The following is a 72,089-nucleotide window of genomic DNA, read 5'->3' on the forward strand; positions in this document are numbered from 1 at the left end:
TGGTTTAACAATTAGTTCCTCTTTGCAGAGAGCTCTGAGAACTGAGGTTCCGTAATAGGGTCTCCTAACAATTCTCAGCACCTTTAACAAACTGTAGTTCTCAGGGTTCTTTGGGAGAAGCCATGACTGTTTAAAGTGGCACAATACTGCTTGTAATGTATTGTGCAGATGGGGCCTATGATTGCACATCCTGTTCTGTACATATTGGCCACCTTTTAGAAATAATGATCTGAATGCTCTGAATGTTGGTCCATGTGTAGCCAAAACATCACATATGAGAGGGAGGCGTCAGCAAGTGGGGGGGGGGGAGACCCCAAATTTTTCAGAAGTACAGTGGTACTTCAGGTTACAGACATTTCAAGTTACAGACGCTTCAGGTTACAGACTCCACTAACCCAGAAATAGTACCTCGGGTTAAGAACTTTGCTTCAGGATGAGAACAGAAATTGCGCGGCGGTGGCGCGGTGGCAGTAGGAGGCCCCATTAGCTAAAGTGGTACCTCAGGATAAGAACAGTTTCATGTTAAGAGCAGACCTCCAGAACGAATTAAGTTCTTAACCTGAGGTACCACTGTACAACAAATAATCAGGGGGAGAAACCCCTAAGAGGGCTAGAAACCCCAAACAGCTCCATGAATACTTAGCATGCTCAGGAAACAAACAATGCTGAAAATGAAGAGGAGGATGAGAGAGAAATTGGGTGGAAGAGGAGCAGAGCGGAAGAGAGAATCTTGAACAGAGAACTCCACATGGCAACATTTTGTTGCAGGTCCCACTCACCTCTTTATACTTAGGGCTCTTGTCATGATTCTTTCTAACGTCTCTCCAGCTTTGAATCTGTATGTGGTGAACCTCTTTGGACTAAGACAGTTTACTATGATGCACGCTAAGCTGTGCCTCTTGTTGTCCATGCCAGAATGGCTGGAACAATAAAACTGAGCCAGTTTCCCAGACATGTATTTACATCTTACTTTAATATTCTGTGACGGTGCTAATTAAAATCACCAAGTGAAGAAACCACAGCCCTGTTGGCTAAACAAACATCTGATCTTCTGGAAAACTCAGTAGACGTAAACCAGAAACATGTATCAACCTCCTTGAGATGTCTAGGTGTTCCCTCTCTTTATCCTCAAAACTTTAGAAAAGTTTGTCCTTTGTAAGCTGCTGAATATATTGAATATATATATATCACAATGCATACCAATAATGGCCATCATAGGTTTTCCTTGTATGCAGTTTATTAACTCTGATCTGAAGTTTCCTCAAACAATTCTTCTAACTTCACTCAGCTCAAATTAACATTTGCACACAGTGCTACTTGGGTATTGATAAGAGTTCACATAAAGTTATTTGTAATTAGTTCCCAAGGAAGAAAGGGGAATGTTCATGGTCACTAGGAATCGTAGCTGCAGCTACAATTGGATGGCAGATGTTCCACATGCTGTTGGAGAAATCTGGGATGAATTTATGCATTATTCTTAGCTGGCATCATGTCTACGGTTTGGCAAAATGTGATGTGTGACAGGGCTGAGCTCATGAGAGGAGAGCGCTTAACCACAAGCCTCAGTTCAGATGACACATCAGTGTGGCATGAGAATAAAAAAGGCCAAGGAGGGGCAAATTGGCTGTGAACTCCTCTCCAGGAGTCTGCACATTTGCATGGTCTCGCTAAGCCATAGTTTGGCTTACCATGATGTGCAAACCAGACCATTGCTTTATTTCAGATCTGAAACACAAAGACAGGCTCCAGTCAATGGACCATACCAGCAGAAAAAAGTAGTTGCTCAAATAATTTACTAGAATAGTATTTCTGTGGAATAAAAGCCCTTTCAAACAGCATGTCTTTTTGACCAGAAAGGGAAATAACTTCCCTATGGTTTTCAGATTTATACTTTTCCTACACTATTGCACTTCTGTGTCATTAAAATGCTATTAAAACAAACAAACAAACAGCTCTCTGACTTCTATTTTCATTCAAGTTTTTGTTTCATCATTTTCCAATATCCCAGCCTCAGAAGTGAGAAAGGAAAGGTTTTTAGCTGCCATTTTAAGTTAGCCATCTTGAAATCAAAACACATGGTTAATTGTAAATTCTTTTGGCTGTTTTTAAGGTTACATTTTTATATTGTTGCAACCTGCCCTGGAGCCAAGCCTGGCTCAAGACATTTCACTGCCTGAGAAAAAATGACAAAATGGCACACAGGCACATCCATTCCATATACAATAGGCAACCGGTCTGGCTGCTGGATCCTTCTTCAATGCTAGTAATGTGGCCCTGCACTGCCCTAGAGGGAGATCAATCAGGTATGTATGAAGGTGGAGGGCAAAATGCCTGACACACACCTCTCTTCTCCAACAGAAGGGCATGGTCAGAGAGGAAGGACTAAGGGGCACCACTTACTCCCAGCATATGCTGCCGGAGGGAGTTGCATCACACTGCCTAATGGTAGGACTGGCCCTGCCTGGAACCTGATTATGAAGGGCTGGTAAGAATTCCAAATAATAATGATGCCAATATAAATAATGGTAATGACAACAACACTTTCACATCTCCATGAGACCCAGAACACATGAATGAGAAGCTAACATCTTCAGAATAACTTCTGTGAATGGCTTCTATTGCCAGCTCCTAAACTATTTTGTCTTCCCATAAATCTTTCCTACACCTGAGAAGTCCACTTACCTCCATTTAGGGGTGCAGCAGCTTTGTGGGACGGCCAGCACCTCCCCTCCCGCCAATGATGCAGGGCTGGGTGTCGGGATCTGATCCTTGAAATCCTGCTCTGCGTCAGCCTGAGCAGGCTGGTGCAGTGGGTTGGGCTCTCTGGGGCCGGGCTTGAGGGAACAATCGGGCTTCCCTCAGGTCTGCTCCCAGGGGATTTAAAACAGCTCATGGCAGCCCTCAACACCCAGCTCTTCTTCATCAGATCAACCCACTCCAGTAATTTTTGCATTTTCTCATTGAATTGACTTTGCTATGGCTGCGATGGTCACCGTATTTGTGGAGGGTGGGTAGGAATTTGCCTACCAGGCGAAATGGCTATAACTCGCCTGTTGCCATTATTTAATTGTTAGATGTGTAGAAAGTCCATAATTCTTTTCTTTTTCTCCTGCCTTAACCTACCTCGCTTACATATTCACTTGAGAAGATTTCCTCAGCAGAGATAATACTTGTTTTCCGCTGCCTCGTTTTATTTGCTCCAAAGGCTAATATAAATGTAGGCACTTCTGAAGAAGAAAGAGGAGCAATTTGACATGGTAAAATCTGGAATCCCTTTTACCGTATCAAATGAATCCCTGTGTTTTTCAAAGCGCTGTATGGGAATACCATCACGTGGCTGCTATTAAAATCAGTGCTTCCTTTCTTGGTTTATAAGGTCACCAGAACTCCTTGATGGAATTACACTCTGACAGGGTGGTTTCTCCCTCCCTAACTCTCTTCTTTTAAACAGAGAAAGATAACTCTTCTGCAAACCCCACCAGGTTTGGCTCAAGTATTTCTCATTGTTTTTTGCTGTTTTTTGTTTTTTTATTCATTCAGAGAGGGATCAGATCTTGGGATTAAATCTATAGATATTTGAAAACGGCAGGAGGGGAGACAGAGAGAAAAATCGTTTGCTAAGTGACTGTTAATTCGAACAGCCTGACATGGTATCTGGTGTGCTCCATGTCCCTTGCCCTGCGATCTCAAGGAAATAATTTCTTCCTGCGATTCTGCTCGTCTCTTCTGATGAATGGGAAGACCGCTGGGGAAGATTCTGTAGAAAAACAACAGGTCTTCCTGTGAGAATGTGGTTTTCCTTTCAAAGCCTTTTGTGTGCGGAGGGAGGAGGCGGGTGCTTGAATCATTGTAGCTTGTATGGCATACAGGCTGTTCTGTGCATAAAAAAGGGATTTGTTCTCTAGCCACCCCACCCCGCACAGCTCATTCTGTCATATTTCTTTGCACATACATTTCATCGTGATAAACATCCTTCACTTTTTAAAGAATCTGGCTTGAACATTAAGCTAACAGTAGGAGAGTCCTGCTAAACTCAGTGAGACTTAATTCTCTTTAAACATGCACCAATCCGGGCAATTACGCCTCTAAAGTACAAAATAACCACCTCAGGAAGGAACTGTATTAAACATCGTGCACACACAAAATGAAATGTCAGTGGCTTAGGGGCAATTTGAATTTTGCAGAACATTTTTGCTACGCCAATAAGTGTGTTGGATCTGGACTAAAAAAATCACACTACAGCCCCATCAAAGGCAATAGGGCGTAAATTAGTGAGGATAACTTGTCCCCTTGATTTCAATGGGACAATAGCATGACTAACTTAACCTTGATCCCACTCATCCAACTATGTTAGAACAGACCTATTAAAATTTAATACCTAACATTTAATGTATATTAAAACCTAAGCTTAATATACATTAATTTCAATGGTTTCCTCTGATGCCCAGTCTGCACTATTCATTTAAAGCAGTATCATGCCACTTTAAACTGTCATCAAAGAATCCTGGGAACTGTAGTTTGTTGAGGATGCTGAGAGTTACTAGGAGACCTCTGTTCCCCTTATTGGCGCTTCAATTCCCAGAGTTCCCTGGGAAGAGGGTCTGACCATTAAACCACTCTCGGAATGATACTGCTTCTCAGATGGGGCCTGAGAAATATTAACACTGGATACAATTCTGCAGACTTAACCGGGACCTAGGAAGCTGCCTTATACTGAATCAGACCAATGGTCCATCTAACAGGGGCGTAGCTAGCTTCTCCGGCACCCGGAGCGGCAGGGGCGGGGCGATCCACCCACAGGGGCAGGGCGAGCCACCCACGGAGGCAGGGCAGTGATCCGCCCATGGGGGCATCGTGGCGAGCTGCCTATGCAGTCTGCCTAGTAGACGCGAGCCCCACGCTGCCATTTCGGGCAGCGCAGGGCCTGAGCCACCGCATCACTCCCAGGAGAGACACACACACTGCAGGCCAGGCCCCACGGTAAGTGCTGCCCCCTGGGGTCTGCCATTTTGTCACTCCCTCAGGGATGACACCCAGAGTGGACCGCACCCCCCACACTCCCCTTCCTACGCCCCTGCCATCTAACTCAGGACTGCCAGCAGTGGCTGGCAGGGATTCTATAGGGTTTCAGTCAGGAGTCACTCCTACCTGGAGATGTCAGGAATTGAATTCTGCATGGGAAGAGGATCAGCTTTGCATGCAGAAGGTGCATTTGAACAAGTGTCCCTTCATATAGTTATTGTCATTGGACGATGGAGGTAAGCAATTGTATTACACTTCTACAATTGCTTTTCAGCCATTTGTTGCATTTTGCCTATCTGCCCCTTATAATGTTGCTTTTCAGGCCACTCGATGACTGCTCTCCTCCCTTCTTTCAGGCACCCTGCTTCTGGGCTCATCACCTCTTCATTTCCCTATCTCTTAAGAGGTCTTAACTTTTCCATTTCTAACTAGTATATTTTCTGTTAAGAGTTTAACAAGGACTGACCTTTTACATCCTCCACAGAACTTAGTCTGTGTGCAAACATTTTATTCCTGGCAGTTTCATTTCATCAGTAGAATGTTTGTGAACTTTCTGTGACATCACATCAGCTCGGCCAATAAGCCTAAGAGTTTTCACCACCACAGTTGCCAACAGAAAATCCCTTAGTACCTTGTTTCAACAGCACAATGTGCATATTTTCACTGACAATTTTTTACAGCCCTTTTATTCAGACTATTTTCCCTCCCTGCATTGAGCAGTACTGAGATCAAATAGCCTTTTTTTTATTTTTTTTACATTAATGGGTAACAATTAATCATTCCCCCAAAGGCTGAACTTAAAGGAAGTATCAAATATTTTGAATACTGTGCAGCTGGCCTCATATACACAATACGTAAATTTTAAGATAGTTCTTCTGAGGTTGTGGCAAAGTTGTTTTTGTTTTAGTCTATTTGAAAGAACAGCTGGGGTGCACACGACAGGAAGAAAAACACAGAAGCTGGTTTGGTCTGTGATTTCCTCTCATCAGCTGCTCACCTACTGAAATTACATGCTCAGTCACAGTATCCATGAATGGGAATTAGACTCTTGAAGAAAAAAAGAAAGCCAGAAAAGTGAACCACAAAGTAAAGAGTTTCAGGTTCTAAATAATGTTAGACCCACCTAAACAAAGTGAAAGTAATTGTGTTTTCTACATTTCAAGTATTCGCAGTGAAGAGAATCTGGGAAAATGGAAATAACCAAACTTTGTGCATTATGGAAGTTTGGATCATTGTGACCATAGTGAAATCTACACACATACTGTATAAAAACCATTCTGAAAATGCTTTGTTTAAAGCTACATTGAATTTTCCATAAGGCTCACCATCGCCATCTAGTGTCACGTTGCATATTGCACTTAAAACATACTTAAAACGTTTTATTTGCAGCTCTACAGCTGACTCTCATGACTGTCCCCACCAAAGATGTCCCACCAAATGTCTGCTAAGGGTGCTGAGAGTTGTCAGGAGACCCCTATTCCCCTCCCACAGCTACAGTTATTATTTTTATTTATTGAACTGATATACTAACCAATACCCACAGGTCTCAGGGCGGTTCATAGGATAAGTTCCCAGACTTCCCTGTGAATCAATTTCTAAACTGCTGTACGAATTGTACCTCTGTGGGATCTCCTCACAGCTCTCAGCAACCTTACAAAAACTACTGCTCCTGGAATTCTTTCGGGGGGGGGGGGGTTGTTTAAAGTAGACTCATAATGCTTTAAAAATACGTTGTGAGTGTGGCCTTAGAGAAAAACAACGCTTTGGGTTCGAAGGTCGCTGCAGCTAGTTGTGGGGATTGATTCACCTTTGGTCTTACCGTGGACTAGAGATGGGAGAAGTTTCTAAAGCTCTCCTTGGTTTAACTCAGAATGTTGCCAGCTGCCCCCCTTTCCCCACAAACAACCATGTCAGTCTGGAAAGACAGGGACAGTATTCTTGAGTTGATCAGACGGGTTGAGAAAATACCCAATTCCTGTCAACCCTCAACACGCCCCAAGTCCTGACCAACCAGTTCCCCGCTCCACAACACCCCTTTCATTACAAGTTTCTGTAGTCCTTGAATTGAATGGGGGAGAAAAAGGATTTTTTTATAAAAAAAATCACACACACACCCCTCTCTCCTTCATCTGCCATGCTGACTAGCAGTGTGCTGGGATTTGGATTTGTGGTTCAAGGACCCGATCCCCGCTTTGTGGAATGAAGACACACAGACACAGAATATAAGGTTAATGGGCAAAAAAGGCCACAACTTTATTAATTACAGCAAGTGAGAAGGTATTGGCTTAGGAATTGGACCACGACAGATTGACTCCACCCACTCGGAGAGGGGTGAGCCCAAAGGGGGTTTATTCACCAGAAGGTGGAGCCTGTTGATGCTAATACAACTATAAGCTCCCCCCTGATGTCACCAAGGGTCGTGCCATGGCCCCCCGCCACACAGGCATCAGACAGGATCCACGACCGCCGGATTCCTTTAACGGAATACCCAAATTTGAAGGGGTAGGCGATGGCCACACCTGGCCCTTCCACACACATCAACACATTCCAATGCCTAACCTAACCGCCAATACCAATAAAGTTGTGACGATTGCTACAAGGTAGGCAAAAAAACCAAAAGGCCTAATGCCAATTGGGAAAATTCCTACCAGGCTCCCTGGGCAACCTGGGCGACCAACCTAAAATCCATAGCAAGGTCAAGAGAAAAACTAAGCCCTAAGCTCTAAGGGAGTGGAGGGTGGGTGACTCGCGACGAGAAGGCGGAAAATGAGGCGGAATGGCTGGCACAGCAGTAAGTTAAACTGCAAACCACGCCCCCTCCAAGCCACCTGGTTGAGCGCTTACCTGTGGGCATGGTGCGCCAGCCAGGTGAGTGGGGCAGGGGGCGTAATGCCCCCTGCGTGATGCAGAAATCGCGTCCCACCCACAACACCTCCCCTCTTGCATGAGGAGAGGCTTTTTAAAAAGCATGACCTGCAGTTGCAGCACTCCTTTGAGGAACACTTCTTTGTAAGCTGGCATTATCCAGCATTTACAGAGCCATGGATAGAGAGAAAAAGATTGAGACTAGCTCTTTTGGTTACGGTGGTAGGGACAGCTTGGGGAACAAAACCTAGGATTTTTCTATAGCTCGGATTTTCATTTAAGTCACAGAAGAATTCAGGGGCTTCTAAAAGTCACCTCCCATTCGAGGAAGACTTTTAAAGCCCACAAAGTTCATCCCAAGCCTTTCTCAGGAGAGTTTCACCACCATCTTGACTCCTGCCCATTTTTTTTTTTTAAATATTTATTAAGAATTTTTCATTTACAGTAAAAGAAAAAAAAATGAACATAACATTGCATATCACATATTTTCTTATCACTTCTGGACTTCCTCGCATCTCCCGCTCCTACGTTCTAGTTTAATACACTTAAAACAACAATTTATTCCCTTATCTCCATCCTTACTGTCAAATTTCGAATATATTTCAAATTTTAGATACGTTTATTCCAATCCTTACAAAAGAAAATTTAATTTAGCCTAATAATTTTCTAAAAAAAAAATAGGTTTTTCATCTTATATTTAAATTATCTTCATGATTTACTTCATCTATTTTGATGGTGCCAATTTATCTAAAATCAAGCATCCTGCTTAACATTCATACAGTTTACAATATTTTTGCAGATAAAGCTTAAATTTTTTCCAATCCTCTTCAACGATTTCTTCTCCCAGGTCTCGGATTCTGCCAGTCATCTCAGACAGTTCCATGTAGTTCATCAGTTGCATCTGCCATTCTTCCAGTGTGGGTAGATCTTGGGTTTTCCAGTGTTTAGCAATAAGTATCCTTGCTGCTGTTGCATACATGAAAAAAGTTCGGTCTTTCTTTAACACCCCTTGGCCGACAATACCCAAAAGGAAGGCCTCTGGTTTCTTAAGGAAGGTATACTTAAATACCTTTTTCAGCTCATTATATATCATTTCCCAGAAGACCTTCACCTTAGGACAGGTCCACCAAAGGTGAAAGAACGTTCCTTCATTTTCCTTACATTTCCAACACTTATTATCAGACAAGTGGTATATTTTTGCAAGTTTGAGTGGGGTCATGTACCATCTATATATCATTTTCATTACATTTTCTTTCAAAGCATTACATGCAGTAAAATTCAACCCAGTAGTCCACAACTTTTCCCAGTCCTCAAACATAATATTATACCCTATGTCCTGTGCCCACTTTATCATAGCCAATTTAACAGTTTCATCTTGTGTGTTCCATTTTAACAGCAAGTTGTACATTCTTGAAAGTACCTTGGTCTTAGGCTCTAGCAATTCCGTTTCTAATTTCGATTTTTCCACCTGGAATCCTAATTTTTTATCAAGTTTAAAAACTTCTTTAATCTGGGCGTAGTGTAACCAATCTCGCACTTTGTCTTTCATTTTCTCCTGACTCTGCAATTTCCAATTGTCTCCTTCTTTTTCTAATATTTCCCAATACTTTGGCCATTTGGCCTCCATATTGAGTCTTTTTCGAGCCTTAGCTTCCAATGGTGAAAGCCACCTTGGAGTTTTATTTTCCAATAAGTCTTTATATTTTGTCCAGACATTAAACACTGCCTTTCTGACAATATGGTTCTTAAAAGCCTTATGAATCTTAGCCTTATCGTACCATAGATATGCATGCCAACCAAACGCATTGTTGAAACCTTCCAAATCCAATACATCAGTGTCCTCCAGAAGTAGCCAGTCTTTTAGCCAGCAGAAAGCTGCTGCTTCATAATACAGCCTTAAGTCTGGCAGGGCAAAGCCCCCTCTTTCTTTCACATCAGTTAGTATCTTAAACTTGATTCTGGGCTTTTTGCCCTGCCAGACAAATTTGGAAATATCTCTCTGCCACTTCTGGAAGCATTCTGTTTTATCCACAATCTGTAATGTTTGAAACAAAAACAACATTTTTGGCAATACATTCATCTTTACAGCGGCGATTCGGCCTAACAAAGAAAGTTTCAATCTTGTCCAACTTTCTAGATCTCTCTTAATTTCTGACCAGCATTTCTCATAATTATCCTTAAACAGATTTAGATTTTTTGATGTTATGTTTACCCCTAGGTATTTCACTTTTTTAACCACATTTAACTCTGTCTCTTTCTGAAACCATTCTGACTCCGTATCTGTCAAGTTCTTTCCCAATACTTTAGTTTTCTGTTTGTTTAATTTAAATCCTGCCACCCGGCCAAATTCTTGGATCAATTGTAATGCTTTTTTCGTACTAGGCTCTGGCTCCTGTAGGGTCAAAACTAGGTCATCTGCGAACGCTTTCAATTTGTATTGTTTCTCTCCAACCTGAATTCCTTCAACCATCCGGTCCCCCCTAATCATGTTCAAGAGCACCTCCAAGACCGAAATGAATAACAATGGGGAGATAGGGCAGCCCTGTCATGTTCCCTTTTCAATTTTAAACTCTTCCGTAATCACATTGTTAACTATCAGTTTAGCCTTTTGTTCTGAATAGATTGCCTCTATCCCATTTTCAAAGCCCCGTCCCACTCCCATTCCTTCCAGATTTTTCTTCATAAATTTCCAAGAGATATTATCAAAGGCCTTCTCCGCATCTATAAAAATTAAAACTGCTTTTGTATTAATATTTGTTTGTAAAAGTTCCAAAATGTCAATAATATTCCTTGTATTAGCAAACAAATGTCTGCCAGGGAGAAAGCCTGCTTGGTCCTTATGAATTACTTCATTTAACACTTTCTTAAATCTAGTTGCTAATATGTCTGCAAATATTTTGTAATCCACATTTAAAAGGGAGATGGGGCGGTAGTTTTTAAGTTGTGTCTTTTCAGTTTCTGATTTTAGTATCAATGTGATAAAAGCTTCTTTCCACGTTTCCGGCGCCTTCTTCCCCTCCATAATTTCATTGCTGACCTCCATCAGTGGTTGTATCAAGTAATCTTTCAATGTCTTATAGTACTTGGAGGTCAGCCCATCTGGCCCTGGAGATTTGCCCAGTTGCATGTTCTGAATGGCTTGTTCCATCTCTTGTCGTGTTATTCTGCTATTCAGGATTGATCTATTTTCTTGTGACACTTTTGGCAGCCCATTCTTTATCAGAAATTGTTCTATCTGTGCCTCATCTTGCGGACCTTGAGTATATAGTTGTTTAAAATACCTCTGAAAGCACTTTCTGATCTCCATGGGGTTCTGAACATTTTTCCCTTCAATCTCTAAATTGGTAACTGTATTCATTTTCTGTCTCCTTTTCAACTGCCATGCTAGCAGTTTCCCACATTTATTTGCCGATTCAAATGTTTTTTGTTTCATTAATTTAATTCTCCATTCTATTTCCTGGTTCATCAATTTAGAATATTGTGCTTGGTATAATTTAATTTCTCTCAGAATTGGCTGTGACTTCGGGTTTGATCTTAATTTCTTCTCCAGTTCTTTAATTTTCTCCAAAATCTTGTCTTTTTTCTCATTTTGTGCCCTTTTCTTTACAGCATTCTGTTGTATCAAGAACCCCCTCATCACCGCTTTACTTGCGTCCCAGATAGTTGTTTTTTCCACTGAAGTGTTCAAATTTATCTCAAAATAGTCCTTCAAAACTTTTTGGGCTTTTTTAACAATCTCCTGATCTCTGAACAAATTGTCATTCATCTTCCACCTAAAGGAGCCGGATGATAGTAGTGTCATATCCATCTTTACAGCATTGTGGTCGGAGCAGGTTTTTGGGCAGATTTCCACCTTTCTGGTCTTCGGTGCCAGGCCTCTAGATCAGTGTTTCCCAACCTTGTGCCTCCAGCTGTTTTTGGACTACAATTCCCATCATCCCTTGCCACTGGTCTTGCTAGTCAGGGATGATGGGAGTTGTAGTTCAAAAACAGCTGGAGGCACAAGGTTGGGAAACACTGCTCTAGATATCCATATTTGGTCTATTCTTGTCCATGTCAGCTGGGCTTCAGAAAAGAATGTTCCTTCTCTTCCCAAGGGGTTTTTTGTCCTCCAAATGTCAATCAAGTCCATATTGTCAGTCAGTTCAAAAAAAGTCTTAGGTAGTCTGCCATCTTTTGATATATTTTGATTTTGTGACTTATCCATGTTGGTTGATACCACTCCATTCATATCTCCCATCATGATGATGTTATCATAGTCCAGATAGTCCAGGACGCTCTCATGCAACTTCTTGTAAAATTCTGATTTCCCCTCATTCGGTGCATAAATTCCTAATATCAAAAATTTCTCTCCTTGATGTTCTATCTCAATTGCCACAATTCTTCCTTGTTCATCTTTGAATAAGAGTTTAGGTGCCAGGCTCTCCTTTGCATAAATCACCACTCCTCTCTTCTTTACTTTGTCCGAAGAAATAAATTCTTGGCCTAGTCTTTTGTTAATTAACACTTTCCTATGGAGCCTGGTCACATGTGTTTCTTGCAAACAGATAATGTCCAATTGTTCCTTTTTTAATATATGAAATATCTTCCTCCTTTTTTCCGGGGAGTTACAACCATGAATGTTCCAGCTCAAAAGTTGCAGAGACATCCTGGGCTTCACAGTCAATAAATTGTAATCCAAAAGAAGAGGATAAACACAGTCCATATAAAGAGTAAATCATGTAGTTAACTTGTGCCTTTTCTTTACGTAAAAGCAATTTCAATGGGTGCTCAAAACAGTCTATTTAAAAGCCTCTTTAACGACTCCACCTCCAGCTCTTTTGCTTTGAAGTTTAAATAGCAGCGGAGGACGGACTTCCTGTTCTCCTCGCTCCGCTTTTAGCCAAATTTCCTCAATTTTAGGTTCAAATTGTAAAGGTCCTTTCTTACTCACGGGTTGTTGTCTTCTAATTCGAAAATTTTTCAGGAAGAAAGGTCAGCGCTCACCAACAGCAGCTGCGCGGCTTCGTTCCGCAGAATAGCGATTGACTCACAGCGCCGCAACCCCCTCTACGATCGGAGGCTCCTTACGGGGTCTCCTCTCCGTTTTAGGGGCCGCTTCTGGCACCCGCCGAGTCCCACGTCCTCAGGCTCTTGCTGCCTGAGGTTTTTCGGTGCGGGTCTCCGCTTTGCCGTGGCGGACGACCCGTTTCTGCGGAGCTTCCTCCTCAGCAAGCAAGGAGGACCGCCATTGTCGTTCGCGCCGCCTCCGGAAGTCCTGCCCATTTTTGTGTCTGTTGGCTTCTTGCCTGCTCAACCTCGACATTTGCAAGCCAAGAGATGTTACAAAACACTCAAATCCAGGAGTTGATTCCCTAAAGAAAGCTGTCCCTCTCATTCTTCCCTGGAACTTTCTGCTGCTTTGGGAAGGAGGGAAACAATACTGAAACACACCCTGAAAATAAACCTCAGTTATAATTTAAACAGTATCCTGAGGAGGACGGACAGAAAAAAGCTCTTAGGATTACACACTAGCCAAGACCTTCAGGTGTTGGGACAGATATCAGAGTATTATTACAACTCTATTTCCATACATACTGTGCCAAATAAGAGGGGGGGAAACATACATTATATGATTGCATGTCTCCAGGGTAAAAGAACGCATGAAAAAACAGTACCAAGAACCGCCCCCCCAACACATAAAAATACAATTCACTGAGAAGCTTCCCAGTATTCTGCAGTACTGGACCATAAATCAATGAAATCTGCATTTCTGTGGTAGCAGGAAACTTTTCAAATGATGGTAATAAATGAAGCACATGTTTTACGTGTAGGTTACTATTTTTGGCAGTTCATCAACCCTCTTTGATCTGCATACACCAGGGGTTTCATCCAGAAAGCATACTAAAAAATAAAGGGTCCAGATTCCATTTTGTGCCAAGTTCTCTTGATGGCAGTAGCAGGGAGCCTGTAAAGATCTCTTGATTGTCCTGCTGCCCCTCTGCAGAACCAAGTCCTGGCCCATATCTCAGCGTTTGAGGCCACAGATGGCTGTGCCATAAAACCTGCCAAATGCCAATCTCCCCTCATACAGTCGTACCTCAGAAGTCGAACAGAATCCATTCTGGACTTCTGTTAGACTTCCAAAACGTTTGGAAACCAAACTGCGGCTTCCGATTGGAAGCTCCTGCAGCCAGTTTTGGCTTCCGAAAGAACGTTCAAAAACTGGAGCACTCAGTTCTGGTTTTTGATCATTCAGGAGCCAGAACATTTGACTCCCAAGACATTCAGGAGCCGAGGTATGACTGCACTCTGCCAATAATTAAGAAACTAATCTAAATAAAAACACAAACCAAAAGGAGGAAAGGGGGAAAGGGAAGGAGAAAGAGAAAACGAGAAAACCCCCTGAGAACTTTTGATTCTTTGTCTGTTAGCTACATATAGAAAATTATTCAAAACATCCATTCCAAGATAGCACCCAACAATTCCACTTTCTATAAACCAATATTTTCTTCAATTCTCAAACTCAGATATCACACATTCAATTTTCTTTTTCGTGCAAAAAAATCTATAAGGAGTTTCTGATCGTTACGAAATATTGGCAATGATTTTTCAGCATTGCACTTCTTTTTTATATAAGGAAAATTGCATGGAAGTGTATATACAGTGGTACCTCAGATTACAGATGCTTCAGGTTACAGACTCCGCTAACCCAGAAATAGTACCTCAGGTTAAGAACTTTGCTTCAGGATGAGAACAGAAATCACACAGCGGTGCAGCAGCAGGAGGAGGCCCCATTAGCTAAAGTGGTACCTCAGGTTAAGAACAGTTTCAGGTTAAGAACAGACCTGCAGAATGAATTAAGTTCTTAATCCGAGGTACCACTGTATTGGGATTGGCACTAAATAGCATTAAAATGCTGGCAAATTTTCATGAGCATTTCATTTTATTTTTTAGATTACAAACTGGTGTGGAAATCTGAAGAACTGAACTGGAAAAACGAGTAACTGAGGGAAACCGAAATTGATAGATTTGCCTATTGCTAGCGACAAGTGAGAGCAGGCTTTATCTCAGCACCCCTTAAAACTAAAGTCACAGCAACTGGGGCATGAATAATGCCAGGAAAATTTTGGGAATGGGGAAATATGGTGGCTTCAGATTAACTGAACCAAAAGAAGAGAATGCCTCATATCAACAATCACCCTTCACCCTCAGAAAAGAAGTTTTTACAAGTGATCCCCCCCCCAAAAAAAAAAAACACTGCAGGGTGAAATTCTGCTCATCTGAAGAAGGGGTGAACTCTAGAATTGGGCAAAATAGCCCTGTACTATGAAAGAGATACTATTTTTGGCTTTATCGTTTTTATTAAGTCCTATCTGTCTCAGTCTGCTAATTGGTGGCTATCCCTGGATGAATAGCAGCTGGCTTATCATATAACTTTGCCAACTTTAGAATACCATTAAACTAAGCACAACCAAAATTGTACTGCCAGTGCCTTTAAGTCCAACAAAAGACTGACTTCAAAGAAAGGACTCCTGCTTTGCTTGACGCATTCATAAAGAGCCCTTGTTCCATCAGATGAAAAACTTCAAAGTGCCTAACACCTTTTGCGGGTTAGATATAAAGACCTGTATGTAGGACTGTAGTCACTGACTTGTGTATGTGTTTGAAAGAAGGAAAAATAGATCAGATCCTGGTGATGTACTCAGAGTGTTATAAGGTTGGATCCAGACCAAGTTAGTCATGCTTTAGTTATTACTAATGTCCGAATAGCGTTATATTCAAGAGAACTTCCAAGCAAAGTACAAAACAAAAATAAAACACAACACATTGATATCAGACATAAATTAGGGTTGGGCCAATTCAAGTCAACCCAGGATTTATTCAGATTCGATTGAGGTAGTGCCACATCTCACCGGGTCAGATCAGGTCCATCTGGAATGATCTGGAGCTGACACAAGGTGGGTGTCATTAAGATATAATGCTAATTAAACATATGGTTGGGACAGAAAGGTGACATATTGCAGATATTAATACTGTGCAGCTTGAAGCAATAGGATGAATAAAAACTGACTCCTTTGGGGATAAAAATTGCTCAGACCCAAAATCTCATTTTAAAGCTTTACTAACAGAACTTTTTTCAAAAACAGGTTTAAAAATCAATGTTACATCCAGATACAGTGGTACCTCTAGTTAACGAACTTAATTTGTTCCGGAGGTCCATTCTTAATCCAAAACTGTTCTTAACTAGAGGCAGGCTTTCGCTAATGGGGTCTCTTGCTGCCGCTGTGCTGCCGGCACACAATTTCCATTCTCACCCAGGGGCAAAGTTCTCAACTCGAGATGACGCTTCCAGGTTAGCAGAGTTTGTAACCTGAAGCGTTTGTAACCTGAGGCGTTTTTAACTCGAGGTACCGCTTTGGTTGCGTAATATCACGCGCTTGCTCAGCACAGGCTCAGCTTCTTACAAATATGAAATAACTCCAAGTGGACCTGAAATCAAAGGTCTGTCTCTTTTCACAGCCTCCATTACCGCCTGGAGCTGTTTTGCCTTCAGGAGAGACCTCATGAGCCCATGTTTGCCTTCAGCACCTTGAGAACAAAAGACAACTCACTCACCCCAAATGGAGATTTGCAACTGAACACCACGTCATCTAAGTTAGGCACATGACAGAACCAGAAGAGATACATCAATAGTTAATTATCAACCTGTCAAGTACCCAGGGAGTTCTTCTTAGCTTCAGTGGGATTTTTCAAACCCCTTTTGCAATACACATGCAGAGTTGTTTTCCATTTCAATGTACAGTGGTACCTTGGGTTACATACGCTTCAGGTTACATACACTTCAGGTTACAGACTCCGCTAACCCAGAAATAGTACCTCAGGTTAAGAACTTTGCTTCAGGATGAGAACAGAAATTGTGCTCCAGCAGCACGGCAGCAGCAGGAGGCCCCATTAGCTAAAGTGGTGCTTCAGGTTAAGTACAGTTTCAGGTTAAGAACGGACCTCCGGAATGAACCAAGTACTTAACCTGAGGTACCACTGTACAAGGCATGTTTCCTCCCTGCCCTGAAACCAACTGTATGATCCAGATTGGCTCTGATTCAAGGCACTGGATTGGGCTTTGAACTGGATCAGGGGCATGCCCAGCCCTAATATCATTATACTGTTATGAAATTAACAGAGACCAGGCCAGAATTATCCTTTTGGGAAGGTCTGTTTGTGAAAAAATGGTCTTCAACAGGTATTGAAACTGCCTGTGTGATATCCACAAGGAGGGACTTCCATAAAACTGGAGCTGTTAAAACTAAAATCCCTGCTCTGTGTCACCACAAAGTGGACCTTGGCTGCAGGGCTGTAGCTGGGGGGTGGTGAGGTGGGCCCCCGCCAGGGGCGCAGATGAGGGGGTGTGCAAAATTGGCTTATAAGTATGTTCATAAAAATATTTATTATTGCTTCATAAGAAAAGGTTTTAAATAGAGGGTAAATGGAATGGGTGGAGGTTGGAGGAGAGGCGGAAAGAAGAGCTAATTTGTCTATGACTAGGGGGTGCGATCTGGACGGTTCTACCGCAAGATCACCTGGCTTTGCTTGGCTGTGGCACATAGCACTATGAGAAACACCTCCCTTGATGACCAGAGTAACCACAGCAGTATGCAGGGCATGAAGCAGTGTCTCAGATCCTGCAAAAGAGAAGTGTAAGGCATAGGTTCCCAAATTGTGGTCCTGGGACCACCAGTGGTCTGAAAGGTTCATTCAGGTGGTCCATGGTGTGTCTGAGAAGAACAGTGGGAGCAGCAGATGGAAATGGGGGGCACAATTAGTGTAGCTTTCCCTGATACTGAATGACCCCCCTATCCTTATGTTTAGTTAAGGCAGCAAGCTAGTATACGCACTGACCGAGGAGTAAGCCCATTGAACTCAGTGAGTCTTCCTTTTGAGCAGGCATACACAGGGAGGGCTGCAGTGTAAGTCACTTGCCTAATTTTCAAAACATCTCTCTCTTTTTTTCGTGGTTAAAAAATATTTCTCCATCTTTTCAAAGTGCCCTTATTAGCTTTGGGCCATAAATGCTACAAAACAGATTTGAAAACTGGAACAAGCCCAACAGAAATGCTTGCTGCTGGTGAATATAAGGGCATACAAAACAGGGCAGTAAAGTCCCTATACAATATCAGGAAGACCATTAAAAAAGCTGGAAAAGCATCAAGATAGATGGCCTCTTTGTAGTTTCAGCCCAAAAGCTGAGCCCTGTTTCTAAATATTTTCCCTAGTGGGAAATAACAGCTTGAAAATAATCCCAGATGTATTCATTTGTATAGAATTGTGCTGCTTGCAATATATAAGCATGGAAATATTGTTGAAGGTTTCAATTCTGGTCTTGCGTTTTTTTAAATGTCAGGCTTTTGAAAAACAGCATCATTTTCCCTTAAAAGTTACTCATTTACCTGGAATGTTGGCCTGCAGGCCTAGATTATGGCCTGGGTTTGGACTTCCTTGAGACTGAAAAATTGCCTATAGGCAGAGAGTGGGGGAAAGCAGGCAATTGTTGTGGATCATGTTCAATTGTAACACAAAAGTCAGCTGAAGGCTGGGGTCCCATGCCATTAGGACATTCACTGAAATGAACGAGCTTTACCTCTAAAGAGTGACGAGGACAAAATTCAATTCCTTTTGCCTTTAATGGCGACCTTACCTAATGCACACTTTCGGAAACAGTAAGAGAACCAAAGAACTGTCCTTCAAAGCTCGCACTTATTCTGCAGCCCAGTTGTCCAGCAGCACAGGATTTAGGGCAGTGTGTGTGGTTCCACGGCACGGAGAGCAAAATTGAGAAGATCCATAATTGAGAAGATCCATTTGGGAGCACCAAAATTTGGCCTTGCTCAGGGCACCATATTACATAAAATTACCAAAGTCCACTCCTTTTTCCAGCCACATAATATATACAATATATATATATATATATATAGAGAGAGAGAGAGAGAGAGAGAGAGAGTGAAGTGTGCATGTGTTAATGAAAATAACATCAAAATGCATGATATTGCGGAAAATGGCTTTGCAAAAATGTATATATTACACAAAAATGTGTACAGAAGGAGAAATTTGCACTAAAATGCAGGTGAATTTTCATGTGGACTTTAAAAATAAATCAATCACAAACTGGAAAACCTACTTGTCCTGATTTGTGAGGTCAGAAGGACTGTGTGCAGAGGAAGGCAACCAAGATGATCAAGGATTTGGAAACTAGGCCTATGGTTGAAGAAGTTGGGTATGTTTAGCCTGGAGAAGAGAAGACTGAGAGGAGATATATAATTTTTGAATGCTCCCCATATTTTTTAAAAAGCACACAACTTCCAAGTAATAAACCAGCACATCAGGGAGAAGGGTCAAGGCTAACTTATTCTCTTTTGTGATTTTCAATTTGCAGTGGTTTTTCATTTTATTTTTTTACATTTGAAAACAGATCCCCAAACTGTGGTTTAAAATGGTGGAACCTATCTGACAACTTCATAACACTACCCCCATTTCATCTCATTATTTTGCTGCAAGTGTCAATTACATCTGAACCAGCCCTTAAATACTGACAATTGTCCACTGCATGGCAGCTGCAATTACCTTTACAAGAGTTATTACAAAGATCAGGTTTGACTCAACATGGTTCAGACAAGATCAATGACGTAAACAAGTTTGCAATCGTGCCTCATCAGATTAAGTTTGTAATCTGGAGGAGGAAATCAGACTGGAAGAGCTTCTTCTTTATATTGACCACCTAAGACTGCAGTCCTAAGGGCAGACAGGAGAGAGCTCAAAGATGGATGAACTATTACATCTAATGCAGGCCTCTTACTGGCAGAGCACTAGTGAATATGAAGGAGTGCTCTTGTGCATCTCTGTTGACTTCCTTGAAAAAAACCACCCATTTCCCTCCTTTTGATCTACCTCTGGTCTTCCCGTGATACCTCCACAATCTGTTCCCAAAACACTCCCCTTTCCCGACCTCCCTATGTCAAAGCTCCTGTGTTGATAGGGTAAGGGTTGTGATTTCCGCTGAGCCAGGGAGGAGCCATTCAACATCACCTCTTCCTCGCTATAGTTTGACATTTCTCCATCTGCCATCAGAGAGAGAAATCTGATGTTTCCTATATCGGATACCCCCTCCCTGGGGACCATATTCTATCCACTAAAAAAATTGCTGGAAGTGTAAGAGCAGGGATCATTCACTGTGCAACTTAAGGGTTAATTTTGTTAACATCAACATGCACAGAGGGCAATGGGGTGAAGGAGCTGCTTTGCATGCCATGATCTCTAGAGCTCTGGATGTGTAGTTATGAGAGAGTTCTTTCTCTGTATGCTTTGTTGAATGTCTCTCTGCTACATACAAGGCCTGACCTACGAAAGACAAAACCTCTCTCTTCCTTTCCCTTCAAATTATATGCTGTCTTTCTTCAGTTTGTTCAGTAAAGTGTTATCCAGACTCTCTGTGGACTTCTCCTGTGTTACTTAAGGGAAGTTGCTAAGAAAAACCTGCAGGAGGAGATTCTGTGTCTGGAAGGTATCTTCAAACAGATGCAACTATCAACCCTATAGCATAGGGTTGTAAGGAAGCAGTAGTAGTAAGGAAGAAGTTTCACACAGTTTTGATTTTGGTCCTGGCATTTGAGACTTATCTCACCCATCCTGGCTGCTCCACAGTCCTCTTTGCTGTTGTTGCATTTTTGTTCGTCTTCATTCAGTGTGCCTTTGAATGGGAGGCACAGTTCATAAATCACACAGGGGGGAAAACACAGGCAGGAAAAGGGTGGTATGAAATATATACAGAAAAGAAAATGTTTGATGGCAAAAGACGGTCTTTTTTAAGACCCCTTGTTATGGTTGTGGTCACTTGTTTATACCTCGTAATAACTACAGCAATGTTATCAGCGCTAGTCAAAGCAGAAGGATTTCTGTCTGTGCTGTGAATATTGCCTCCAACAGACCCATGTAATTGTTTATAATAGCTACTCAGTGCATATAACCAGAGAGTTGGCCAGAAATGTAGGTGCTTCTGGGAAATAAATATTGCCTCTGCCGATAGGCATGATGTCGTTCAGCTCAGGGTAAGCAAATTAAATCCTCTTAATTAAAAATAAAAACCTCAGCCCACAACTTATTTTCCCTGCTGTATACATTATCTGTGGAGAGGTTTGTAAAATATGTAATGTGATACACGGATTTCATTCCAGAATTCCAAACTTAACCTATGTTATATGTGAGACTAGTTTCACTTAAATTTATAGTCCAGTTCCTACCATTGAGCTTACAAGTTAAGTTTTACAAGGGAAGGGCAATAAATTAAATCTAGATGGAGGCATAACTTTGGCCCTCTAGCTGGTTGTACAGTTTAGCACATTAAAAAGAGAGAGAGCATAATGCGCACTTGTTAATAAAATTAGCACAGCGCTGACATGTAAAAAACCATTTTATAATTGGTGGGTCCATTCTAAGGGCCTGTTGACAACACTGAATTTCAGAAACCTGCTTTGGTAACAACATTGTAAATGTGGAAAGCTCATAAATGGATACAACAGAAATTCGTTTGCTCTTTGATATTACGTGTGTATGTGTGTGTCTCCGTAAAGCGAAAACTGTAAAATTACCACATAATAAAAGCCAGGGTACTGAGCGCTAATTGCCTATTTATACAAAAAAGGCTCTTTTCTACAGTCTTGTAGGTGTGAGGCGTAAACGTCTTGGATTTTACGAAGCTGCGATTTACATTTTCAGCCTGTCTGTTCTCTCTTGCATTTCATCTCAACCTTATAAAAAAGAAAATGTGATTTTATTAATCCGCTTCAAGTATTCACCGGGCATTAAATCCACAAAGCACCCTACAGGGTTTTAATTGTGACAGAAGAGCCAGCGACAATTGGGGCCTCCTGCCCACCACTGAGGCTGGCCCACCCTGGCTGCTGGGCACAAATGCTGGTTTTTAAACAGCAATACACGGCCGGTCGTGATAGCCACTTTGTCAGCTGCCTGGAGGGAAGTTGTCAAGTCTGGGACCCCGCTGCTTTATTCCTATAACTCTGTTGTAGAAACACCTCACAAGTGGAATTGTGGTTGCCTCATCCAGAAAATGTGGAAAGGATTAATGTGGCATGTAAAACAAATCACTCTTGAGCTCAGCTGAGAAAGTGGGTATTAAAAGCACTCCAGTCAAAAGGGCTTTTAGTAAAAGGGTTGCTGTGATATACAGTCAGCATATGCTGGGCTGGTAAAGCTGCAGGGTGTTTGGAAATGGTAATGGTCCATGGGTGTAAATTCTTTCAAGACCTCTTAAAGGCACATATGTTTTTTGAGCATGTTCCTCAAACAAGGACCTGTTATGGTTTAGAGTCAATGGCGCTTTTAAACTTTATTGATTGGCTTGTGATATTCTGAGGCCACTTAACCATCTTTCTAGTATTGCTGGACAAGTTGCTTTTAAAAACCTGGAATCTCATACATTCTCTTGCCTGTGCAGTTGTGTGCATTCTGAAATTAGTGATCTCTAGAGGTCCAGTCATCCCAAGGAAACAGTTTGACATCTTCCCGGGGTGTGTGTCTGTGTGTGCCCTTTTATTGAGCTTTGTTTATTCTTACGCAGATTTATTTATTAGTTGATATACTGCTGTTCTGGTCCCCAAAAGCCCTTAAAGGTTGCTTACAATAAAAATAAGTAAAAACAGTGAAATACCTTGTCCCCATTTTGCAATGCATAAATACAGGAGAAAATTTTGGGAGGTTGTTTTCACTCAGTTATGCATATACCTGCTACTTCTTCTGAAGATTATGAACTCCTTTCAAAGCCACTTTGAAAACCACATTTGTAACCAGACATGTTACAAATGAAGAAGAGCAGAATCATTCCAATGCAAATGCACACAGAGGCAAATGTTCACCATACCATTTTGTAAAAACACACACTGAAGCACACATTTAAAAGCAAAAGCTCAGAGCGATGGAGAAGGAGCCAATATGTAGCACTAATAACCTAGTAGGGTAGCAGTAAACAGAAGCAAGATGAAAATGGGATGACGAATAGCCCAGATATTCATCATGTGCAGGAGTGAACCTTATAGTGAGGCTGTGCTGCTCAGCTGACCACCATGTAGTTGTGTTGCTGCTGCATAGTAAAATACAGAAGAGGAGGAGGAGTCAGACAGCAGCAAGATCAGCCTCCTACAAACACATCAGCAGAGCTGACCTGGTAGCCCTCTTTCTCTCCATCCTGGTATGCAAAGATAAATACCTGATTTAGGTATACAAACTCAGTGTAAGTTCTCCAACTGTCAGATGGGAACAAGTAGTTGCCTACATAGATCACAGGAATGTATTGCAGGTAAAGCTGCAAAGGGAACAAGAAAAAACTGAAGGTGAATACAGTGGTACCTCGGGTTAAGTACTTAATTCGTTCCGGAGGTCCGTTCTTAACCTGAAACTGTTCTTAACCTGAAGCACCACTTTAGCTAATGGGGCCTCCTGCTGCTGCCACGCCACTGGAGCACGATTTCTGTTCTCATCCTGAAGCAAAGTTCTTAACCCAAGGTAATATTTCTGGGTTAGCGGAGTCTGTAACCTGAAGCGTATGTAACCTGAAGTGTATGTAACCCGAGGTACCACTGTACTGAAAAGACAGAGGGGTTGTGTATTCTAAGTTTTCGAGTCCAGGAGGTGGGAACATGATAGTGTTTAAAGTCCTAAATAAACCAGCACCCCAACACCACCTCCTTCCCTATAGACCCTCCCAGTTGGGAAGATAAACAGAGAGAGGGTCCTTTTGTTAGTTCCCCCTGGTAGTTCCCCAGTGGGGTAGTGGTGGTGACATAAGAGACGGCATTCTCTGCGGCAACCCCTAAGTTGTGGTGTTGCCTCACCAGACCGTTGTGTCCAACTCCTTCACCATATAGCTTTTGGCCCTTGACACCTGAGATGTGTGTTTTCAGAGCCCACCCTATTCCTGCAGGTGCAATCTGCTTAAACTGTTTTAAATGTCGAATTATGAATTGTTTTAACCCACCATGGGACCTGCGGGTGAAGATTTAAGAGTAAGGAGCACACTGTGTAGAACCATTTCAGTGAGGTAGTCTATTGGCTTGACCTTCTACTTAGGGACATATGATTGCTTTATCCATACTTTAAAGAAGAGGACCCCTAGTTCAGTGGAACAGCTCATGTGCTGCACAAGGTCACAGGTTTAGTTCCCAGAACCAATAATAATAATAATAATAATAATAATAATAATAATTTATTTATACCCTGCCTATCTGGCTAGGTTTCCCCAGCCACTCTGGGCGGCTCCCAACAGAAAATGAAAAACACGATAAAACATCAAACATTAAAAATTTCCCTAAACAGAGCTGCCTTCAGATGTCTTCTAAAAGTCAGGTGGCTTATTTCTTTGACATCTGATGGGAGGGTGTTCCACAGGGCAGGTGCTACTACCGAGAAGGCCCTCTGCCTGGTTAGATCCCTGTCCAAGATCCTGGCAAAATTGAACGAGATGGACCAGTGGTCTTATTAATGATAAGGTTCTTTGAGCATGTGAAATTTGTTTGTGGACTGAAATGATTCAGACTTATCATCTGTTGAGTAGTTCTGTTGTTCTTGAAAACTATGCCTGCTACTTTATATGTAAACCTAACAATGAATTTAAACGTTAAAATGAACATAAAATCAGGGAGCAGCTGCATAGACTTCCCTTGCAGGTAATCACTGCATCTGAACACTGGCTTCACTGAATGGAGCTCATGTTACAATTGCTTTTGAGCTGTACATGCCAGATGTTTGTGTGTGGTTTTTTTGTTTTTTGTTTAAAGAGCATGCAAGAGACCTTGTTGTATTTCAAAGTGGGAAGTGGCTGAAATGGAAATGAAGAACAATGCTGCATCTGGCTATTAGATTTTATTTGCCATTGCATTCGGCAGCTTTGCAATAACATTTCCTTCCACTGTCCCTGCACACTCACCAATAAACCTGCGATTTCTTTCAAAACATTGCTATTGTATCTGGACTCATTCTGGAGTCTTGAAATCAATTAAAAGTACAATGTTGGCTTTGATGGTGTACAGGAAAGAATGGGCACAGGAAACTGAGATGGTGGGTCCCTGCTACCTGCCAGATTTCTACCTGAGTTTCAGCAGGAAAGTAATAAAAACATATATTTACCAAAAATGTGCATAGATAGTAGGAATGAACACACACAACAAGGACAAGTTTAAGTTTTTATCTGTCCAGAATATATCTCCATGGGTAATCTTGGGAAATAAATCATGGATACATGTGCAGCAATTATGTCAGAGTTGGGGGGCAAAAAAAGAAGAATATATATGTGTGTTTGTGTTTTGAATCACTGTATATAAAATTACTCATGGATTGCTCTTATTTTTGTTAATCCTATAAATCACCAGGACCGTCAAGCAGAAAGGTCATGGTTTCATGATCAAAAACGTACTTAGCTGAGTTAAAACAATCGTGCGGAATCCTGTGTGAATGTTGAATATTTTGGTTTCCCTTTCAGGTTCTGGTTCAGTGCCCCAGACTCTGCCTCTGACTGTAACCATGAATGAAAATATTGTTTCACCCGTTTCAGCAATGACACCATTTGTTACTTCTTTGCTTTACTACAGGGCTGGTAAAAGTCAAGATCAATCAACCGCCTTTAATATTTCCACCATGCAGAGAACTTTGCAGCCAACATGCAAAAAGAGATACAGTTGAAGTGAAGTCACGCTCTGGCATCTTCATAAAATGGAAAGCCGAACATGTAACTTCTGCATACCAGGACCAAACCGCCTGAATTTCGCTGCCAATGCCCTGAGGTTGAGAAGATAATTCAAATATATATTTGAATAGACAGGGGATAGGAATATCACATTGAAACACTGGTTAATTATTATTATTTTAATCGCAAGCTGATGTGGAAATGCAAGGAACTGAATTTAGATGGGAAAAATGAGAAGTTGAGTGAAATTGACAAATATTCCCATTCTTAGTAGCTCCTGCATCCTGCTAAATGGGAGATAGTTTGCTTCAAGGGGTACCATGAAGGCAGTGGGAGGATAGATACAAGTACTAATGTATTTAAAATTGTGGCGGGGGGCATTTGGACTCCACTTCAGGTATTAAAATTCAGTGGGCCAGCATCATTAGATGTATGTACTATCCCATATATTTTTGCATTTCTGTAGTGAGAAATGGTACATGGAAATGAATATAGGCCCACGGAGAAAAGCATAATATTCGGAAAAGAGACAAGCTATATAAGGATGTAAAAGGGGAGACTGAGAGAATGAAAAGAGGAAGCAGGAAATGAAGGCAACATTTGAAAAAGCAAAACTGCCACACCATAATTTATTAGGCAAACCAGGAAATGAATTACAGTTAAAAAATGACAAGAGACATTTCGGAAACTATATATAATAAAAAGTAAATTCTGGACTGATGGATCATGTGCTTCTGGAAATAAAATCACATTGCCATTTTCTCTTGCCAACTCACCAAAATGTTTTGGGGGTTTTTTAAAAAAAATGTTTTCCAATTGATAAATATGACTAATAAAAATGGTATGCTGTAGAATACTGATTGCATTCAGGCAAACAACAACAAACACCTTTTTATTTTTGAAAGGTCAAAAAAACCTTCATGGATTACCTTTCACAAAATTTAAAACAGTGCCTATAACATGATGGGCTGCATCCAACGAAGATACTTTACTCAGAGTGGACCCATTGAAATTAATGCACTCAAGTTAGTTAAAAGGTCTACTCAGATTATGACTAACAGTGGGTCATGTTGGCATTTCACTCATCCATTGCTGGATGTGTGGTTGTTATATCGCATGTCTGTGTTTACTGTCTAGTGTGAGAACGGAAACTAGTCTTATCTCTTCCACTCTACTGTACTTTTGTACTTTCTTTCACCTCCTTCCTCTCCAAGAGAGAGAGATCATTGGTCCTTGATCCAGTGAGAAGTATACATAGCTGGGCCTGAGAACCTCAGGCCTAGAGGCTAAAGGCAGCTCTAGCCAGCCCTAGAGAAGACCCCTACCTCCCTTTGCCCTGCCCTCCCTGGTCGCTTTTACCTGGCTGGAATAAACTTTGATAATGCATCTTGTTTGCCTGAATGGTGGGTGGAGAGATTTTTATGAGTGCAGAAGCCTCTCTATGTGTTAAAACCTCTGGCGGTTGTATGGCTGGAATGTAGCCTATGCAGCAAAGGTCAGGTTCATTGCTCTATACTCTTGGGCCTCTGGCTTTGCCAACTGGGGCATGGGATCCCCAGAAGATTGTCCGTGGAGGAATGTATATGTTTCCCACTCCCAGGGATGGGGGAGAAATTCATTTCAGTTCACACATAAAGGCAGACCTAATGAATCCACACTTTCCAAAACAATTCATAAAAACCAAATCAGAGCCATCCAGAATGCGGCAACTAGACTGGTGACTGGACATTGGCTCCCAGTAGGTTGTTGTTGTTTTATTTATTTTTAATAATAATAATAATAATAATAATAATAATAATAATTTATTATTTATACCCCGCCCATCTGGCTGGGCCTCCCCAGCCACTCTGGGCGGCTTCCATAGAAACCAAAAATACACTAAAATAGCACACGTTAAAAACTTCCCTGAACAGGGCTGCCTTAAGATGTCTTCTGAATGTCAGGTAGTTGTTTATCGCTTTGACATCTGCTGGAAGGGCGTTCCACAGGGCGGGCGCCACTACCGAGAAGGCCCTCTGCCTGGTTCCCTGTAGCTTTGCTTCTCGCAATGAGGGAACCTCCAGAAGGCCCTCGGCGCTGGACCTCAGCGTCCGGGCAGAACGATGGGGGTGGAGACGCTCCTTCAGGTATACTGGACCGAGGCCATTTAGGGCTTTAAAGGTCAGCACCAACACTTTGAATTGTGCTCAGAAACGTACTGGGAGCCAATGTAGGTCTTTCAAGACCGGTGTTATATGGTCTCGGCGGCCGCCCCCAGTCACCAGTCTAGCTGCCGCATTCTGGATTAGTTGTAGTTTCCGAGTCACCTTCAAAGGTAGCCCCACGTAGAGCGCATTGCAGTAGTCCAAGCGGGAGATAACCAGAGCATGCACCACTCTGGTGAGACAGTCCGCAGGCAGATAGGGTCTCAGCCTACGTACCAGATGGAGCTGGTAAACAGCTGCCCTGGACACAGATTTGACCTGTGCCTCCATGGACAGCTGTGAGTCCAAAATGACCCCCAGGCTGTGCACCTGGTCCTTCAGGGGCACAGTTACCCCATTCAGGACCAGGGAATCCTCGACACCTGCCCACTTCCTATCCCCCAGAAACAGTACTTCTGTCTTGTCAGGATTCAACCTCAATCTGTTAGCCGCCATCCATCCTCCAACCGCCTCCAGACACTCACACAGGACCTTCACCGCCTTCACTGGTTCTGATTTAAAAGAGAGGTAGAGCTGGGTATCATCCGCATACTGATGAATGCCCAGCCCAAACCTCCTGATGATCTCTCCCAGCGGCTGCATGTAAATGTTGAAAAGCATGGGGGAGAGGACAGAACCCTGAGGCACCCCACAAGTGAGAGCCCAGGGGTCTGAACACTCATCCCCCACACCACTTTCTGAACACGGCTCAGGAGGAAGGAGCGGAACCACTGTATGACAGTGCCCCCAGCTTCTAGCCCCTCAAGACGGTCCAGAAGGATGTTATGGTCGATGGTATCAAACGCCGCTGAGAGATCCAGCAGAACTAGGAAACAGCTCTCACCTTTGTCCCTAGCCCACCGGAGATCATCAACCAGTGCGACCAAGGCAGTTTCAGTCCCATGATGAGGCCTGAATCCCGACTGGAAGGGATCCAAATGGTCCGCTTCTTCCAGGCGTGCCTGGAGTTGTTCAGCAACCACTCGCTCAATCACCTTGCCCAAGAATGGAAGATTTGAGACTGGGCAATAGTTGGCCATCGTGGCTGCATCTAAAGATGGTTTTTTAAGAAGCGGTTTAATAGCCGCCTCTTTAAGCGGGTCTGGGAAGGCTCCCTCACGGAGGGAAGCATTAACCACCCCACGAAGCCCATCGCTCAGTCCTTCCCGGCTAGCTTTTATAAGCCAGGATGGGGAAGGATCCAGGAGACAGGTGGTTGGTTTCACTCGTCCAAGCAGCCTGTCAACATCCTCGGAGGTAACAGATTGGAATTGATCCCATTCAACTTGACTAGACAAAACTCTAGCACTCTCCCGCCCCGGCCCTGCTCCCACGGTGGAGTCTACTTCTTCCCGATTTTATCTGCAAAAAAACTTTGCAAAATCATTGCAGGAGAACATGTGGCCCGTACTGGGCCCCGATGTTGCAGATGGTTCCGCTAAATTGTGAACCACCTGAAAAAGTCTCCTGCTACTGTTTTCTGCAGATGCAATAGAGGCGGTGAAGAAATTCTTCTTTGCCATCGCTATCGCCACTTGGTAGGCTCGACCTTGAGCTCTAACCTGTGTCCGGTCAGATTCAGAATGAGTTATCCGCCACCGGCGCTCTAGCTGTCTCAACGATTGTTTCATTGCCCTCAGATCTGTGGAAATCCATGCAATCGGAGAGGGCGCTTCGGAGCCAAACAGTCAATAGCCCTGGTTAACTCCACATTCCAGCGGGCCACCAGGGAATCAGCTGAAAGGCCATCAACATGGGATAAAGCATCCCCCACCACTCTCTGGAAACCATTTGGATCCATTAAGTGGCGGGGGCGGACGATCCGAATTGGTCCCACCTCCCTGCAGAGGGGATGGGTCGCAGAGAAGTCCAGTTGCACCAGGAAGTGATCTGACCATGGCACTTCTTTCATTTCGCCTTTACTTAGTGTCAGATCACCAACATCCATAGAGGTAAACACCAGGTCCAAGGTATGTCTGCAGCTATGGGTTGGGACAGACTTATTCAGGGACAGCCCCATGGAGGCCATGCTTTCCACGAAGTCCCGAGCAGCCCCTTGTAAGGTCGTGTCGGCATGGATGTTAAAATCCCCTAGGATGACCAAACTAGGTGTCTCCAGGAGAACATCCGCCACGACCTGAAGCAGCTCAGGCAGGGAATCCTTGGTGCAGCGGGGAGGTCGGTACACCAAAAGGAATCCTGTACTGCCCCTATTGCCCAACTTCCAGAACATTCGCTCGGAAAACTGGGTCTTCCCAATAGGATGCCTGGTGCAAACTAATGACTTCCTAAAAATAACTGCAACCCCCCCCGCCACATTATTATTATTATTATTATTATTATTATTATTATTATTTAAATTCGCACTACCCTGAATTTTGCAATTCTCCAGCAACATAATGTGTACAAAAAACTATATACTGTGCAGCACTAATGGGTTCATATAAATGCATCTATTGGTGGAAATAGCATACTGTACAAAAACACATTGCTTTGCAAAAAAAAATGCATATATAAGGGAAAATTGAATATAAGCATGTGCATACTAGGAGAAATTTGCACTAAATGCTGATGAAATTTCATGAGAACTTTTCCCTTAGGTAGAATTGTGGAGAGCCAAACCTAATACTGGGGCAAGTGGAATCAGAGGTATTGAAATGCCTATATTTGCCCATCCCTACCCGCCACTGGCATAAAGAAGCAGGTTTCTGGCCACAGGTTATCTCCTCCAAGCCCCTGTACATATTTCAAGATGTGCTTCTAACACAGCTATGCTATTGCAAATAGGGCCACGTTAAAGCGCGGGTGGCACTGTGGTCTAAACCACTGAGCCTTGAGCTTGCCAATCGGAAGGTCGGTGGTGTGAATCCCTGCAACAGGGGGAGCTCCTGTTGTTCGGTCCCAACTCCTGCCAACCTAGCAGATAAATAGGTACTACTCTGGCAGAAAGGTAAACAGTGTTTCTGTGCGCTACTCTGGTTTCGCCAGAAACGGCTTAGTCATGCTGACCACATGACCCCAAAAAACTGTCTGCAGTCAAACGTCAGCTCCCTTGGCCTGAAAGCGAGATGAGCGCTGCAACCCCAGAGTCGTTCACGACTGGACTTAACTATCAGGGGTCCTTTACCTTTACCTTTTTAAAGCCAGACAGTCCTAAATCTTAAGTTTTCTGTCTTTAAATGTTTACTGTGAGAGTGACAGCAGTGTTGTTATTGTATCTTCCGGATACAAGTTGTTGCAGTATTGGACAAAATCTCATTTTGTATCTTCCGGATACAAGTTGTTGCAGTATTGGACAAAAGTTCATTGCATTGGAATATCATAGAGGGTGGAATTCAGTGCTGTATAACATGTCTATAAAAATGCATGTTAATGAACAGTACACACAAAAACGTGTATATACGTGAAAATGTACAAAAATGCATCCTACAATGGAAAATAGCTTCCAAAATGTATACAGTGGTGCCTCGGGATGCGAATGGGATCCGTTCCAGAGCCCCGTTCGCATCCCGAATGGAACGCAAGATGCAACAGCACATCTGCACACGCGCAGGTCACGTTTCACCGCTACCACACATGCGCGTGACGTCATTTTGAGTGTCTGTGCATGCGCGAGTGGCGAAACCCGGAAGTAACGTGCTCCGTTACTTCCGGGTTGCCGCAGAGCGCAACTTGAATGTGCTCAACCTGAAGTGCATTCAACTCAAGGTATGACTGTATTTAATAGGCAAAATTTTGGTAAAATGAATATAAAGGTAAAGGTAAAGGTAAAGGTACCCCTGCCCGTACGGGCCAGTCGTGTCCGACTCTAGGGTTGTGCGCCCATCTCACTTAAGAGGCCAGGGGCCAGCGCTGTCCAGAGACACTTCCAGGTCACGTGGCCAGCGTGACGAAGCTGCTCTGGCGAGCCAGCACCAGCGCAGCACATGGAAACGCCGTTTACCTTCCCGCTATAAAGCGGTACCTATTTATCTACTTGCACTTAGGGGTGCTTTCGAACTGCTAGGTGGGAAGGAACTGGGACCGAAAGACGGGAGCTCACCCCGCCGCGGGGATTTGAACCACCAACCATGCGATCGGCTAGTCCTAGGCACTGAGGTTTTACCCGCAGCGCCACCCGTGTCCCCCAAAACGAATATATATTGGGAGAAATGAACAAAAAGGCATATGAATGTCCATACAAGCTTTTAAAAAAAAGCTAAAAATGTGGCGAACTGAATTTAAGATAAAAAAATTGTGAAAGTCAGAAATTGATAGTTTGTCCATCCCTTCTTTGAAGTAAGGCTTAAGAACACAGCTATAACATTAGCAATAATATTAATTAGGCAGTGCCCCCTTCCATGGCTCTTACTCATGATATGCTGTATAGAGCAATAAAATACACCTAGTGCATATAATAAACATAAAGGTGAACTAATATGGAAAAGACCCTGATGTTGGGAAAGATGGAGGGCACAAGGAGAAGGGGATGACAGAGGACGAGATGGTTGGACAGTGTTCTCAAAGCTACTAACATGAGTCTGACCAAATTGCGGGAGGCAGTGGAAGACAGGAGTGCCTGGCGTGCTCTGGTCCATGGGGTCACGAAGAGTCGGACACGACTAAACAACAACAACAATATGGAAATATGGATCCCATGCCAATATTTCTAAAAGTTTTCAACACATTTGTTGTTGTTAATGGTTTATTAGAGTTTCTTTTTAAAAAAAGGATCTTACAACTAACAAGAGTTTCCCCTTCAATTCTCCTTACCAAAATTCCCTCCTCCCTCTTATCCAAACATATTAATTCCAAAACACTTTAATTCAATGCATACACTTAAAATACTAATAATTTAAAGAAGAAAAAAACACTTCTCAACACTTTTAAAGCTGAATTGGGCAGCAACAAAGATGAAGAACCGGCCAAACATGCTTCACGTCTTATCAAATTCATATTATCATTTGAATGCATCTGAATCCCAAAATTCGTATTCAAATTACAGACCCTTGCAACTTCTGTTTGGCTGGCACCGAATACTAAATATTAAAGTTCAATCTATATTGGAAACTGAGCTTGAAACGGGTTTATAGCCTGGAGGCAAGTTGTGAATCCCATAAAGCATTGTTAGAGGCACCTGGTTAGTGTTCGGTACACCTGCTTAATGTTCCTCTCCCCTCCCCGAAGTTGCAAACGTCAAACGTCTTGGCAACGTAATGGGGTTTGAATGACAGCCATGCGCTTGAACAGCAGTTATGTTTTTTCACTACCAAATTGGATCATAAATGATGAAAAAGAGGTCAGAAAGGAAGTATGGAGGCAAACAAATTTGAAAGGGGAAACTGCTAATAGCCATAAACCGTGCAAAATCAAAGGGGCCGACAAGTCATTGTGGATTACCTGCCCCATGAATTACTGATCAAGCTGCATTATGATATGGAATTTTCTGGCTCCTTTCATCTGCAGCACAACACTTTCTAATGGCTCCCAGATTAAAACGCACAGATTTGCCTGAAGACTGCTTTTTTAGAAAGCAACCCCCATTGCTTTGCATACATAACATGCTTTATGTGTTGAGTATTTCTTAAATATGAAGGTTAGACAGCTAGACTGCTTCTTGATTTGATTACGAGGCATGCCGCAAGTGCCATCTTCTTCGACACTTCTGAAATAAACTCAACACAAAATGTTATATTTCCATGACAAAGCCATTTTGAATGTGCAGTAAAGTCACAGATGATTTGACGTGCCTTCACGGTTATTTCTCACCAGAGGAGAGTGCTGAATGAAAGTAGTCTGTCAACGCCTAGTCACATGTTTTGAGACTGATATACTATCAAGGCCCAATGTACATATTTACACAAACACACCCCACACACATATTGAGGCATCACTGGCATGGGACGCAGCCATGTCTTTGACTCCTTCCACATGACCTCAGAGTTATCTCACTGGGGTTGTACAAGAAATGGCCACCTTTTGGCAGCTTCCATGCAGTCAGGTCCGCCATGAAACAAATTATGGAGCACGCACATGTGATTAAAAATGAACCGTGTGATTGTGGGCCAATCATTCTTTAGTTCACAGAACTGATCTTTTTTAAAAAATGGGGACCACACCTGTCAGAGAAGGGAGGTTCAACCAAAAATAGTCACCAGCAATCTGAAATCTGTAACAGAAAAAAATAACCCACTGAAGCTAATAGAAGGGGGATTCCCACCCCCCGTCATTAATTGTGTTTTTTGCCCAGGGGTGTTTTTTATTTGTCAGGATCATGGCAGAAGAGGAAACAGTAAAGTTTCTTCTCCCCATGAACTGGAGTCCCAATTCAAAACAGACTCCCACACCCCATGTATGTGCTAAGTTTTAAAACCCAGACAATACTGCAGGCAACACATTGAGCGCTACATGTAGCAAGGTCTCAAATGCCTAAAGATTGTAACCTTCCCTAGTAAGGGAGACATTCCAATCTCCTTTTCTGCACTCTTCCCAGCCCTTCAACATCCTACTTGAGATGTGGCTAGTGAGAAAAGCTGTAAGATGCTTTATACAAAAAGCTACTAAATCTGGCCTGAAGCCTTATTTCCAAAAAAAACCAGGATTTGGGGGTCAAGGGGGGGAGTCTTTACCAATATTCCTGCATGCTGGGGAATGTGCATTTACTTTTGTTACCTCAGTCAGCCAACGAGGGGCACTATTGCATCACACCACAGAAGTTAACAAAATCTTTTTAATTAGTGTTTTGGCAATACAAATGATGTTGCTGTTAATCTCTTGGGGGTGACACTCTTTTATTTTAATTCCAAAACATTGTCGTCATTGTTACTCTCTTTGGTAATACTATTATTAGTATTAGTATTGCTATTAATAATGCTATTATTATTAGAAACTACATGAGAAGACCTAAGACTTCTGTTTGCTTTGAAGAATATCAACATTGTACAATGCCATGTGGTTTTTAGGTTGTCGGTTTTGCATCTGTCAATTGCAAAACACATCAGATATAGCAATAACTTGACCCAACACAGGTGAAAGATGAAAGAGAGATTATTTCTCTTCAGAATAGGGACGGAGAAATCCAATGTTTCTGCCACACCAACAGTCACACTCCCAGAAAATTTGGAAACTAGAGAGAATATAATGAAACTGGCAAAACACTTTGCCCATGTCCTTGGCAATGCTGCCAATACACACAAATCAGAAAGCAGCATGTCAACACCCAGGGCCAGCCTACTCATGAGACAAGGCTAGACAATCACCTCAGGCAGCAGCATCCACAGGGCAGCAGATCCTGGTGTAGATCTTTATTTTTCCCCTTGTTCCTATTGCACTAGAGTCTCGTCTAAGTAAACTGCAGCAGCTCTGGTGTTTTGATTAAGGTGGCTCAGCCTCACCACACCAACCTCTGCTACAGGTCCTCTTTTTTTTGCTCTTGTCATTGTTCAAATGCTTGCAGAAGGCAAGCGAAAAGGTAGTTGACACCAATCAGCAGGAGGCACAGGATATCCTGAGGATCAGCAGGAGGAGGAGGAGGAGGAGGAGGAAGAAGAAGAAGAAGAAGAAGAAGAAGAAGAAGAAGAAGAAGAATAGTAGTTTGGATTTGATATCCTGCTTTATCACTCCTCTTAAGGAGTCTCAAAGCAGCTAACATTCGCCTTTCCCTTCCTCCCCCCCAACAAACACTCTGTGAGGCAAGTGAGGCTGAGAGAAGTGTGACTGGCCCAAGGTCACCCAGCAGCTGCATGTGGAGGAGTGGGGAAGCGAACCTGGTTCACCAGATTACGAGTCCACCACTCTTAACCACTGCACCATGCTGGCTCCCTTGCCAGGCTATGTGGGCCTCAGGAGGTGTTCAATAATGATGATTCCTGACACCAGTCCTGCTGGCAATAGTGTATCTCTAAGGACCACCAATGCAGGGGACTTGTCAGGATCCAGCTGGCAAATGGATATTGCCCAAGGGGAGTTCTAAGAAAAGAGAAGCAGAAAGGCAATCAAGCCTTCCACACCGTTTGAGTGATGGCTCTCTGTTCTAAGAGGATGCAAGCTTTTGTGTGTCTTCTTGCTTTGCTTATGACATGACTTGATCCATCAACCAATGGATATTTTCAGGGTCATGAGTAATGCAACTCATATCACAAGCAGGATGATTTATAAGTAAGGAATTAGTATTCTACTAGGGAGTTGAATTACATGCCTAGTGAAATGGAGTGGCTAGAAGATCAACAGGTCCATTGCAATCCTTCAGTTTCATAAATCTATAATGGGGGTGGAGTGTCCTTCTACTTGAGTCCACAATACATACACACACACACTTTACAGCTCAGACTTAACAGTTCACTGCATGTTGACTGGCTAGACATCGAGCCTAGTTTTCCTAAATCACTGGTTAAAGGTGAATTGGCAGCCACAACTGGTATGTTGGAACAGCCATTTTCCTGGTGTCACCCTCAAAAGCCGTGATCCCCCCCCCCCCCGCAACCTGCAATATTGTAAAGTCCCACTTCTAAAATCATATAAAATGAATGAAACCACCACAAAGAATGGCTCTTTCCTAGCAGAAACCATGGCCCCACGTTGCCTTTGAGTGAGGAACACAATAGAAAAATATAAAAAGGAGGGGGGCAGGTTAATTTGTCCTTGTCAGCAAAGTTTGGCTGTAAATATACAGAACGAGTTGCAGGGGAAAATGAAACGAGAGAATTTGCAAAGCTGGGGGATGAGATCATCCTCCAACAACAAGCCCCAAATTCATAAGACACTTTTGAATTCATGAGGTGAGAATGACTAGCACAGAGGGCTGTAAAATGCATTTGAAGTGCATGACTTTTTTGGGGGGGGGGAGAGAAATATATACATTTTACAAACTATCTCCCATTAAGAGAGATGTGGCTAAGTTGCACTAGAAGGGGATTTGGGTGGAAAGATAATATGATAATTGTTCACATCCATGAATGCTCTCTATAAATATTAGAGGATCAGAGCAAGCTACAATGTGTTATAGCATCAGAGCACTATTTTGAAAAGGGCTAATCTGGAATACATAAATTCCTATGCGTGTGATTATGCTTAGGACCAAAAGCCAACTAAAGTTAAGTGGGGAAACGGGGTTTGAAATTGATTCTACACATGACATAAAAACAGCACGTGGTGCTCTCCCTGTTCCTTTTAAATGCATAAATTAATGCACTACAACCAAAATGGCAACACTGAATCCTGACAAGACAGCAGTGCATTTGGTTCCTATGTAAGATGTTGGGAGCTGCCAGAAAATCAATAGATTTATGCTCACCATATCTATTGCCCAGGGTGACTAAGGAAGTTCAGACTCCAAGACGGGCTGAAAACTGTATTGGATGGGATTTCAGTGAACAATTTCATATTTATTTATTTTAAAAAACCACCTCTCAGAAAAGACCTGAAACTGACATACCATCAGGCACCTTGCTCCGAAACAATAGCTGTTTGAGTTGCATAAACCTAGCCAAAGTTAGACAAACTCAGGTGTTTATATTTTACAGCCTGCTTATCTAACTGGTGTAAAACTGACAGTAAGAGCTGTTCGACAGTGGAATTTGCTGCCAAGGAGTGTGGTGGAGTCTCCTTCTTTGGAGGTCTTTAAGCAGAGGCTTGACAACCATATGTCAAGAGTGCTCTGATGGTGTTTCCTGCTTGGCAGGGGGTTGGACTCGATGGCCCTTGTGGTCTCTTCCAACTCTATGATTCTATGATTCTATGAAAATAAAAATATAAACATAATAATCAAGTTATTACAAAGAGGGCCTTCTTGGTAACACCTACCCTGTGAAACGCCCACCCATCAGATGTCAAGGAGATAAATAACTATACAACTCTTAGAAGACATATGAAGGCAGGCCTCTATAGGGAAGTTTTTAATGTTTCGTTATGCTTTTATATTTGTTGGAAGCCACCCAGAGTGGCTGGGGCAACCCAGTCAGAGACGCAGGGCACAAATAATAAAATTATTATTAATGTTGTTGTTGTTGTTGAGGATTTCAAATAAACATTATTATTATTTTTCATTTCATTTCTATACCGCTTTATATTTTTAAGAAAAGAATCTCAAAGCAGTCTACAACACATGAAAACATCAAAGAGGACAATCCAGAATAAAACATTGCTGAAAAAAGTCACATATAAAATGTACATTCAAAGCAACATAATTAACAGGAAACTAAAATATTCTCTTCAAGTTTTCAAATAAAACATTGCAAAGGAGGTCGACGACAGAATGCACATTTAGCACGACAGGGTTAACAGAAAGAAATCTTAAACATTTCAAAAGAAAACATTACTAAAGGAAGTCAAATATAAAAACCACATTTAAAACAGCATAATTAACAAGAGAATAAAATATTACCATAAGCACAGAATTTGTCTGCCAATGGTGGTTCATGGTGGAAGCTCAGGCTTGATGACCTGGGTCTGCATGAAGAGACAGCCAAGATGGTCTCCTAAACATCAGGAGGAACTTCCTGACTGCATGAATTTCTTGGCAGTGGAATAGACTGCCACAGAAAGTGTGTGGGCTCTTTTTAGGCAAGCCATATAGATATAGATATATACAGTGGTACCTCGGGTTAAGAACTTAATTCTTAGTTCGTTCCGGAGGTCCGTTCTTAACCTGAAACTGTTCTTAACCTGAGGTACCACTTTAGCTAATGGGGCTTCCCGCTGCCACTGCATAATTTCTGTTCTCATCCTGAAGCAAAGTTCTTAACCCGAGATACTATTTCTGGGTTAGCGGAGTCTGTAACCTGAAGCGTCTGTAACCTGAAGCATCTGTAACCCGAGGTACCACTGTAGATATATATACAGAGACAGACAGACACACACACACACAGAGAGAGAGAGAGGGGGGCCCTAAAAACAAACAAAAAGTCAAACACAGCATCTCCAGGAGTTGGTTCTTCTTTGAGCAGGGAAAGAAAAATGAAGAAGAGAGAGAGAGAGAGAGAGAGAGAGAGAGAGAGAGAGAGCGCCCAACACAGCCCCCCACCTTACTTTCCTCTCTACTACACCCCACCCAGCTACTCAGCCCCCCCCCCCACGACCCCTCAAAAACATGTAGTGAGGTGCTGCCACCTTTCTCCCCCCACAACCTCAAACTTACCACAGCTGGTTTTGTTCCCCTTCCTCACAGTTTGCTTCCCTCACTATCCAGGCCTCATTTGAACTCTTTCCTGTGCACCCCCCACTGTTACCTGCCTGGCCCCCATCTCTGCCTTGACGTTATTGCAGCTAGAAGGGGATGGTGGCCCTGAGGGGCTGCAGCCCCTCCTGACAATACGAGGAGGTATGTGCCGTCATGCATCCGGCGGGTGAGCCGAACCAACACCACCACCTCAACACTTGGGCAAGGTGGCTGCACCAGCAGCTCCTGCAGACCCTTTCTCTCTATCTCCACTGTCACAACTGAGCCGCCCATGGGATGCCCCTGGCATGGGGTCCCCTTTTCAACATGCTTGGGGCAGCTAGGCTGCTGCATCACCTTCCTCCCTTCTCTGTCTCCTTCCCACTGGCCAAGAAAAGTGACCTCTCATTACTTCCGCTGCCACCAGGGCACAGCCTCCCCTGGAAAAAAAATCCAGAAAAACGGGGGGACGGGGACAGAAAACTGAAAAAACCTGGGTTGGCATACGTTCGGAAAATTCCAGAAATCTCTTAACATTCAAAAAATTCCCCCTGGATGCCATTTTAGGCATCCGATTTCTGTACATGTCTGGAATTTTCCAAACGTATGGCAAGCCTAGCTCTTTTTTGCTAGAGATTTTGAAGCAGAGGCTGGAAGGCCACCAATTTCAGGGATTTCGTAGCAATGAATTTCCTGCATTTGCAGGGATGTGGGGTGGGATTCTATGGTCTTTGAGTCCCCTTCCAACTCGAAGGCTGCATTCAGATGATGGCACTTTATTCTGTCTTCCTGGTGTTCCCTTCATGTTTTATGTGATCTTTCACGTGACATAAAAGCCCGTTCTGGAAATCTAGTGGAATCTAGAGGAAGTCTAGCATTAGTTGCTTCCAGGGAGAAAAAAAAAAATCTGTTTTCAAGGTCGTTAACTCAGAAAACCACAGGAGTTTTCCTTCGTTTTTTTTCCTGTGGTTCTCATGATTACACCACCACTGAACACGTAACAAAATTTGGGATTAGTCCCAAAATAGAGTTTTTTTCTGCCCTTTAAAATTGAACACAATATGGTGGCATATCAATAAAAAAGCCACAGTTCTGTAAAGCAACCAGGTACAGTACCTTGGTTTTCAAACTTAATTCATTCCAGGATTCCGTTTGACTCCCAAAACCATTCGAAAACCAAGGCATGGCTTCCAATTGGCTGCAGGAGCTTCCTGCACTCAATCAGAAGCAGTGTCGGATGTTCGGCTTCCAAAAAAAAATTGCAAACCAGGTTTGAGGTGTTCAGGAGCCAAGCGGTTCAGGATCCAAGCTGTTCGGGAACCAAGGTACCACTGTACGGCAGTGTAAAAGGAATGTTAGAAATTGGAACAGAACTGCTAACATTATAGCCAATAAAATGAAATAAACTCTATGTCTGAAAGCTGCCAAAGATTCTGTGATCTTTGTCATATTCTATGATACTTTGCATTGCTCATGTACACAATGTGTAACTCCAAAAATTTATGTTAATAGTGCATTCGGGCTCTCTGTGGGTTTAGTTACCATTACCTGCACTGCTGTGGATATAGTAGCTGCTCTGTTTGTTTGATGGTATGTTCTAGTATGTACTGTTATTTTATGATTTTGTTGGTTGTTTTTATTGCTATTTAGTTAATTACTGGACATACTGATTGTTTTTCAGACAGAACAAAAAAAACCCCAAACTTCTCAAGGTGGTTTACGCACCAGATGTCAACACCTGCATGATAAAATATAATCTTAAAAATGTTATAAATATTTATAACAATCCACTTCCTTATTGAGAGCCAGAATAAACCATACAATAATGACAACCCACCTCGTATTCCAGAGCCAGATATTACTCCAGCGAAATAATGCCAAGATTTCGGAGCCAGACCACAATACCAATTCTACAGCCCAAGTCATGGTTAGCCTCTACTTGCCACGATAAAAAGATGGGGGTTTTGTTTTTAAAAAAGCATTTAGGAATTGAGGTTTGCCTGATCTCACTCGGGATCAAATTCCACAGCTGTGGAATGTTAGGTTCTACACCCTGCCTTCATATCTGTATAAATCAGCTTTTCAGCCTATATAAACCTGGTGCCTTCCAAATGTTTTGGAAATGAATGCTCTATTCTGTGCCCTGCCCATATATATGTATAAATCAACATTCTCCAATCTGGTCCCATTAGGACCAGTAGGGTAGAAGGCAGAAAGTCCAACAGTAGAGGGAGACAGACCCAATGACCTGAAAATGAAACTTTCATAGATTTTTTAAAAAAAAAACAAACAAAACAAAACTCAATTTACTTTTTTACCTGTTGGAGTTTCCCAATATAACTGACTGTACATCATACAAAGAAATAATATATTTCAAACCATATGGACCAGACATATTTCCCTCATCTTAATTGCAAATATTTGGTCTGAGGGCATCTCATTTCAATCAATAGTGGGATGTCTCGGTAGATTATACCAAAGAATAAAAGTTTAAATCTGGATTGAAGAATTGTAACAAGCCTGGAAATTATAACCTTGCAGGCTCTTGATTCCAAAGCTCCAGAGATCCCCCCCCCTTTTTTTTGTATGCCAGCTCTTCCAGTGATCTCTCAGGTGTCATAATAAAGAACTCTGCAGTATAATTATCGCCGAAATATAATTGGACTAATAGATGTGTTAGTCAGTTCAGAAGGACCAATCTCCAAAAAAATAATCACCTGAAAGAATGTAAAGTAACTTTTATGTTGGGTCAATGGAAATAGTCAAATTCTCTCCAGGGAGATGTCTTTTAAAATAATTATATGCTTTTTTCCTTCTTCTATTTGGTATTTCCTGCAGCACTGGCTGATTAACACAATAGCACCTTGGCATACTATACAGGGCTGTGGCCCAATTAAATATTTAAAAAACCAGCAAATTCAATGAGTGGAAGTTACACCACTGTCAGGAGACTATTGTTTTGCCTCCATGCTACTGGGTGATGATCTGGGATCGGTCCTGACATACACACTAAGTCCTGGCATTTAAAGCACATTATTCCCCTCAAAGAATTATGAGAGCTGTAGCTTATCCTTTACTGACCTACTGTTCCCAGAATCCTTAGCAAAGTACAATTCCTGGGGGAAATAATGCAGCCTCTGGCTCCCAAAGGACTGAAAATGAGCCGGACACCCTTTGGGGTCTGTTGCCACTTATAAAACACTGCTTTAGAAACTCCACTCATATAACATATGTGAAGCTACCTTATATCAAGTCTGGTGATTGGTCTATATAGCTCAATATTATCATCAAATCATATTCCAGACCCCCAAAAAGGGGGTTGTGGGTTTCGCTGCTTCCAAATACTTGAGTGTCTGCTTTTCTTCTCATTCATTCTAGGGAAAAAACCCAACACTCTTTTCGCTTTGGTTGAATTGCCTCAGGTACTTGAGACTCTTTTGGGGGCTGACTTGGAAAAGAGACTAAATATTGTACACTATGGTAGACAATTCCAACAGACCGGGTTGTCTTGACAAAGGGTAATGTACAGTACTTGGGGAAAGGGCGGAAATCTGGCCTTGAGCCGCCAAATTGAATCCCTGGACACAGCAAGTCACAATAAAAGGGTAGGGGGGAAAGGAAAAGAGGGGGAAGGGAGGCGTGCCCTGCTATGGATCATCCATTAAGCTGTCTGTTGAATCTGGTGTAATGTTAAGCAGACCAAAGAGAGGCTGCTATTCAAAATTATGCAGTCTGAACTCATGCATGCACTCAACCTTGTCCGCAGAGTTCTAGTGCTACATAAACCTATTTGCTAAGGCCCATATTTCTCTTTTTTATTTTATGAGTGTGGAGAAAGAGAGGTTGCTGCCTCCTCACCTGTGTCCCACTGTGAGCCCGAACGTCTATTGAGAGCAGTCCTGGAGCACATTTAAACACGTGCCACGAAGAAAGGGCCTCAGAGCTTCTGCGTTGTGCTGCTTGATCATACATATGTATGAAATGAGGATTTGACAGTGTAGCAAACCATTGGAGAAAAAAATCAAGGAACTCTCAGGAAAGTGGATTTTTCAGTCACCAGCTCCCATCAGCTCCAGCCAGCATGGCCAGTTGTCAAAGATGATGATGACGACGATGACAACAACAACAACAACAACAACAACAACAACAACAACAACAGTTTATTATTTATACCCCAATTATCTGGCTTTTGGGAGCTGGAGTCCAATAGTGTCTTGAGGGTCTGCACAGCTTCCCTATCCCTGCCTTAGATTACTGGTGTGAGCTGTATCAGGTCCGAATATTATATGCAGGGCTTTTCTTCAGCCAGAGCTCACAGGAGCTCAGTTCCAGCACCTCTCATTGCCATTCTAAGAAAACAAGAGAGAAGTTCATGATGAGCTCCGGCACCTCTTTTTCTAGGAAAATAACACCAATTACAGTGGTGCCCCGCAAGACGAATGCCTCGCAAGACGAAAAACTCACTAGATGAAAGAGTTTTCCGTTTTTTGAGGTGCTTCGCAAGACAAATTTCCCTATGGGCTTGCTTCGCAAGACGAAACGTCTTGCGAGTTCTTGCGAGTTTGTTTCCTTTTTCTTAAAGCCGCTAAGCCGTTAATAGCTGCTAAGCCGCTAATAGGGATGCTTCGCAAGACGAAAAAAACGCAAGACGAAGAGACTCGCGGAACGGATTAATTTCGTCTTGCGAGGCACCACTGTATATGTAATGTATTTCTTAGTGGCTGACCCACAATTGTAGTTTTCTTTCAGGTATAATATTTAACGAAGACAACAGCCAATTTATATACTTGTAGCTGGGCTAGAAAATCTCCCAATGCCATCCATCAGGTCAATCAACCCACAGAAAAAAGTCAGTTAGGGACTGGGCCTGATAAGTGAGCAAAATGGGAGTCTAATATCATCTTTTTGGCACCCTGTTTCCCTGAAACATGGCTCGAGATCTGCCTGCCTGCCTTCTTCTGGGCTCCCCCCTTCCCCTGTGCCCCCACTTTCTTGAGCTAACACCAAGTTATCTTTCTCTTTTGCTCCTCATCTCACTTTGAATGCTAGTTCTCTCAAGCCTGTGTTGGACTTGGACAAGAGAGGCCCAAGGATGAAGCTCATTAGGTGATCATTGGGCAAGTCACTATCTCTCTGTCTCTCCAACCTACCTCGCATGATTGTGATATGGATAAAATGGCATGAGAAATCCACCCACTCCCAGCTCCTTTGAAGAGCAGGGCAGTTTAAATGTGTTATGTTGTATCTTGCAATTTTTAGTTGACTTGCAAATCTGCTCCAAAACTCTTCTGTATTTTTTACATGAAGGTTTTGTGTGGTTTTTAAATGTGACTAGTCTACATCGAGGAAAGGGACGCAGGTGGCGCTGTGGGTTAAAGCCTCAGCGCCTAGGGCTTGCCGATCGAAAGGTCGGCGGTTCGAATCCCTGCGGCGGGGTGCGCTCCCGCTGCTCGGTCCCAGCGCCTGCCAACCTAGCAGTTCGAAAGCACCTCCGGGTGCAAGTAGATAAATAGGGACCGCTTACTAGCGGGAAGGTAAACGGCGTTTCCGTGTGCAGCTCTGGCTCACCAGAGCAGCGATGTCACGCTGGCCACGTGACCCGGAAGTGTCTCCGGACAGCGCTGGCCCCTGGCCTCTTAAGTGAGATGGGCGCACAACCCCAGAGTCTGTCAAGACTGGCCCGTACGGGCAGGGGTAACTTTACCTTTACCTAGTCTACATCGAATGCTGTAAACTGAATCTAAGCTAGATAAATGTAGTCTATGATGATAGGTCAAAACAAAAAAGGGAATTGAAGGCATCTTGGGTGCCTTGAATATGTAGGTTTAGCATAGTAGGGAGTGAGTATGAAAGTCATTTGTTAACACATGTGGAAATACTTAAGCAAAACACAGTTACTGGCTAGTGATGGAAAGCACAATTCCTGAACTTTCTGATAAACACCGCCTCTTTCACCAACTTCAGCCTCTATACCTATAGTGCTGAGATGGTCAAATTGCAGCCCTTGGCATGAGGCCTTCAGAGAAATATCATTTCAGACCTTTGGCAAAAGGAATGTGTATCTCCACCAGTGGTATAAAATGCATCCTGTCCTTCTAGGTGGGGAGGGAGAGGGAGAGAGAGGAAAATATGGGGTGGCAGAAGTCAAAGAAGTAACAACAACAACAACAACAACAACAACAACAACAACAACATATTATTATTTATACCCCACCCATCTGGCTGGGTTACTCCAGCCACTCTGGGTGGCTTCCAACAAAAGATTAAAAATACATTAAAACATCCGTCATAAAAAACTTCCCTAAACAGGGCTCCCTTCAGTTGTCTCTAAATGCCAGATTGTTTTTTTATTTCTTTGACATCTGATGGGAGGGCGTTCCACAGGGTGGGCACCACTACCGAGAAGGCCCTCTGCCTGGTTCCCTGTAACTTCACTTCTCACAGTGAGGGATCTGCCAGAAGGCCCTCGGTACTGGACCTCAGTGTCCAAGCTGAACGATGGAGTGGAGACTCTCCTTCAGGTATACAGGACCAAGGATGTTTAGGGCTGTAAAGGTCAGTGCCAGCACTCTGAATTGTGCTCAGAAATGTACTGGGAGCCAATGTCGGTCTTTCAAGACAGGTGTTATGTGGTCTCGGAAGCCGCTCCCAGTCACCAGTCTAGTTGCTGATTTCTGGATTAGTTGGAGTGTACCACAACAAATTTCCCTGAAGGGAAAGTGTCCCTTGACAGAGAAAAGATTGCCCACTCAACTAATATACATATGAATGTAAGTGACATCGAAAAATGCACAATATAAGGAGAATTTTTTAAAAAATGTGTATATTAGGCAAAATTGCATACAAAACTGTATTTTTTAGGAGAATTTTGCACTGGTATTCTGATGAATTTTCAAAAGGATTTAAAAATAATTATAATGATAATCACAAATTGCGGTACGGAAATGGGAAACTGAGAGAACTGAAATGGATAGATCTGTCAATACCGGCTCCCATGTCAGCTCAAGCTCCTGTCAGTCATATCTACAGGCATAGGACGTGCATACAATGTCAACGCAGCAGTGCAGCAGCACTTATTCATTTTGTCCTCCCAGATCATATCATCTATTTTCTCCTTGTCCTCAACAGGCTTCAGAATTCCGCAGCCATTCCTTTTCAACATAGCACTACTTGAAACACAACCCTCGGCTAGTTCTGCCAAAAGCTACACCTGCGAGTCCTCCTGCATGTCTGTGCTGTAATAGAAACTTGGCAGCGCAAATGTGTTGCTGAGGAAGACCTGCAGCGTCAGTGTGTTGCTTCTCCTGTACACAGTGTAGCTCCATGCTGAATGTATCCAAAGTCTTTTCCCAAGCGGCACGCACACTTTAGAAAATACGTTGTATAAATACCTGTCTTCCTAGCACCATCTGACAGATTTATGTGGTTTTCTTCTGGCCCTTTGAGGTAAGAGGACAAAGTTGCAGAAACATAAAAGCAATTGTGTTTATAGAGTTACAGTTTCATAGACTTCCTGAAAGCCAAGATGCAATTGTGAGAGGTGCATGACTCCGGACTGAAGCAGAAACAAAAGGAAGATGCCCTAGTCCAGGTTAGACCACTGGTCGACTGGGCTCAGCATTGTCCACACCAGTATTGGAGAACCTTTGGCCCTCCAGATGCTGTTAGACTACAGCTCCCATCATCCGTGTCCATTGGCTATGCTGGCAAGGGTTGAAAAGTAGGCTGAAGTTGCCCAATCATATCTGGAAGGCTATAGGTTTCCCATTCTTGACCTAAAGGTAAAGGTAAAGGTAAAGGTACCCCTGCCCGTACGGGCCAGTCTTGACAGACTCTGGGGTTGTGCGCCCATCTCACTTAAGAGGCCAGGGGCCAGTGCTGTCCGGAGACACTTCCGGGTCACGTGGCCAGCGTGACATCGCTGCTCTGGCGAGCCAGAGCCGCACACGGAAACGCCGTTTACCTTCCCGCTGGTAAGCGGTCCCTATTTATCTACTTGCACCCGGAGGTGCTTTCGAACTGCTAGGTTGGCAGGCGCTGGGACCGAGCAGCGGGAGCGCACCCCGCCGCAGGGATTCGAACCGCCGACCTTTCGATCGGCAAGCCCTAGGCGCTGAGGCTTTAACCCACAGCGCCACCTGCGTCCCTATTCTTGACCTAGGGGTAGTTAATATACTGTCCTCCATATGTTGTTAAACTACAACTCCCAGCAACCCTAGCAGCATGGGGATTGATCAGGTTTGATTGGATTTGTAGTCCATTACCTAGAGTTGACAATGATTGAGCCTGGGATCTTTTGCATGCAAAGGGCATGCTCTGCCACTGAGTTAAGGCCCTTTCCCCTTAATAATACAAAAAGCTTCCTATACTTTTCTTTTTAAAAAATAAGATAAAATCACAGATGCAATGATCCAAACAATGCAATGATAAAGCAATCACAAGCTTTGATAAAGTAGCCACAATATTTTCCTCCAGTGCTCCATTTACAACAGATCCAGGGATTTCAAGTTGAAAGCAATTAGCTTTGCAGGAAAACAGAGAAAAACACTTTAATCTGTATGCACTCTTTTAACAAGACTATCTGCTTAATTACAGTGCAAAAGAGCCATTTAGACAGGCTGCTTACACAGCACTCCCAACATGGAAAGGAACAGTTTATTAAAATCTGGTTGGAGGAATATCTGTATCAACATAGCATGCAGGATAGCAAAGTCATTCCTAGTCTAGCCCACAAGCAGGGGAAATTGAAGGTGGGGACAGTTCCAGTGGACCTGTTTACTGAGCATTCAACCAGACTTGGGTTTGTAGGGAGGCCAGACCACATTCCATCAACGCTGGTGCCATCACACACTTCCCACTGCATTTCCCTGTCATCCTCCTTATCACAAAAGGTTGATCCTTTGGCGGAAGTAGGTTTGTTGAGCCAGATCCCCAAATCAACTGGAAAGGCACAGCCTGAGCTCACCATTATGAGATTGAATCTCACCCCCAAAATCTGGAAGTGCCCAGAGAGACAGGGGAAAAGAATGATGGATGTTGTTTAGGCTTCTGGAGAAATTACCTCAGAAGCAGATGGTTCTTTTTCTTCACTCTGGAATACAGTGGTACCTCGGGTTAAGTACTTAATTCGTTCCGGAGGTCTGTTCTTAACCTGAAACTGTACTTAACCTGAAGCACCACTTTAGCTAATGGGGCCTTCCGCTGCTGCCACGCCGCCGGAGAACAATTTCTGTTCTTATCCTGAAGCAAAGTTCTTAACCTGAATCACTATTTCTGGGTTAGCGGAGTCTGTAACCTGAAGCGTATGTAACCTGAAGCGTACACTGTAATCATAATAATAATTTTATTATGTATACTGGGTTGCCCCGGTCATTCCGGGCACTTCTAACAAACATAAAAACGTAATATAACATCAAACATAAAAAACTTCCCGATACAGGGCTGTCGTCAGATGTCTTCTAAAAGTTGCGTAGTTCTTTATCTCCTTGACATCTGATGGGAGGGCTTTCCATGGGAAGGACGCCACTGCCAAGGAGACCCTCTGCCTGGTTCCCTGTAACTTCTTGCAGTGAGGAAGCCGCCAGAAGGCCCAATGTTTGTGTATAAAGGCGTATGATATGTTTTCTCTCACCCACTCCCATTTAATTCATAGGGACTCCTCAACATTCTTAACTGTATCTAAATGACAAAAACTCGCCACTGAAAAATTGCCAGATCTCTTAGTTGCTTTGTTTTGCTTAGGTAGCTTCCATGAGGTGGAAAGTGCCTCCAGCTTTGTGTGCTGCAGGATCTTCTTCTGCCTTCTTGGAGTTTCGTGTCTTCTCAGGGGAATCCAAATTACAGTTTGAGGAGCACTATGTTAAAGGGGGCACACGGGTGGCACTGTGGGTTAAACCACAGAGCCTAGGGCTTGCCGATCAGAAGGTCGCGGTTCAAATCCCCGTGACGGGGTGAGCTCCCATTGCTTGGTCCCTGCTCCTGCCAACCTAGCAGTTCTAAAGCACGTCAAAGTGCAAGTAGATAAATAGGTACCGCTCCAGTGGGAAGGTAAATGGTGTTTCCGTGCACTGCTCTAGTTTCGCCAGAAGCGGCTTAGTCATGCTGGCCACATGACCCAGAAGCTGTACGCCGGCTCCCTCGGCCAATAAAGTGAACTGAGCTCTGCAACCCCAGAGTCGTCTGCGACTGGACCTAATGGTCAGGGGTCCCTTTACCTTTATGTTAAAGACACTAAGGTATTGTGCTTGGGTAAAGGAATAACTTTCTTAATGTGAAGAGGCAACTAGTGGACTCTCTAGGAGAGCAGCCTACTTATGGCCTATTTGATTCAATATGTTTTATTATTAAGCTGATTGAAGGAAATAGGAGCATGTTGATGGAATCTGCAGATAACACCAAGCTAGGCAGTATTGTTAATGAAGCGAAGGAGCAGGAAATTATGCAGGATGAATTTGGGTGACCTCATGAACTGGAGTAATATAAATGGAATGAAATTCAATAGCACCAAGTGTAAGATCATGCATTTGAGGACAAACAATAAGTATTATTTTTGTAACTGGCTGAAGGTTTCATTTGCTGGAAACAACTAAATAAAGAGATAATGGGGTATTTGGTTGATTACATGATGACAAAGAGCCACCAAGCTGCTGCAGTTGCCAAGAGGGCAAACTCACAACTTCAAATATCCATGTGAGGTCTCTAGACAGCCAATACAAGCAGCCCGGTTGAGTCACACTTTGGCCCAACTGGAAGTAAACACAGCCAGGCCGAAAAAGGGATACTGTGGTTCTGCCACATGCTCTGTGCATGCCTTATGTCTCTCCTGATACCCACATAGAGAGAAGGGGTAAGGGCCAGCCCAATATATTCTGCTGATTGTGACAGAAGGCAAATTGGTGTCTTCTCCCAATTTGACTTACAAATTAGCAACTAATATTTACTTCCAAACTGGTGGGACAGCATCCACTCTCATCCCTGAGGACAGAAGGCTAACTCAGGTGGTGCAGGCCAGGTTCAGTAGCACACAGGCTCTGACTTCCAACAGCTCAGGGGTGGACCCCAGCATCTGCTGTTTGAGGAGGACATTTTGCTCTGCCCAGGGATAGGATGAGCCCTGAGTGGAAAGCTGACAAGAAGGGCCTACTCTCCAACATGTCACAATGATAAACCAGGATGCTATCTTCTCCACAAGTCACATGGCCCACACAAGATTGTGGTCCTGAAAGAGCACTTTGGGGGCACAGCACCCAAAAAAAACGAGTTTTGGGGTGCTGTACAAGATCACAGCCCCCCCCAAAGCACCTTTTTTGGGGTGAGATTGTGGCATGAAATTGTCCAAAATGGCTGACATGCTCTCTTGGGGGGGGAAACAGGATGTTCTGTTTTCCAGGACAGTTGAGGCTGTCCAACTAAAAGGGAGTTTGGAGGCAAACAGTGGTATTGAGAAGCTCAGTTGACAAGCAAGGCCTAGATTGCCAAGGGGTGTCAACGTAAAAAGCCGCTGCCTTCATTATCCATATGCCAGTCCCACCATGAGCCTCTTTGTATCCCTACCTGCCTAGCAGAGACAAAACACAAAAGGGCATGAAGTATGATTGTTTTCCACAAGGCCTCAGCTTGCTTAAATCTCTCCTGTGATTACAAAGTCATGGTGATGTTCTTGAGTTCTAAGGGGACCTAAACTGATTCATTACATAAGTATTTCTACCATTTCAGAAAAGAGCAAGAAGTTTCATTGCTTTGAAAGGCCATTTGAGACTTTTTGGTTTGGAGTGGGAGTTGACACCAGGCCAACTAAGGCTGATGGGAGTTGCAGTCCAACAACATCTGAATGGGTCACAGCTTCCCCGGCTTGGCTTTGGGGAATCAGAGTTTCCTCCCAATTTTCCCCCAGTGCAAGTTACCCTAAGAAAATCACTCCAATTTCCATAAGGAAACTGCATCTGGAAAATAAGCCAGAAAACCCCCATCACTGTCTTTATTTTTTTTTTTTTAATTAGGTTTTGACATACATACATTCCACAGACATACAGCTTACAGAAAAAAAGAAAAAAGAAAAAAGAAAAAGAAAAAAAGAAACATAAAATACATAAAACATGAATAGCTCAACTTACATTAACTCAACAATAACATTGATCGACTTCCCTTTATCTCGATTTCGGAAAATGTTGTCTTATCTATCTGTCTGCTGTATCTTTTCCTTAAGAAAACTTTTTACGTAGTAAGCGATATCTCATACCTACTGTGATTTTTGTGTATACATATATATTTCTTATCAACATTTTGATTTTCCCTTTATCTCTGTTTCCATATATATCCTAAATTTATCCCATTCATTATTAAATTTTGTGCTTTTTTGATTTCTTATTTTCTGTGTCAATTTTGCCAATTCCAAATAATCGAATAATTTAGATTGCCACTCTTTTAATGTTGGAGTTTTTGATGTTTTCCAGTACTGTGCTATGAGGGTTCTGGCAGCCACTGTTGCGTATTGAAAAATGGTTTTATCTTCTTTTTTGATTTCTTCACCAATTATCCCCAGCAGGAAGGCTTCGGGTTTTTTAACGAACGTATATTTGAGAAAAAATTTTTAATTCATTATAAATAGATTCCCAAAATTTTTTAAGTATCTCACACGTCCACCACATATGAATAAATTCGCCCTCCTTGCTCTTACATTTCCAACACATTTTATCACCTGTTCTATAAATTTTATCCAATTTTACCGGCGTTATGTACCATCTGTACATCATCTTGTACATATTTTCCTTAAGTGTCGTGCATGACGAGAAGTTCATATCTTTACACCATAATGCCTTCCATCACTGTCTTTATTTGATGACTATTACACTTGACCATTTAGCCATTAAAACAGCTCATGACAATGAATTTCGCAGCATACGCTCTCAGCATAGTAGAAAATAGTAATGAGCGGCTCTCCATTTCAAATAGCAAGTGCAATATTCTCTAGCTCCAAGACACTCGGAGGCTTTCTGTTTAGATTGCAGTTTTCCATTCATTTTGTTGGATGAGGATGACTTCAGTAAATAATTCAGAGGAAGATAAAGTTGTGGATTTAGGCAGCTGTTGAGATAGCCTCAAAGATAAAGTCTTGCAGAAATAAGACAAAAAATAATGTAGATCTTTCAAGATGACATCATGCGGACAAGACATGACCACAAATAACCTACAGTAACCTTTCAAATTAGTTTTTTCCTGACTCCATAAAGCAATATTTTATTTGGCAAGCCTTCACTGGCAAGCACTTTTGACAGCTCTATTTGTTTTCTGTAACCAGGAAGATACAACCAGAGTTTTCACGTAGGCTTCCTCCAGTGCGGTGGTTTTTTGCCATTTTTGGTCTCTTTTATTACAGTTTGCTGCTGCTCAATATTTTTCTTTGGAATGTGTATTAAGAGCAAGGATATGAATAAAAGAAAAGCAATCTCTATAACTATGCTGGCTACACTTCCCCAGCTATAACATTGCCGCATCCGAAAAAACACAGTTATGACAGGTTAATACTAGCTGGAGCAGTTTATAGTTTGGATTTATGAAAGGGTGTGCAGCTGCGAACATATAAATGGGAGGAAATCCTTCTTTAGCTGTTGATGCGCTGAATGAAACTAACAATCCAATATGGAACTGTATAATGTGGATCTAGATGAAGTAAATTATTGGGGTGGGGAGGAAGATCCTTAAAAAGCATTACAAGTCAAAACAACAAAAAAATGTTGCAGTATGGACTGCTGTTGGCGATTATAGTTGCTCCACTCCATTCTCCTCCCCTTCCTTCAGTTTATCGATCTGCCCACAACTCCCACTCCCACAAGAAGCAGTCAGTCCCCATTTGGGATGCTCTCCCACTAAAAAAAAATAAAATCTTGTACTTCTTCAAGCTTTGCCTTTTCCCCAAGCCTGTCACTTTTTTCCTTTTGTGTGTTGGTAGCTATGAAAGTAGCTTACATGTGAGAAGGGGAATGGGGAATCTGTCCCTGCTGGCGTTATTGGATTGTAGGTAAATTGCAAATAAATAAAACCTAAAAGCCATTAAAAACAAACATAACTGAGCAGGGCCGGATTTAGGTTTGATGAGGCCCTAAGCTACTGAAGGTAATGGGGCCCTTTATATGTCCAGCTGTCCTTTGTCAACAACAAATTGTCCCTGTTTTTAGTGTTGGATATAAACTATATGGCAATTTATGGACCTAATAGGTATCTAAAGCCATTTGCACATTACAAAATATGTATTTTATCAAAGTAATTGTTGAACTGAAATACAGTGGTACCTCGGGTTAAGTACTTAAATCGTTCCGGAGGTCCGTTCTCAACCTGAAACTGTTCTTAACCTGAAGCACCACTTTAGCTAATGGGGCCTCCTGCTGCTGCCGCGCCGCCGGACCACGATTTCTGTTCTCATCCTGAAGCAAAGTTCTTAACCTGAAGCACTATTTCTGGGTTAGCGGAGTCTGTAACCTGAAGCGTATGTAACCCAAAGTACCACTGTACAAGAAAAAGCATATTAATTGTGAAGCACTGTTGCTGTATTTACAGGTAGGTAGCCGTGTTGGCCTGCCGTAGTCGAAACAAAATAAAGAAATTCCTTCCTTAGAGACCAACTACGTTAGTTTGTTATTGGTATGAGCTTTTGTGTGCATGCACACTTCTTCAGATACTGTTGCTGTATGTATGTTTTATTTTATTTGTTTTTTATCTTATCTTTTGGAAATGTACATCCAGTTGTTGTTTTTCCTTTAAATTTTTTTGGGGCCCCCAAGAGAGTGGGGCCCTAAGCTATAGCTTGTTTAGCTTATACGTAAATCTGGCACTGTCACTGAGAGAAGACGAGAAAGGACATAGAAATATAGTTTATATATGGATGCTTTGATCTCATGGGGGCATGAAAGAGATAGTTGAAAACCCCATAATAAAGAGAAAAATAGTGTAGACACATAGGCCTACACATGAGATTTAAAACTGTGTTGAGAGGTAGGATCTGCACACAAAAATCTCTTTCCCCCCCCCCCACCCCGCAATGTCCTCACATGAGCAGGTTCTTCTCAGACCTTTCAACGCTGAGTGCAAAGGTTCTGCTCCTTACCTCTCTCGCCCTGACCTAGTCACTGTGATCCACTTGATGGTCACCTCCAGGCTTGATTATTGTAACTCACTCTATGTGGGGCTGCCCTTGAAATTGACCCAGAAACTCCAGTGGGTGCAGAATGCCGCAACAAGACTCCTTACGGGGTCCTCGCCACAGGATCACATTCACCCAGTGCTATACCAGCTGCACTGGCTCCAGATGGAGTACAGGATGAGGATTAAGGTGCTGGTTTTAACCTTTAAAGCCCTATACGGCCTAGGACCCTTGTACCTACGGGACCAACTCTCCTGGTATGTCCCACGGAGGACCTTATGGTCTTCAAATAAAAATATCTTGGAGATCCCAGGCCACAGGGAGGTTAGGCTGGCCTCAACCAGAGCCAGGGCTTTTTCGGCCGTGGCCCCGATCTGGTGGAACGCTCTGTCACAAGAGATTAGGGCACTGCGGGACTTGATATCTTTCCGCAGGGCCTGCAAGACGGAGCTGTTCCACCAGGCATTTGGCCAAGGCACAGTCTGACCCCCTCCTTCTGTAATCCTCATAGAACTCTAGCCCAATGGTTGCCATTAATTTGATTCTGAATTCATTTTAGAATTAACTGACTGTGATTTTATGTAAATTGTGCTATTTTTTACTGTTATTAGCTGCTCTGAGCCTGGCTTTGGCTGGGGAGGGTGGAATATAAATAAATTATTATTATTATTATTATTATTATTATTATTATGCATTTAGAAACCTCCATGCAATCAAGGACCCTTATACAACAGGGACTCTCAATTGTGCAGAGGCTTCTAAATGCACCCAGAAAAGCGTATAAAGAAGACCCTGATCAATACACAAAGTTCTAAGAGGACGCTTTTGACACAATTTTAACCCTTGTGTGTTCAGGTGAATGCCTGAAGATCACTACAGTCAAGGAAATCATAATTTACTAGAAAAAAATTGAACATGGGGCTCATGGGTTGACATCCAATGCCTTTTAAAAATTCGTTGGGGAGGGGGCGTTATTGGGTTGTTCTTTTATTTTATTTTTGTCATGTATTTTGTGTTTTTAAATTGTGCTTTTATGTTGAGAGCTGCTCCGAGACATGTGAGTATATAAACTTAAAAACAAAAAAGCAAAAACAAAAATTTGACCGAATACACAATGGCAGAGAGCACACAAGGCCACATACATACAACGCAGATGTATCTTATTATACAATGCAATTGCACAAAGCAATACAGTGCAGATGCATCCTTCACATGGATTCAACGCATCATCTTTCACATACCTATAACCAGCTTTGGATTGGGGAAGAGGAACTTACATTGGCACCAGAAATGTGTGAGCTCAGCATAGACATGATAGCATGGCAGACACAGATTTCGCCTTGCACACTATGTCTGATGCGGTCAAGAACAGATCCATCCTTGCAAGGTGCGTGTCTATTGACGAATAATGGGTTATTTAAATGCAGCTAGTATACTGTTCTCGGATTTCTGAGCAATATTGCCTTCCAACATACAACTTGAATGGAAAGTTCCAATAATTAAACTTGCTCTACTGACCTAACCAAAATTAACAGGCTTTGCAACAGTACAGCCGTCCACATAAAAACAGGAAGCCAGATTTCCCCAAGTAACTCTGATTCACCATGAGAAAAACAGCTGGTTCTCTCCCTTAACGTGCAAGTTTGTAGGGCAGGGATGAAAGGATGTATATGTATGATATCCTCTCTTTAAAATGGGTGTGTGCGCATGTTTTTTCCCCCAGTGGAAGTTTTCCAGCACTGATTTCTGCAGGGGCCTGGCCCCAAGATAGTCTGAGTTAAATACAATCTTTTCTTTGCAAAAATGGTTTTATTTTCAATGAACTGGGGGTTGGGGGGGGGAGCCAATTAGCCTAACATGCATATTTTTCTACAACCAAAAAACAGGAGTTATGTATTCCACTTCCAAAGAGATCAGAAAGGGGGGGGGGTCTCTCTTAACAATATTCACTGTTTAAAAAACAACAGCAAAACCCGGGGATTTTGTGTCACTGTTTCTCAGCAGTTATGCTACATTTTCCCCTGTAGACTGCTGAGACGTTTCATTTTTTTTTAAGGAAAAGTTTTGCTCCACATGATTGCACATCTGCTCAACATGTGTGGCTGGAGCCTGGGTTTTCAGGCTGAATGTCCTGCTAAATGGACAGAGTGGGCAGATCATTCCTTGGAGAGGGGAGAATCTGCCTCTTGTGGATTGCTGCCAAATGCTGCGGTGTAATAAAGAAAAGAAAGCTGCTCATTCAAATTGCTCTGAAATGAACTGTGTCTTCTCCAAAAAATACCATCTGGCTGCGATCCCTCGAGGCTTGGTCATAATACCTAGGTTTGGCAGGCTTTGCCTGATGGCTGCAGGCATCTCCACGTGGCTGGGATGTGTGGAACCGTTTTAAAAGTGGAAGAAGGGTTGTTGTTGTTGTTGTTGTTGTTCCTCTTCTCCCTTTCAAGAGGCTCAGATTATGTCACAATGATTATGAAGGGCACAGGATTAATAAAGGGTGGTGCTGTGGGTTAAACCACAGAGCCTAGGACTTGCTGATCAGAAGGTCAGCAGTTCAAATCCCTGTGACAGGGTGAGCTCCCCTTGCTCGGTCCCTGCTCCTGCCAACCTAGCAGTTCGAAAGCACGTCAAAGTGCAAGTAGATAAATAGGTACCGCTCCGGCGGGAAGGTAAACGGCGTTTCTGAACGCCTTGCGAGTCAAATGTTTTGGCTCCCGAACGCATCAAGCCCGAAAGTGAGTGTTCCGGTTTGCGAACGTTCTTTGGAACCTGAACGTCTGACGCAACTTCCACAGCTTCTGATTGGCTGCAGGAGCTTCCTGCAGCCAATCGGAAGCCGCGCCTTGGTTTCTGAATGTTTTGGAAGTCGAACGGACTCCCCGAATGGATTCTGTTCGACTTCCAAGGTACCACTGTAGTTCATCCTAGGGGCTGAAGTCCCTTCGCCCCTCCCAATAAACAAATGAGGGGGCTGCCTCCCCAAGTTGATGGGCATTACCATTCAAATTCAAATGTGGCGCATCATGGGATCAACCATGCAGGCTGGGGCTTACCAGGGCCCCTTCAATATTTTATTCAAGTTGGCACCCCTGCAGCCTTATGAAGATGGGTTTGAAGGGGTTCAATGCAGAAAATGACACATCTTTCAGTCAATCTTTCAGTGGTTTGGCACATGAGCAGTTCCTTGCAATCCCCATTGGCTTTATATGCTGCCCACCTGTTTTCTGCAGTGATGTGGTGGCATGGCTAAAGGAGGTTATGCAGACGTTGAGGAAGTCACATGGATGCTTCAGAATGTGCCATGCTGTGTTCCAAGCCACCCAGCCCGTACCTCAGTTTTAACATTTTCATATTAATCATGCCAACTGGCCTTGAGTCCAGCTGAGGTCAAAGGGAACTCACAGAGCTGGAGTGGAGAACCTGGGACCTCACAGATGCTGCTCAGCTGCAACTCCCATCAACCCTCACCATGGCCCACACTGGTTGGGGCTGATGGGCAGTGGCGTCCAAAAACATCTGGATGGCCACAATGGAAGGTTTCAGGACCAATGGTCTGACTCAGTTGAAGGCAACTTCTGTGGTTCCCAATATCTGAATGTTCTCCTGTTATAGATAGCTGTGATCAGTGTTAATTACAAATTCATTTTCTGCAGATATTTACAGATATTGAGCAGCAACAGGCTGGTTATAACTAAGGACTCAGCTACATTAGTTAAAAAACAGTGCTTTAAATGCATTATACACATGCAGTGCCAGATGGCGCTGTAGAGCACACAACTTTTCTATGTGATTTTACATAGAGGGTTTTTTGTTGTTTTGCTATAATGATTTAATTTATGACTTATTTAAAGTGGTTTTTTCCCTTGTGTGTAGATCCACCCTAACCGTAGGAAACAAGCAAACAGCCATGCACATGGAATCAGCTTAATCTGCTAAATCTATAGTTATTAAAAGGCAAATGGTATCTTAAACTAAAGCTCCCATCAACTCAATCTACTTACACTCCATGGAGTGTTGGCGCAGTTACAAAAAAATGGGAATCTGGCTCGGTACGTTTTATCTGAAGAACAAGGAGTTCCTCTGCAATAAATAAACAGTGTAAAGAAGAAGAAAAGGACGTGACATAAACACAGCAAAAGGCAGTTCCTTTATTAAAGCCACATCATTGGCTGTTAACACATATACAAGCTGGCAGGAGACATGAACAACTATCCCACCATGTCCCCCGTTATTTATCACGGATGATCTTTAGGAGAGAGAAAGAGAGAGAGTTCGTGCATAGGCTGTGATACCGAGTCAACAGCTGTCAATGGGGGAGAAGGCCAATGCAATGTTATGTCCTGCAAAAAAGGGAATGTTCCCTGCTTTGACCAACTCGAAGGCCGCTATTAGCATATGTTGAAGGGATTGTACTCACAGCTGAGCAGAGCGTTTTAATCACGCTAGGTACACAACCTCCCTGTTTACACAAAGTGCAATCTGTGTCCTGGTGGAGTAAAATGGCAAAGTTGTTATTGAGCTGAGTGGAAGTGGGTTCTTTCTAGCTTTGTGGCTCTTTCCAACATGAGAAAGAAAGAGAGGAAACTGCCCTCTATAGACCATCGAGAGCAATATTGCCTACACTGACCAGCAGCGGCTCATGAGGATTTCAGACAGACTTATTCCCCCATCTCTTTTGGGGGACTGATCCTGGGATCTGACTGCAAAACAGCTGCTTCACCACTTAGCTATGGCCTTTCCCTAACCCAGCAATGCTCTATTTTATAGTTCTAAGATAACTGCAACTTGGCATTTCCTCCACTGTGGAATCTCTTGTTCTTTTCGACATTTTCCACTCCCCAGTTGTGAGAGGAGGTTTCTATGCCCTGTTGCACCCCATAGCACATCCGCCTAGAGAAAGCCAGATGTGTGCTTGTTTAAAAGTCAAGGGGGTTCCATATTTTAAAGGGAATATAACACTTCTATAAAAATGCCACAGTGATTCACCTGAAGACTCAAGTCTTCTGAATACCCAGCCCTGTTCGTTAAGTTTTATAATTCAGTGTCCATAGCCATCCAAATCTTGGCTGCAAGTTTACTCTTGCCTCTCTGAACTTACTACCTTCTTATCTGTCAACATCTGCCTTAATTGGAGTTAAATAATAATTAGGACACTTTGAACAGGGCCTTTGATTGCTTACCTAAGGCATGACTCCAAACTGATGCTCAAACATTAATTACACTGACAGCAGCGGAAAATGCTGAATTAACACTGTCGATATTTTGCAAAGGAGTCCAGTGTGAACCAAGTTATACATCAGGAATGGGGAACCTTTCACCCTCCAGATGTTGCTAGACTCCAGTTCCCATAGCCCTTAGCCATGGGTCATACTGGTTGTGCAGATGGAAGTTGGAGTCCAAAAACATCTGGATGGCCACTAATTCCCCATCCCTACTATACGGAACTGGTCTACAGTTTGTGAGAACCAGAGATGGGGACTGCAATATTTAGGGGGTTCCCCCCCTCTAATGGAGGCTTTCGTGACCAGAGTCTACATTAATTTGATGAGTGTAGAAAAACTCATTTTCCCAGGTCCATGCAGCTGATAACCTTTGATAGTTTTGCGCTTTCATTGCAATAGGTAGCAGAGCTAACTTGGGCCTGTATTTTATTATATGTCCCAGATTAGAAATTGGTTACATGGATGGTTCTCCGGTGCCCATATGAGACTACTCTACACACAAAATCTGCCCCTGTTGTCTCAACAAGTATATCCTGTTGTGCATGTCAGCATACGAAGTCAATCCTAACATTAGGTGGAATGGGTATGGACCTCTGGATGTTACTGGACTACAGCTCCCATCAACCCTGAGTATTAACCATGCTGGCTGGGGCTGCTGGGAGTTGGAATCCAACAACATCTAGCAAGCCCCAGCTTCCCCCACCATGGAGGTAGAGTGAGATGGCCACCAAAGGCAACAGATGACAGGGGTAGATGCAACTCCCCTCTGCTGTTTCTCTTGAACTTGCTTTCCCATCCTCCTGAGCCAGAGCTGCAACAACAGCCTAGTCATGTCTTGCCAAGTCAGGTGCTCCTAACACATCAGAGGTGGTGGAGCTACGATAATCCCGCTAACTAAGGAACTAGGCAGAGAGGAAGCCAACGCAGATATGCCACAAACTGCATTGGTGGGAGGACCATCACTGTTGCACTGGGGTTGGTCTGAGCAGGCAGAGGGCAGGAGCCAGATAGAGTGGTCTTGGGAGTGGTCTTGGGAGTGGAGGAACATCTCGTCCCATTGCCCATGTTGAAGGAAGATTCAACTGCTGGTCTCTTTGGCTTCTCTTCGGAACAACCTTTTCTAGCCAGTGGGCCAGATCCTGATTTTCACCATCACCTGACATCAAAATGACATCAAGTGACCCAAAGTGATTTTCAGCTTTTGGAGTTTAAGTGTGCATCCCAGCAGGCTCCTGCCACTGCCGATTGGCTGATCAGTATTTACATCACGGCTGCTTTTAGCAGGGATCCACTGCCCTATGGAATTCCACATTGTGGTTCAAATCTCCACTCAGCCATGAAGCTCACCTGCTGGGTGACCTTGGGCAAATCACCATGTTGCGGTTTCACCTACCTCGCAGGGCTCTTATAAGGATAAAATGTTTGTGTGTGGAAGGCGGGACCTCCCCACCTGCCCCAGAGCTCTTTTGGGGGAAGTGTGAGATGAACATGTAATAAATAAATAAATGTAACAACTAGGCCATGGGTAGTCAAACTAAGCCCCGGGCCCAATCCGGCCCAATCGCCTTCTAAATCCAGCCCGTGGGCGGTCCGGGAATCAGTGTGTTTTTACATGAGTAGAATGTGTGCTTTTATTTAAAATGCATCTCTGGGTTATTTGTGGGGCATAGGAATTTATTTATATTTTTTTTCAAAATATAGTCCAGCCCTCCACAAGATTTAAGGGACAGTGGACCGCAGTGGACCGGCCCCCTGCTGAAAAAGTTTGCTGATCCCTGAAGTGGCTTTAAATTAGGCTCTCAAACTCATAGTGAGCATCTACGGGTTAAGATTAAATCCAACCCTAAGACAAAGCAGTGGTGTATAAATTAATATTCCCTCTTCAAATGGCATGATCAAACCTGAAAGGAAGGGGGATATCAAGTTGACGTGAGACCGCTATGCACAGATGCACCATGCATCATTAAGCTTGACAAAAACATTTTAGAGGAAACACAAGCTGTTTACAGTGCAGAAGGTACATTTGTATTACCTCACACTTCCCTCATTTATTTCTCGTCTTTTTTTTCTTCCTGATCTCAATTATTTTCTTTACCTGTTTTGTATGGCTTTATTTTCTCTTCCAGCTAATGCCTGAGCCTTGGTTGGGGAATCCCAAAAGGCAGCCTAACCCAGAGAGAGAGAGAGAGAGAGAGAGATAAAGGTAAAGGTAAAGGTACCCTGCCAACCTAGCAGTTCAAAAGCACCTCCAGTTCAAAAGTAGATAAATAGGGACCGCTTACCAGCGGGAAGGTAAACGGCGTTTCCGTGTGCGGCTCTGGCTCTGGCTCTGGCTCTGGCCAGAGCAGCGATGTCACGCTGGCCACGTGACCCGGAAGTGTCTCCGGACAGCGCTGGCCCCTGGCCTCTTAAGTGAGATGGGCGCACAACCCCAAAGTCTGTCAAGACTGGCCCGTACGGGCAGGGGTACCTTTACCTTTACATTTACCCCTGCCCGTACGGGCCAGTCTTGACAGACTCTGGGGTTGTGCGCCCATCTCACTTAAGAGGCCAGGGGCCAGCGCTGTCCTGAGACACTTCCGGGTCACGTGGCCAGCGTGACATCGCTGCTCTGGCGAGCCAGAGCCGCACACGGAAACGCCGTTTACCTTCCCGCTGGTAAGCGGTCCCTATTTATCTACTTGCACCCGGAGGTGCTTTCGAACTGCTAGGTTGGCAGGCGCTGGGACCGAGCAGCGGGAGCGCACCCTGCCGCAGGGATTCAAACTGCCGACCTTTCGATCGGCAAGTCCTAGGCGCTGAGGCTTTAACCCACCGCGCCACCTGCGTCCCTGAGAGAGAGATACAGAGCCACAAAATGCAAATAGGTGAAAGAATCAGCTCTGCAGCACAGCTCTAGAGGAGACGGGGAGGGAGTCCCTTACTTTCAAGCCATCATTTATTATACTATGGTCCCTCTGCTGGACAAAGGGAAGGACTGCACTATTGGCTAATAAGACATTTCCTCCTGCTTCGAAGCACAGGCCCCTGTGACTGGGTGTGCAGCACAGATGGAACACACAGAGCTCTTTTGATTAAGGAGAATGCATCTCAGATGGTTGGATGCTGCAGTCCTGCAGCCAGTCTCACGGATATGGATCTGGTTCAGACATCCGGCTCAAAGGAAACGTCTTGTACCTAGAGGAGAGAGATAGACCCGGCCTTGAAGCACACCGCATGAAAGCATCTCAGGGACTTAAGAAGCGATCTGCAGGATCAGCCCCATCTAGGCCAGCATTCGGTTCTCAGAGTGGACATACATCAGAAGGCCCATAAGGTCTACATGTGATATCTCCCCCTCCCAACCTTGGTTCAAATGTTGGGGGACTCAGGGAAGACCAGGACTGTAATGTGAAATGTGTTCATCTCTGACACCATGTTCCCATTGCATCTAGTTGGCCACTGTGAGAACAGGATGCTGGACTAGATGGGCCATTATGTTCCTCTTATGTTCTTGTATTTACACAAATGACATATTTGCAGACCCTACAAGCGTCCCTATTTTCCAGGGACAGTCCTGGATTTACAGAAGCCCTCCTGGTTTCTGATTTGATCCTGAAGTGTCCATATTTTCACTGGAGAAATGTTGTAAGGTATGGAGTTATCCAGCTCCCGAGCTATCTGTAACTGTATAGGGGAAGTTTTTTTAAAAAAAATGTTTAATGTTTTCTTATGTTTTTATATATGTTGGAAGCTGCCCATAGTGGCTGGGGCAACCAGTAAGATGGGCGGGGTATAAATAGTAAAGTTGTTGTTGAATAGGACACCCCCATTTTCACTGGAAAAGTCTTGAAGGCTTTGTATTTGCATCTGCAAATATGTAAGTGGCATTCCTGCAATCTGTGTGATCCTTCCACCCCTTTTAGGAGTGGAAAATATAGTGCACATTGGGCTAAATCCATACACATTTGCAAACATGCTTCTGTAGCTCATTCCCAGCTCCCCATCATGCAAAGGATGTCACCTTGGATTCAGTTGTCTGAAATGGCCTTACTTTTCACATTGACATCAGAGAGGCAACAGATGCACATCTTGTCTATAGAGTCAAGACAAGCAAAAAGTGGCTTAAATTCAAGCTAGTTCTACTGCTGCCCCCTGGTTAGCACAGCAGTGGAATGCAATTTGCCCATTCCTAACATCTACAACACAACCTAAGCCACGGGACTGCAAACTTTTTCAGCAGAGGTCCACTGTCCCTCAGACCTTGTGGGGGCCCGGACTATATTTTGGAGAAAAGAAAAGAAAAGAATGAATTCCTATGCCCCACAAATAACCCAGAGATGTATTTTAAATAAAAGCACACATTCTACTCAGGCAAAAACATGCTGATTTTCAGACTGTCTGTGGGCCGGATTTAGAAGGCGATTGGACCGGATCTGGCCCCCGGGTCTTAGTTTGCCTACCCATGACCTAAGCTTTCCAACCTGGGTTTTTCAGCTATCATTGCAAACTTTCTCTTAATTATGACATCTTTTCAAATGAGTCTGTGTCATCCAGATAATGGTGTCCTACAAGCAGAAAGTTGGGCAAAAAATATCCCACCTGCCTTTGGGGTAAGGAATGAGCTTAACGAAACAATGGAAAGTGCAGACACAGAAATCGAAAATGACTCACACAAACTTGCAGAAGGCAGATAGTAAATCCTGCTCTCTGGGCAGAGAATACGAGGATTATCTATATCTATTGCAGTCATCATTTCACAGAATGGCTGGACTTCAGTCACCTTAAGGCATAATTGATGGTGAACGCAGCACTGGGATCCCTGCTCGCTGCAAGAGATGGGTGATTGTTGCAGTGTTGACAAACTAACATATTTAGTTCAATTACATAACTGACTCCCTCCTTATTAACTTTCAGAAGTCATCTGTAAAAAGACCTGTTCACCCAAGCATTTGATGCCTGGAAGATATTGTTCCTCACAAGTTTAGTTTATTTGCTGTGAGGGTATGTGGCTGTTTCAAAAAAATATGTTTATATGCCCTTAACCTTTAAAGAAAGTGTTCTCATTTATATTTAATTCTTTTGTTTTACCGGTTTGTTGTTTGCCTACCTGGCTTTCTCTGGGAAGAAGGAAAGGATAGAACTTTCGGCTTGCACCCCATGCTAGTCAGAGCAGACCCATTGAAATGAATGAACCTAGGACTGTGTAAACCTTTCTGTTTAGTCTGCACCCAAGGCACTCCCACAGGGATGCAACATGCACACATTAGCCACAATCTACACATATCCTGCTGTTTCTTAGGTAATACTCCATTTTGAAGCTCCCTTCCCGTAAAACGCCCAACTTCAATCAGAATTGAGAATTGAGAAAAAGAACAACCTATCTGCATTTGAAGCCAATAATTTGAAGTGTTGGTACTGACCTTTAAAGCCCTAAATAGCCTCGGTCCAGTATACCTGAAGGAGCATATCTACCCCCATTGTTCTACTCGGACACTGAGGTCCAGCGCCAAGGGCCTTCTGGCGGTTCCCTGACTGCGAGAAGCCAAGTTACAGGGACCCAGGCAGAGGGCCTTCTCGGTAGTTGCGCCCGCCCTGTGGAACGCCCTCCCATCAGATGTCAAAGCAATAAACAACTATCAGACTTTTAGAACACATCTGAAGACAGCCCTGTGTAGGGAAGTGTTTAATATTTGATGAATCATTGTATTTTAATATTCTGCTGGAAGCTGCTCAGAGTTGCTGGGGAAACCCAGCCAGATGGGCAGGGTATAAATAATACATTCTTCTTATTATTATTATTATAGAATGTATACCCAGCCTAAGTTAGTCAGGTCCATTAACATCAATGGGTCTCACTGAATAGCGCTGGCATTGGATACAACCCTTAATAAATAAATAAAGCTATCACGCCGGCAGCAAACCTTCTGTAGGCCTTGCAACATCTGAGCCCACATTCGGCTGCTGGATTGGACCTGCAGAGAAGTCCCATGGATGCCAATGCCATGCACACAGGGGGCATTTTGAACCCTTTGAACTCGGCATGTGCATCACATTAGTTATGGAAGGTTCCCATATGTACAAATCATAGCCTTTCCATTTGAAGTGTTAGTGATATATTTATTTTGTTGACTATGTAAGTATGTATTTTGTTGACTATGCTCTTCAAGCCAAATGCCCAGAGGGGCTTCCAATAAAATAATTACAATGAGAAACAACAAAGAAAATTAAAAACGAATATTGGAGCAACAGCAACAGAAAGCTGGATTTAAAAACAAAAATCTAAGAGAGCCAGGAAAATAAAGACCTGGTGCCCAAAAGGCGACGAGCTGCACCAGCGAACTCTCTCTAGAAAAAGGCCAAGGCCAAGCTGCCATGATAGGGACATTCTCACCTGCCCCAAAGAGGAAATGCATAACCCCAAAAGGAGGATAGTGATGTTCTCAAAATGTGCCTGTGCTAACTGAGATGCGTACATGCACATTTTGAAACAATGACCACCATTTTGAATGCAGCCACCATAGTGGGAAAGGCCTGGTGTCTTGTAAGCTTGCTGGGTCTACTGCCCGGTTGCCAACTGTTGGTGGACAACTTCAAGGTCACTGTTTTCCATCCTGGTGGTACTCTGCCTTTAAACCAGACTTGGGCAAGACAGTCCTTCAGCAGAGGACTTCTTCAGAGGACTGTCCTCTGACAGCACCTTCAAATACAGCTTCTGGCTCAGCTCTAACCATTACTTGTAGCTCAGCCTTGATGCCCTATGAAGAAGGTGATGATCTGTGCCTGCGTCAGATGTATCTCCTTACATACAGCAAAGAAACAGAGATAGGAAGCAGAAGACACTGAGCATGAGAAGAGACCTTCTGGATCATACAGCTGGCCATCACTCTTGCTACATTAGCCAACTAAATGCCTATGGGAAGGCCACAAGCAGGACAGGAGCTGAAGCAGGAGTGTGCTCCAGTTCATTATGTGCGAAAATAATCTTATTTTTCTTTGAGCTTTTGCTGCAAATTACCCAGTGTACTATACAGGGCAATTTGTTCCTATTGTACCACAATGCTGGTAGTTGCAGGTGTGAGTAATTCAACCGCAACCTAAGCAAGTACATAAGATACAGAGTCACAGCACAGTGGATTTACTCCCTTGAAATCCTTGGCATGGAACCATGTTTAATAAAGTGAATTAGGAGGAAAACCACATGTGGTTTTTTAAAACTGCACTCCCTTAAAAATTGTCCAACTGCAGGGGGCATGAAAGGACCATTGAACAGTTATGTATCTTACTCATAGAATTTTACAGCAGATCTGAAAGTTTTCTAGGTGAATAACGCGCCTTGTGTTCCTTCTCCTTTTTGAAGCTTTTCTAAAGCAATAATAATATTGACCAACATGCACGGAGCCCTGAAGAGCAGCCACACCTAATTGACGAAATGATGCTAATCTACAGTATTTATGAATACAATATTGATATTAAAATCCAGTGCTTTTTTTCTGGGGGAAGAGGGGGGATAAACATTTTGTGAATCTAGGTGTCAGGAGTGCGTGCAGGAGCCAGGCCCTGTGACCGGTGGGGCTACACAGGACTGGGGCTTTCCTAAGTTTGTTCTGAAGAGGCAAGGTGCGGCCGCACAGGTGAGGCTGATTGGTAACTCACAGCACCTGGTGGCAAGAGCCAGGAAAGGATATAAGGTCAGCATTTCCCTTTGGCTCTTTGCCACAGCAACACACTTCCTGCCTTGCTGTGTTTGGCTTCTTGACTCCTTGCTTCCTGACCCTCAGACCCTTGACTCCTGGTTTCCGGACCCTCGGCTTCCTGACACCTGGCTTCCTGACTCCTGTTCTTGCTTCCACCCTGCCATCTTGCCCCCGGTCCCAACATCCTCTGCCAGGACTTCAACCGCCTGTAAACTGGACCGTGACACTAGGTTTCGGGGGCGGGGATAAACATTTTGTGAATCTAGGTTTGACCTCATTGAGGGGCAGTATTTCAATATGAGTAGGAAAATGAGAGTACCCCTAAACATTTTAAAGAAAAAAAAGCACTGTTAAAATCTAAGGCACAACCCACTGGGATCATCTGTGTAGGCCCCACTGGATAGACAAATGTGAAACTTCCACTCATCTATCTTAGGCTTACATGGGATAAGTTCTGTGGATTGTGTCCCAAATGAGCATGACTTCTTTGTTAACAAGCAGACAAAAGCAGGCAGACCTGTAGATAATGTTCATGGTTTAGGCTGTCAAACCCTCTCTAGGAACTAAGGGAGCAAACCGAAGTCACCACCCAGCCCAGCTGAGTGGGACTTTATGGAGGGACATTCCTTGCCTGCTGAGCATGGCAACTGGGGCAGAATGTGGGGGGGGTGGTAAGTGGACAGATTTCTCCACCACCCTAGAGCTGGCAGAGCTATGGGACTTGAACTGGCTGACTCAGCTCTCATTTCAAGATTGCTGGATGTCAGCACACTTACTTCTGCCTGCAAATGTGGCGCTTCAGCAATGAGGACAGTGGGCAGCAAAGCCAGGAGTGAAATGGCCCTCAAAACATCTCCCCCTTTACAAAGAGTTCCTACATAGACCCTTTCACTGTTCCATTTCATGAGTAGCAAAGCATAAAGAAAGCAAACAAGGACAACACTTCTCAGCTCTGCCTCATCCTTTCCAAAAAGCCCTTCCATGGGCAGAAGAAGTGGAATGACCTCAGCACATTCCCCCACCCTCAACAAACAACTCAAAGGAGGGGTGATGGTCCTTTCCTCTCCTCTCCAAGATGCTGATCTAATGAGGTGGCCATCCTAACGCCACCGCTGGAAGCTCTACGGCCGGTCTGCCCCACGCTCACTTGGCTTCTGGACAGAAACTTCCACCAAGACCCCTCTAACGGGGTGCCCTGCATATGCCACCAGTTCAGGACAGGGTGGTGCACCACTTCACCCCAAATCTTGAAGGCTAAGATTCCACCCAATGCCTTAACGACCACCCGTGGTGGCTCTTTAAGATGCCTTGCCACCAATCCACCAACAGCTGCAACCAACCAGAGATCCCCTCAAACAAATCTGCCACCCAAAACTCATTTCCTGAAGTGGATAATTCCTAATTATTGAATGATGTCAGGATGGGGGTTGGCACGACTACCAAGTTGCTCAGTTGCTCAACGCAATGCCTTGTTCCTTGCCACTGTTGCCGTGAAGGAGCTCTGACCAGACAATTATGAGGCCTGGATGCTGAGGATGCAGCATTTTGATATCAGCAACCGCTGCCTTGATGAGCTCAACACCCTTCATGGGAAACAAGTCATTTCTGCACAGCTGGAGGTGGGAGACATGCAAGTTATTGCCTATAAGGGTGGCTCTGATTGACTGGATCTGAACTCAACTTTTTGGTGGGAAGTCCTGCCCTGTGACCCTTCCAGCCAGGGAAACTCCCAAACAGCAGGCCCAACACATGTATTCTGGCTGTCAAGGATGGAGGGAAGGGTGAGGGGCCGCAACCGCTGCACACCTGAAAAAGAGGTGAGAGCCCATTCTGGACAAAATATGGCCTTGGGTAACCTGGCCCAAATCAATCCTGGAATAGTCCTAAATTCCTAACCAAAAATCGGAAAATTTGAAGCAGAGAGGGTTGGCATTTCTTTTTTAAAAATATTTTAATGCTATTTGCACTAGTTTACTGTTCAGCTTGGAGGGTGGAGGGAAGAGAACGTTCGTCTGAGAAATCCACTTGCCAGACACTGTTGCGACTGCTGCCCATTTGGTTTGATTTATTAAGAGCAGGAAATGCAGTAATTCTAGCTTTGTGTTTTAAACCTTTGTGGGGAGGAGAGACTCGTGCCCCTCGAGTCTCTGGGTGGCAGCTTTCCGGAAGGTACACACAACACACGCCGGATTAATGAAGGATTGTTGTGCTTTCAAACAGCGAGAAGGTGGCTTTTGTCTTGTGCACTCAAGGCATTAGGAACCTTTTGTTTTTGCCAGTTTAGGATGATTTCCTTGAACGGGTGCTAAGCAGCCACTCCCCAAATCCTTTACAGACAGTTGGTTTCCTTCCTCCCTTTTCTTTCCCCTACCAAAGATGAGGGGAGAGAGGAGATTACAATTCCAACCCTTAAGACTTTTTAAAATATTGTTTTTATGGCAACTTTCAGAGAAAAGCCTGTTGGAGGTCTGGAGTGCATTGAGGCTGGCCCAGTAATCCGTTTCTTACATGCAGGAATGGATTTTAAAGGAATTCCTGGTGGGGCAGACTGGGAGTTTCTAAGGATTTAAGTTCTGGTGCACAACGCTGCCACAAGCAGCTGCCATGGCAAAGGGTTCTCCCTTTCCACACCAGCTGTTGATCATCTGTACTCCGTTGGCAGGGGAAGGGACATCTGCTCTGAGCCCCACCAAGCAGAACAGGGAGGTGCCAAAGACCAACAGCCTCAGTTCCTGATCCAGCCAGGCAAGGAAAGGAATTTTGTGCCAGACCACGGTCTTGGGTTAGAACGCAGGAGGCGATTGCTTAAGTCAAGCAGGGTGGGCTTCAAATGGGGGGGGGGAGAGAGGGATGGGCTGGCAAACTAGGACACAAGGAAACAGACAGGAAAGGAGGGGGTGGAATGGGAAAGCACAACAAATGCAGGGGAGATGCTGAGGAAGTGGGGTGAAGACAACGGAGAAATTCTCATGTTCTTTTGCAACAGCATCTGAGCAATCCAGTAGTCAGCTTTGTTAGAAATGAGGTGGGTGAAAGGAGCTTGGTTTCTTACGCACGCTGTGTGGGCTGGGTGTTGCAGGAACTGGGGCCTAGAGGCACAGATAATGAGTCAAGAAGCAAGCACCTATTTGCTGAAGAACACAACCCCTGGGCTGAGTCTGAAGGCAAGAGTGAGGTCTCTGATTTAAGGTTCCTGGGAGAACAGAAGTACACAGAGAGTGGTAGCTCCTGAGCTCCATCACATCAGGGTTTGGACCTTCTAGTTGTCTCCCGCTCAGAAGTCTCTCTCCTGCTTTGGGCTAAAGGATCGGGAAAGCTTCAGGTCAGAATTCCTTCTCACCTGTCACCAGCACCTTTCCAATATTGCTGGAACTTATTGAAATGGGCTAATGGGCGGTGCCGTACCCTGTGGAGAAAGGCAGCTTTGCTTTTATGCTTCCTCTCTCCCAGTGCTGGTTCAAGACATTTTACTCTCTAAGGTGGAGAGCAAAATGGCTTTCAACAGGGCTCCCCCCCCCCCAAGGCTTAGCTCACTAGAGCTCAGCTCCGGCACCTCTCAGGATGGGCACCATTACCGTTCTAAGAGAAGGGGGAAGTTCGTGGTGAGCTCTGGCACCTCTTTTTCACCCCGTTTCATGTACAGAAGCCAGCTGGACTTGCAGTTGAATCTTACCTTGATATTAGCAACTGGATCGAGTCCACTAGCACACCAGAGGGCAACAAACTGAATTAAGAATGTGCAGGACTATTTAGGACACAATGCTCTATTTGCCAATAGTTGGGAGGAGCAACCGTGAATGAGCGTCTGCTGCCGCCCTCCATAATCTGTTGCTGGAGGCAGTTACCCACCTTTGCCTAATGGTACTGCTAGCCCTGCAGCCTTTAGCTCTTGGACTACTTAAGCTGACTGCACCCTTTCACTAACTGGAAGTGGCAAGCAGGTCAGCTGCAGTGGCCCAAGTCAGAATGTCGTGTTAGAGCGCTGCTGGAGGAAAACCATTCCTCACTCTTCCGAAGTGAGTCCAGGGCTTAGTGCCTGCTTAGGGCAGGAGGGAGAGTGGCAAGTCTTAGGCTATCCTGCCACATCTAGTTACATGATTTTCTTTTTTGAATTAAAGAAAACATGTGTATCTCATGTGGAATTAATACTAGCTTTCCAGTTTTGCAGATTCTACAACTGATGTGAGGTGGAGTTCGTCTTCATCCTCTGGCACAGTGGAAATGGACACGCCTAACTTGTGACTGACTCACCGGATCACAAATTTATGAGTGCTCAGTATTAACTTGCTCTGGTAGGTTCCAATTGGATAGGATTAAGACACTTCTAATTGATTTATCATGCAGTTAATTGCTTTCATTTTCTTTTAGGCACACGGCACAGAACCTGCTTCCGCAAACAGGAACATAGAAATGAAAAAATATGTATTTGCCAGTCAACTTCTTGCTTCATTGAAATGAGGAGTGCATTTTGTGGAAAAAAAATACCAGTGGGGAGGAAATGCCTTTGGGAGAATTGGCCACACCGTTGCAAAACTGTTCACAAAGAAGCAGAGGAAACAGATGCAGGTAGCCAGTGTTTTCTTGCATCAGTTTGGTCAAAATAGGGATGTTTATTGGAATACACATTCCGTAAGAAGTAATTCTGCGGGGACCAACAACATCCACCTGCAGATGTGTCTTCCCTGTCAATGTTCTGCACAAGACGTTTCCTCCTTCCCTCCAAATCCATTTTTAAAAATAATATAAGCCTGAGGGCAGGGACTGCCTTGCATGTAGATCTGTAAGTCACTCTGGGAACCTTGGGTGGGTGGGGGCTAAGGAGTGGGATTTTAAAAAATACCTTTAGTCATACCTGGTTACATTTAACTTATTTAAAGTTGAATAGGGGTGAGAGCATTGGTGCACTCTGTTCCGGCAGACAACAATATCGCTAGTGCAGTAACAAGAGGAGCATAGGCACAGCCTAGGGGCCTGGACAAGAGGGATGTATTGCCTCAACTGATGCTTCCCATGTTTCTGCTGTGGTTTTTTATGAAGTACGGATCTTGCCCACTTTGCTCCTCCTCATTTGCACACGGGAGAGAGAAACTATGATCGCTGACTTCACATTATATCAGAACTGGGTTCAT

This window comes from Podarcis cretensis (assembly GCF_951804945.1).
Source record: "Podarcis cretensis genome assembly, chromosome: 12".
Lineage (NCBI taxonomy): Eukaryota > Metazoa > Chordata > Lepidosauria > Squamata > Lacertidae > Podarcis > Podarcis cretensis.